The 72,089-nt window shown below is 33.8% G+C and overlaps 1 protein-coding gene across 1 annotated transcript; it reads left to right on the top strand.

Annotated features, from left to right (window-relative positions):
* The first annotated feature begins 22,158 nt into the window (after window positions 1-22,158).
* On the top strand, window positions 22,159-58,708 carry LOC121519945 (M1-specific T cell receptor alpha chain-like). The gene is made up of 5 exons (XM_041803066.1): window positions 22,159-22,214; window positions 55,738-55,965; window positions 56,170-56,211; window positions 56,311-56,418; window positions 58,380-58,708. Coding segments are annotated over exons 1-5 (420 nt in total). The 5' UTR covers window positions 22,159-22,174; the 3' UTR covers window positions 58,382-58,708.
* Window positions 58,709-72,089: the final 13,381 nt, after the last annotated feature.

The raw sequence follows: 72,089 nt of genomic DNA, 5'->3' as shown, positions 1-72,089 counted from the left end.
GATGGAGATAGTTAGAAATTGTTTGTTTTAGATGGAGATAGTTTGAATTTGTTTGTTTTAGATGGAGATAGTTTGAATTTGTTTTAGATGGAGATAGTTTGAATTTGTTTGTTTTAGATGGAGATAGTTTGAATTTGTTTTAGATGGAGATAGTTAGAAATTGTTTGTTTTAGATGGAGATAGTTTGAAATTGTTTTAGATGGAGATAGTTTGAATTTGTTTGTTTTAGAAGGAGATAGTTTGAAATTGTTTGTTTTAGATGGAGATAGTTTGAAATTGTTTGTTTTAGATGGAGATAGTTTGAATTTGTTTGTTTTAGATGGAGATAGTTTGAATTTGTTTTAGATGGAGATAGTTTGAAATTGTTTGTTTTAGATGGAGATAGTTTGAAATTGTTTGTTTTAGATGGAGATAGTTTGAATTTGTTTGTTTTAGATGGAGATAGTTTGAATTTGTTTGTTTTAGATGGAGATAGTTTGAAATTGTTTGTTTTAGATGGAGATAGTTTGAATTTGTTTGTTTTAGATGGAGATAGTTTGAATTTGTTTTAGATGGAGATAGTTAGAAATTGTTTGTTTTAGATGGAGATAGTTTGAATTTGTTTGTTTTAGATGGAGATAGTTTGAATTTGTTTGTTTTAGATGGAGATAGTTTGAATTTGTTTGTTTTAGATGGAGATAGTTTGAATTTGTTTTAGATGGAGATAGTTAGAATTTGTTTGTTTTAGATGGAGATAGTTTGAAATTGTTTTAGATGGAGATAGTTAGAATTTGTTTGTTTTAGATGGAGATAGTTTGAAATTGTTTTAGATGGAGATAGTTAGAAATTGTTTGTTTTAGATGGAGATGGTTTGAAATTGTTTTAGATGGAGATAGTTTGAATTTGTTTGTTTTAGATGGAGATAGTTTGAATTTGTTTGTTTTAGATGGAGATAGTTTGAAATTGTTTGTTTTAGATGGAGATGTTAGAATTTGTTTGTTTTAGATGGAGATAGTTTGAAATTGTTTGTTTTAGATGGAGATAGTTTGAAATTGTTTGTTTTAGATGGAGATAGTTTGAAATTGTTTGTTTTAGATGGAGATAGTTTGAAATTGTTTGTTTTAGATGGAGATAGTTTGAAATTGTTTGTTTTAGATGGAGATAGCTTGAAATTGTTTGTTTTAGATGGAGATAGTTTGAAATCCTTTATTTCAGACAGACAGGGGTTAAGTTCTCAGGACTCTGAGGTTTTTGTGTTGAGACTTGTCATGGTGTGAATACTGGAGGCTTTGACAAACTCCTGTTTGGATCTGGAACCAGACTGAGGGTCGAGTCCAGTAAGAGAAATCTAGTTTTATATTTTAATTTTAATCGTTTGTTTTCATGATAAAAGTTCATGACTAAAACATGAAAATCAAAGCACAGAAGAGAAAAATAGTCAGCAGATTTAGAGAATAATTTAGCTCATCAGAATTTAAAAAGTGAATAATGTAAGGCCAAAGTAGAACACTTTATGCCTTTAAACGTGTCTAATAAATGATAAAAATGGACAAAAGCGTCAGACACTATCTCAAAGCTACACCAGGAATGAAAAGTTACCATGCAGTAAAAATTAAACTGACGTTTATTCCTGAATGAGTTTTGGTGCAGCTGCTGTGTTTGCATGAAGCTGTTCCACGAATCAGAGTTTCTTGTTGGGGAAAAAAAAAAAAAAAACAGAAAGAAAGACAGTTGCATAAGGGTTGAAAAATTCTGAAATGATACTTTGTCTGTTTTTTGCACCAAAAAGTGCATGAGAAGTTGTCTAATATTAGATGTCTTGTACTTATATTTTTGTCACTGTGGTTTGGAAAACAAATAATATAGCTTGATTGTTATCAAAAACATGCCAAAGTTAAAGATATTCAGGTGTTGTGAAAACCCAAATCCATACAGTAATCCTGGTGCTTTATTAAGACTTAGACTTTATGCAGACGATGCGATTATTTTGGGTTTTATGTGCTGAGCTTTTTGTAAAGAGAACAAACGCTGTGTGACTGGGACGGGAAGTTGGAAAGTAATTTTTGGGCAGGGTGTCAAGCTGATGGTGGAGAGCAGTAAGTTTGATTTTTATATTATTATTGCTATATTCCATTTGTTTGAATCTAAATACATGGGATTTTAGGTAAATATTTATCAGTATATAAAATAATTCAGCAGAAACAACATTCCCTAAATGCCTTAATCAAGAAAACTGAACACTCTGGGAAATGAGTCACTTATTTTGGATGTGTTCAAGCAAAGTTTTAAGTTTCTGTACATAGTTGTTTTTCTGAAACAATGTGTGGGAGTTTGCCTGAAAGTTTTGTTGCTTTACAAATTTTTACCTCATATTTGGGAGTCTAGGACCTCTGTTTCTGTTACCGTGGCACATCAGTTGAATTTTTCTCTAACCCCAGCAGAATTAAGATTTCTGATATCCCAACAAATCTTACATTAATCAGAAAAAACAGACTAGTACACATACTAGCATTCTAGGAGTACTAGTAATAAAAATATCTCATAATTTTCACTTAAAACACCTTTAAAACCAATGTTCCTTTGGTAAATGCATAAAACTGTTCAGTAAATCCAACATATGTCAGTTAGTGTTAGTCCATAATTAAGAGGTGTGTGATGTGTGTAAGGTTATAACAAAGTCCAAGTTTAAAATGTTGAAATTAGGTTTAAAAATAAAATTCTACATGCAGTTTACTTCAGTTAGTCCATCTGCAGAGTTTTTGCTGTGGGCCTTCATGTTGTGTGAATACTGGTTTGGAAAAGATCATCTTTGGGCGTGGAGCCAGATTAACCATTGAACCCAGTAAGTAATGAAACTCATCATAAATGTTATTTTTTCAATCATGAATACAAAAATGTAATTAATATAAGGCCCACTTAAATGTTATTTTAACTTAACTGTTCTGTATCTTCACCATTTTGCACAATTACTTAAACAACATATTACTGTTGTCGCACCAAACCTCCTGTCTCCAGTTTTTCAGGAATTCAATTTTTTTTTTTCATAAACAAGTGCGATTGCTCACCCTTTACATTTGTCAGTGGGTTTTACAAATTTTTAACCAACAAAAAAGTGAGACAAAGATGCTGACCATGACCACTCAGAGGTCAGAGTGTCCTGGCCCAATGACAGGGGTACGTTAAATCAGTTATTTCTTTAATGAGTGTAATCAAACACTCACATGATAAATGATTTTTCTTCCTAAATGAAGTCTGCTCAGGGCTGAGAGCCTGCTGAGTTTATGTCATGTTGCTTCATGTTGTGTGAATACGAATACAGCAAAGATCATCTTTGGACGTGGAACTAGGTTGATCATTGAACCTCGTAAGTAAAAAAAAACAACCTAAAAGTGTTTAAATGATAGATGGGATAATTTACAGAGCCAGACAGTCAAGTTAAAAAATAGAAAAAGAAATCTTTAATCATTATGCATAACTAACATTTGTTCATCATTTCATGAGAACTGAAATCATCTAAGTAATAGTCTTGTACTTTAAAGTTAATTTCTCTAAATGAGGCTCAGTTTTAAACAAAATGTACTTTTAGGCAAAGAAGTCAGATTATCATCTGCATATCAAGTTAATTGTTGAGATTTATGCAGAGAAGCTACGTTCATTTTGAAGTTTGAATAATCATTAAATCCTGTTAGAATACTCACCATAAATATTATTTATTCAAATAATCATAAAACACATGTAGTCACTGACTTTCTGTTTTAAACCATATTTCAGTTTTTACTGGGAGAAATACTGGCAACGGTTTTAGAGTTAAAACAGAACAAGCAGAAAACTTGGATTCAGTTTCTGTTCCTATCACTCTTATGTGAATTTTATTGATCTGACTGAAAAGTTAATGAACTCATCCACTACTGCCAAAATTACACATTTCTGACAGGTGACAGATTGGAATTTAACTGTTAGATCGAAAATCATAAATACACTAAATAATTTAAAAACAGCATCTCAGAAATACATTACAAAATTTCCTGAATGTATATTTCTGCTCAGTAACCAGGAGTTAAAAAATACACAAGTAAGTCATTGTGTTAAGGAGTAAAGATGTAGTCTCAATTTATAGAATTACATAAAAAAAAGAATTTGGTTTATTTTACAAACAGTATTGAATAAAAAACCAACTATTCCTAAACAGAGTGAATGAGAGTATCATCTGCATACTGAGGCAGTCAGTCAGTTTTTGTAGTGAATCTTTAGACTGTGTGACATACGGCTCTGGTAATTACAAGATTATCTTTGGGAGTGGAACCAAACTTCATGTCAATAACAGTGAGTGGATTTATTTTTGTCTCATGGTAAAAATGCGTGTAACTGGAGTGAATCAGGGATGTTTTGTTCAGAGTTGTTATTTTGTTATTTATGAGTAAAAGATTTCTCCCAGGTTCTGGTTTTCTGTTGCTGGTTCAGTCCAGTTGGTCTTATCCTCTGTCTGATGTTTCGATAATATTCATTTATATCATATGAGAACAGCAGCTGAATGGTAGAGAATAATTGATGCTAAAATAAATGAGAGTATCATCTGCATACTGAGTAAGTCAGTGAGATTTTTAGCGAATCTCCAGACTGCGTGATATATATGGCTCTGGTAAGATTATCTTTGGGAGTTGAACTAAACTCCATGTAAATGACAGTATGTGGATTTATTTTGGTTTCATGGTATAAATCTGACTTTTGGAAGTTTTAAATATGTATTATGCATGTAGTCTGGTACCACTGTATTAAATCAAAGGGGTTTGTTTCAGAGTTGCCATGTTATGTATTAGCGAGTAGACATTAGAGATTCCTCTCTGGTTCTGGTCTTCTGTCTGATCTTATAAATATTCTTAATATTTGAGGAAAGAGAAAAGCTGCTGGAAGTGATGAAAATGATTCCTCTCAGCTCTTTAAGTAGAAAATAATTAATGCTAGAGTAAATGAGAGTATCGTCTGCATGTTGAGTTAGTCAGAGGTTTGTGGAGTGGATCTTTAGACTGTGTGACTTACAGCGGTGATAACAAGATTATCTTTGGGAGAGGAACTAAACTTCATATCAATAACAGTAAGTGGATTTATTTTAGCATTATGATATAAATCTGACTTTTGGAAGTTTCATATGTGCAATTAAACCATCACTGAATATTAACATTTATCTCCAAATAAATTTGATATTAATCTAAAAAGCAGCTCAGCCTTGTTTTATATTTTAAAAGCAGAAATCTGGTTATAATCCAGGGTGTAAAGGTCCTGTTTATCTGATGAGGTTTGGTTATTCTATCTCTGTTACATAGACTTAGTTTGTGTAACGGGCCTTCATGTTGTGTGAATACTGGTTTGAAAAAGATCCTCTTTGGGACTGGAACCAGATTAACCATTGAAGCCAGTAAGTACTGAATAAGATTTTTAAAACCAGTAATGCTCAGATATTTATTGATTTGTGTTTTTATAGGATAAAAGCTCGGTTATCTTAATGACTGATGAAAAGTACTGAAGCTCTAACAAGAAACAAATGTACTTTTTAAGGCCTGTGGGAGAAAAAAAAACAAGGCAGACTTCTTCATTGTCCTAATACACTAAAACACTGGAAAACAGTGGATATTAGAAGAGCTCATGACTTTAAAGGGCTAAATACATTTAATAAGACACCATAAAACAGGAACTAAGCTGACGGCTGTAAAGAAGAACTCTCAGTAAAAAGGTTTAGATTTTAAAACATTTAAGGGAAAATATAAAAATTTGACTGATTCAAAAATGTTACCTTTTAATTTTGAATTGAATCACTTCTAAACACCTTAAAGTCCCAATTTTTGCAATTTAAACAGAATAGAGTTTGTGTGAACTTTTACGTAAATACAAATATGAAATTTTCCAAAACAAGGTGTCAACTTCTGTTTTTGTTACAGCGGTATCATAGAGGTAGAAGAAACAGTAGATTTTTGCCCGACTATTGATGAAAAATATCAACTAATAGTGAGCTTTTAACAGAGTTTTGTAAATATTAAAGGCATCTTTTTTCTACACCGGGTTTGTTTTCGTGAATCCCACTGAGATCAGTGAATTATTGTCATGGGACTTCATGTTGTGTGAATTCTGGTGTGACTAGGCTTATCTTTGGGAGTGCAACCAGATTAACTATTGAACCCCGTGAGTACTGATTCAAAAATTTAAATGCATTTCTAATGTTTTTTTTGAGAGCATGTTGGAATATAGTTTCCATTTTTTATTTTTAAATGTCACTTTAAATGTTGAGTATTGGTACAGAAGAATTCACATGGGGAAAAAAATCTATGTAGTTGTTTTTATTCTTTACATTTAATACCTTAAATTCCAGCAAAACTCACATGCAGATTGCTGAAATGAGCAAACATGGCTCAGCTGTTTAGGTTGGAGTTTTGATATGGTTTGCTGGGCAAAAAAAATCTAACAAAAAATTGGGAAATTATTTTTTACATTGACATATAATGTGGTTCTGAGATAGTTACAGGTTATAGGTTCAAAAGATTTCTTTATATCTTAAAACTTCTACATATTGGCCCTTTAACAGAGTTAGGAGTAGAACTTTTATGTCTTGTCTGATATTTCAAAAGAATCGATCAGTGTAGGATATATTAGTCTCACCACTCTGTCACACTTAAATCCATATTTTTAATGGAGTTTAACTAAACTAGCAAAGAGTTTAGGATTATCTCATGACTTCTGATATTTTACTTTGAGTTTTGAGTGAATTTGAACATTTCTGAATTTTTTAAGCAGATTTGGTGTCACTGCAGTGGATAAGAGATGTTTTGTTCAGAATCGTTGTTTCGTGTTAAAGTTAGTAGATGTTTGGGATTCCTCCCTGGTTCTGGTTTTCCTTTAGTGATTCAGTCATTAGTTTTATTCTCTGTCTGATATTGGTAACAGTCTTGATATGTAAGAGAAGTGAACAGATGATAAAAAGAGTGAAAATGATTCCCCAGGCACATTAAGTAGAAAATAACTGATACCAAAGTAAATGAGAGTATCATCTGCATATTGAGTCAGTCAGTGATGTTTTTGTAGTGAAGCTTCAGACTGTGTGACTTATGGCACTGGTGTTAACAAGATAATCTTTGGAAGTGGAACCAAACTTCATGTTAATGGCAGTAAGTGGATTGATTTTAACTCTAACTGAAAAATGTGCTTTAAGAGACTTAAATGAATGAAACCACAGCTGATCTGATATTTAGTTAAAGTTTTATTTACTCTTAAAGACATACAACATGGACGATGATAATGCTTTATCCTTTATCTCATTTAAAAACTTACCAATTATTTCTAAAGTAGATATATTTCCCTGCCTTCTTTTCAATAATTCAATACTTTAACCCCATCCACCTTAAATATTCAGAACAGAATAGTGAATAGTGAATAATGTTAAATATTAAAGCAGAACTCTCTAACATATTTCAACAGAATCTCATTCAGTTGATGGTGATAGGTTTGTGTAATGAGGCTTCCAGTTGTGTGACTGGCAATAGGATCATCTTTGGAAAAGGAACCAGACTAACTGTTGAAGCACGTAAGTAATAATGCATACCATAAATCAATCAGTTTTTATTTGTATAAAGCCATTCTATTACTAATGTTATCTCAGTATGGTTGATGTGGCAATAATATCAGTAACAACAGTAAACATATCCATAGAAATAACAATAACGGCCATGTTTGATAGAAGTTATTCTAATATTAACACCAGCAACAATAAAGACAATAAAACTGAGAGAGAACTACAGCATTCATGGTGATCAGTGCTTGGGTTCATTTGAACATTTAAGATAATAATACATTACGCTAATACTAACACGAATAAATGAATGATTGAAATTAATACTTAACATTACTAAAATTCAATCTAAAAAGCTTCTTAAAAGAGTGTCTCAAAATCAAATAAAATCTTTTTCAGGTCTAAATATACAGCTGTAGAAGACATTATGTGTAAATAAAAGCCTTTAAATACCCTTTATGTCCTGAGTTTAGCACCAACACTTAACCAAGAGTTAAAAATCTAAATATTATATTTATCTAAATGAAGTTTTGGTTCAGGTAGTCTCACTCAGTTTATGTCAGGAGGTTTGATGGTGTCTGACTGATGGGATAAAGATGATCTTTGGACAAGGGACCAAATTAATCATAGAACCAAGTAAGTAATAATGGCCAGCATAAATAAAAGCTTGATTTACTACAGTACTGTAAAGTATATTTGTTGAAATGACTGCCCATTTGATGCAGGGACTTTAAAATATAATCTAATGTTTTTTTAATGTAAAATACCAGATAAGATTCACCTTTATCTATCCAACAACATTTACAGTGTTACAGCAGAAAAGAGCAAAGACAGAAAAGAAAAGCTCAAAGAACAGCAGGATGACAAATATTAACTTCACTTTCATTATATAAACAACATTTAATTGTGACAGCAGTCATGTAGGGAGCAGCACAATAAATACAGTCAGAAATGAGTAAAAACACAGACATACTCATGATAAATACATCTGTACGTTTATAACATTTAGTTATGCCTCTGGTTTGGTTTGATCATGGTATCACTGTTCAGACAGATAATTTAATAAAATCAACATTTAAAATGATCTGGACTTTAACATGCCTGGTCTGTACAGGTTTAATGGTGCTGTTTGCAGATGTGATTACATTTCTCCTGTTATTTAAGTTGTTAAAAAACTTAAAAATCTAAATAGGGTTTGAACTGGTGATTAAATATTTGTAATCAAGATTTTTGTAGAGTAAGTGAATGAGTTGAAAATGTATTATGAAAGAATAAATAGGTAGGTAATAACTGTAAACATGAAAGAATAAATATGAAGATGATGCATATTAGATAATTCAATCAATAAGGTGAAAATCCTAACTTTTCTGAGTCAGGTTTGGTTCAGTCTAGTTTATGTAATGAGGTTTGATGTTGTGTGACTGATGGACAGAGGATCATCTTTGGAAAAGGAACCAGATTAGTCATTGAATCAAGTAAGTGGAAAGTTAATCTATAAATACATTTTTATATCATTAATCAAACAATAACAGACAGAGTTACTGAACACAGATTTTTCATTTTACCAAAAAATACCAAAAATGTATTTAATTTAACTTACCTAATTTTACAAAGTTTTTAAAATGTCATCATTAAAAGCAAAAGTTTGAAGTGTTTAAACCACAGTTTAAAAACAAAGGTTGGTTCCTTTTCTCGGTCGGTGAGTTTTTGTCTCGGCGTTTCATGTTGTGTGAATGCTGGAGGTGGAACTAAAGTATTGTTTGGAAAAGGAGCCAGATTAGCCGTTGAACCAAGTAAGTGATAATGTCACTAATAGATTCTTATTACATTAGTAATATTACTAAGACATTTACAGAAGCACAGGACAGAAAATTTAAATTCTCAAGATATAAATGCTTTTGATTTAACTCGTGATTTTATTTGAATATCTTATTTTATTTGACAAAGAGTAGGAAATAAAGATACAGGAATCAAACACATGCAGAGCATGATAGTTATGATGTTAGATAATAACTAAAGAAATGTACAAGAAAAGCCAAAGAAACTCAGATTGGCTGGCTGAATAATTCTCCTTAGTGAATAATAAACACTTGATGAAAAATCAAAAACAGCAGAATTTATTATTCAGGATAAAAGTGTTAAAACAAGATACCAAGAGGTCAATTCTGTCGGAGGATAATTAGGATGCTGTGAGTGAATAGACAGGCAAATATATTTATTTTGTTTCTTCAGTGAATTTTAAGTCAGTTTAATATGAATCAGTGAGTTGTTCCAATAATAAGGTCCTTCAAAATCAGATGGAAAATTGTGAAAAATATTGGAACACTGTGGTGTGATTGTATAAAAAAGAGATTTTTTCAGTTCAAACTAAACATCCAGAATTCAGCATTTTTAATTGATTTGAAGAATTAGTAGGAAAAGGAACACATCTAATGGTTAAATCAAGGCAGCAATACCTTCAACAATTCTAAACCTCAATACTAAAGTAAATATAAATGAAGACCTTTTATAACAGAGGCCTTTAAAAATGATTTAGAATTAGCAGTGGAATTAACCGTGATTTTATTACAGTCCTACCTACCATTTGTGTTAGTGTGATGTAATCATCCTGAAAAAAATGTGATATTCATTAAAAACTTAATGTTAAATTCATGTTTTTGTAACTCAGTGGGTCAGCTGGTTTGTGTCTTGGTGTTTCATGTTGTGTGAATGTTGGAGCAGGAACTAAACTCTTGTTTGGAAGTGGAACCAGACTGAATATAGAAAACAGTAAGTACTGATAAACATAGAAATATCTAATACTGCCGTTATAGCAGACAATACTGGGTTATGAAAATGCATGAACAAAATCCAAACAAAGAAATACTAATCTGAACTACGGATGTACATTTTTGGATATCACAGTTTTTTTTAGCTTATTTTTCAATGATCAATAATTTGATGTGATTTATTTTTATTTTAAACATGGCAATAAAAAAAAAAGATCAGAAATTCTAAAAGATTTGCAAAAACAAACACAATCCTTGAAACAGCTGAGCTGTAGAGAACATCCTTGATAACTTATGTCAGGGAACAATGAAGCATGTAATAGATCATATCTCTACACAGACAACATAAAATCAACAAAAATCAGACATTCCTATTTTGTCATCAGATTTATGATTAAACGCTGATGTGACTTTTATGCTGATGATGTTTATAAACCAAAAGTTAAGTTGTTATGAACAAAGTGAATGAGAGTATCGTCTGCGTATCGAGTTAGTCGGTGAGTTAGTGTAGTGAAGCTTCAGACTGTGTGACTTACACGTCTGCTGGCAACAGGCTGATCTTTGGAAGAGGAACCAAACTTCACGTTAATGACAGTAAGTTGATTTATCTTAATTCTGCTGTGAAAATTTGACTATAGAAAACTTGAAAACTATCTGAGTGTCTGTTTGACCTGATAATTATTTTGGATTGAGTGTGGCTAAATTGTGACGTTTGGAATAGTAGAACTTTAATAGATTTCCAAAATACAAATTAAAGCAACCTCATGGTTTGATTGTATGTAGTTGGTTTATTCAACCAGGCTCAGCTCAGACTGGGTTTGTGTTATGAGGCATCATGCTGTGTGAATACTGGAAATCAGGTGAAGATCCTCTTTGGAACTGGCACCAGATTAACCATTGAAACCAGTAAGTACTGACTGATGGTGCTAAATGTTTGATTCTTGAATCACGTGTTAATACCTCATTAATACACTGTTTTTTTAATGGTCGATATTACTGAAAAGTACTAAAGTTTAAAAAAACTGCCTCTTTTTATGAGACATAAGAAGTGAATGTGCATTTATATCACAAAAACAAACTCCTGCACAAATTGTACAAAAACAAACTAAATTGGTGTGTGTAAGAGTTACAGAAGTTTTTGTTCAAATAAATGTGTGTGCAGGAGGCTTTTTGGTTAAATGTTATTTTAAATAGGGATTCATGTTGTTTTATTTTGAAAAAATTCTAAAATTTCTGCAGTCATGACAGCCCTAATCTATACAGTTCTCATGGAGTGGTGGTTAAAGTTCAACTGTCTGCAGATGATGGGATTACCTTTGATTCTATCAGAGTCATATCAGAAGTGATATCAGGAAAACCGATATCTGGTCAGACTGAGTAAAAAAGCCATGAACACTGACAGGAATAGATTTATCAATCAATAAATGAATAAATGAGAACAGTAAAACATGATGGAAAAACCCAAACCTGTTTCAAGACATGAAAACAGATTACAGTGTTTTCAGTGTGCCAAAATAAAAAATAATCTAAAATGAATATTTTAATGACAGCCAAACAAGTTATTGACTTAATATATCATTAAAAGCATGAAAACTTACAGACTTATTTAAAATGACACATTTATAAATATAAATGTCTTGTTACTGTTTCAGTAACATTTAATGTAGGATAACATCAACCATTGAAAATGTAGTTATATTTTCATTTCATTTTGCAGTACTTCCAAATGTAAAGTATTGTGTTTCTACTGTATATTACAGGAATCATACTAGAATATATTTTGGTTAAGTCGTCCTGCTGAGTTTTTGTCATGGCGTCTTGTGTTGTGTGACTTCTGGAGGTTACAATAAGATCATCTTTGGGAGTGGAACCAGATCAACCATTGAACCCAGTAAGTCTTTCTTTACAACCTTAGGTATAGAAAACATCTTTAAATATCAAAAATAGCAGAAACCAAAAAACTTGTGCCTGAAAAAACATTCTTCTCATTTTGTCTGGAGCACGCCACAGTTCCAGAAATACCAAACTGTGACATTAAGTCTAAATATTAATGAGATATCCTTGATTAGAGATGATTAACAATGCAATAGTAAGTCATTAAATCCATAGAATATTCACAGCTTTAGTTAAAATGGTTTTTAAAAGTCATCTTTTAAATGAAGTTGTCTTTCAACAAAACAATGATTATTTCATGATTATTTGACTTGTTAAGTTCATAAACATGGAATATTCATAGAAAACCAAACGTATCAGTGAGTTTCCTTCTTTCCTTTGGAGCTGGTACCAGACCAATGCTTGAACACAGTAAAGCTTATTTTAAATATTTACAGTGTATTTTAAAATCTACATAGATCGTAGTGATAAGACAGATGTCAGCAAAACAAACGAACAAAAAGAAATAAACAAATCAACCATTTTTAAATATCTGAGACATACAGCAGTTTTCTAAAGTACCAAAATACTCTGATATTATTGAGTCAATATATTTGAAGGATTGTATTGGAAAGTGATTTTTTTAGATAGCCCAGTATGTCAGTAAACCCATGAAATATTAATAACTTAATAATGATCAATAACTAAGTTGCTAATGTTAAAAAAGTCATGTAGATGATTAAATGATTATCTGAGTCTCTAGGCTCATAGAATAGTCAGGTTTAGGCAAAGTAAATCAGTGCATCGTCTGCGTTTCTTTGATAGCTGTTGTTACTGTTAAAGCTACTGAGAATGTATGATACCTGATTATTGGCCAGACTTGTTTAAATAGACTGTTCAGTGTATCTGCTGAATCAGAAACCATTATGTTAAATAGATTTATACATGTCAGTAATTAATAACAGGCTGAATTATGATCAACGTAACATTAAAATAAGGAAATAATTAAAAATGTTCCCAAGTGAATCACAGCCCTCTGAATGTCAAAAATCTTAAATAAGGTCAAATATACTGAAATATTCAGGAATGTTTAACGAAAAATATGTTACTTAATTTCTGTATAATAATATAGTCAATAAAAAATAAAGATTAGTGTACAATACTGAAATTAAACTGTAAACTTAATTGTATTTTAAATTGTTAATCAAGTGTTAAATGTTAAACTGGGATATATTTCTGAATTTAGTTTGGTTCAGTTTGTGGGTCTGGGTTTGTGTTAGGAGGTTTCTTGTTGTGTGAATATTGGCAATAAGATCATATTTGGGACTGGAGCCAGATTAACCATTGAAACTAGTAAGTTGTTTAAGTCTTATTACTGAGAACATCTTTGGAAATCAACACAAAACAAATATCAGATGTTTTAATCAGATTGAACTGCCTAAGGTCATAATGAGGTGGCTCTAATGAATCAGACTCTTGTTGTTGGCATGTAGACTCATTTATCCATGACCAGTTAATCTGAATATTATTGGTGCATCATGATTAACATAAATATTGAATATAAAATCAGACCCAAATAGAACAGCTGTCCTTGTATTGTCAAAAATATCAATGAACAAATACCATATGACCAGAGTGTAATATGTTACTGTTGAATAATTGTTGAAACTTGTTGGATCCATATTCAGCAGCTTCCTGTATATTTAATGAATTATTAAGACTTAAACGCTGCAATGATGTGTTTTTAATGGAGGCTGGTTCAGTATGTTGGTCTGGGTTTGTGCTATGAGGCTTCATGTTGTGTGAATGTGAACAAGATCATATTTGGGACTGGAACCAGATTAACCATTGAACCCAGTAAGTCGTTGTTTAAATCTTTTAAAACCATTATTGAAGTGTCACTGATAAATCAAATTCTATTTCATTGCCATGCACTTCCATTTATGGAGTAATTAATGTTAATTCTGGTGGTTCATTTTGATACACAGTTAAAGTGAATGTGAGATAAGAGTCAACAGCAGTCCTAGTAAAAAAACATTATTCTGTTGGATAACGTTTGATAAAGTGGAGGGTGTCTTTGGCCAATAGAAAGAGTATTTAGGCTTTGTACAGAATTTTCCACAATCATTTTCAGAACTTTTGACTTTATTGGTCAATAATAAGCAGCTTTTTGTTTTTTAGATGAGAATTCAAGTCTTTAAGTGTGTTTCATAATAGAACATGGTTCAGTTTGTGGGTCTGGGTTTGTGCTATGAGGCTTCATGTTGTGTGAATGTGGCCAATAAGATCATATTTGGGACTGGAACCAGATTAACCATTGAACCCAGTAAGTCGTTGTTTAAATCTTTTAAAACCATTATTGAAGTGTCACTGATAAATCAAAATCTATTTCATTGCCACACACTTCCATTTATCTAGTTATTAATGTTAAATCTATTGGTACATTATGATACACAGTTGAATGTGAGATAAGAGTCAACAACAGTCCTAGTACTGTAGGAAAAATGACATTATTCTGTTGGATAATGTTTGATAAAGTGTAGGGTGTCTTTGGCCAATGGAAGGAGCTTTTAGGCTTTTTACAGAATTTCCACAATACCCCACAATCATTTTCAAGGCTTTTAACTTGATTGATCAATAATTGGCAGCCTTTTGTGTTTTTTAGATGAGAATTCAAGTCTTTAAGTGTGTTTCATAATAGAACAGGGTTCAGTTTGTGGGTCTGGGTTTGTGTTAGGAGGCTTCATGTTGTGTGAATGGGGCCAATAAGATCATATTTGGGACTGGAGCCAGATTAACCATTGAACGCAGTAAGTTTAAATTTTCTTTACTCAGAACAACTTTAAAACTCCAAACAGAAGAAAGTAGAAACATGTTTGAATTAGATATCATTGTTAAAAGTCATAATCTTATCTCTAAAGAATCAGACTTGATATTGGCCATGTAGGCTTATTTATATGACCAGTTCATCTGGATTTTATAAGTGTCCTATCCAATGCACTTTATTTCTATAGCACATTTTATAAACTGAACTTCTGAAGTGCTGCACAAACATCATTTAAAAACATAACAATTGTTCTACCAGTGCTCCAACTAAAACCAGTAAAACCAAGAGAATATACTAAAACAACAGAAACTAGCCGAAAACAATAAATATAGACTATATATATATATAGAGTATATATACATACAAAAAAACAGAAAAAACCTCCAATAGAAATAAATAAAATAATAAAAAGATGCAGGGGACCACACAACTCACGCGATGTTAAAAACTAAAGAATAAAAATGGGTCTGAAGTAAATTATGATTAACATTTAATCTGAATAAGGAGTAAGAATCAACGGCAGCCCCAGTGCTGTAGGGGGAAAACTTATTCTGATGGATATATATAGAAAAAAAAAGAAAGAAAAACCAACATGTCATTGGTCAGTGAAAAGACCATTTAGGCTTTTAGACAAAAATGTGCACAGCACTGCCCAATCATTTAAAACATTTAAACTGAACTGATAAAAATAATCTCCTTTTTGTGTGTTAAATGATTAATCAAGTGTTAAATGTTGTATTTCATTATAGAGCGTGGTCCAGTCTGTGGGTCTGGGTTTGTGTTAGGAGGTCTATTGTTGTGTGAATCTTAATGATAGGATCTTATTTGGGACTGGAACCAGAGTAACCGTTGAACCAGGTAAGAAGTTAACATAACACATGTACAATAGTTACTCTGTCTTTGAGAACTAATATGATAACATTTGCTCTGAATATTTATTAAGTAGCTGACAATAGTTAGATGTGTAAATGTGTAAATTGTGATGTGTAAATGTGTAGATGTGTAAATTTATTGGACGTAACAGCCATCTGCATGGATGAATGCTGACTTTACTGATATGGTTTACACAGCAGATTGAATAAATTCAATTATATTTACAAATAAAAACACCTTCTCAAGACACATGCAAAAATAGGAGTAATAATAATAATAATATTACTAAAAGCAATAAATCAGCCTTTATAGGCTCCACCGCACATTTTTCTTTTTAAGGGTATTCTTAATCTATGCATTGGTTTTTAATTATAAAAATGTCAAATTCACTAGAATGAATCTGAACCTGAAAACATTCATTTACCCTTAAAGCAGTCAGCCTTGCTGCACCAATGAAAATAAGTAAATCTTGGTGACTTACTTGGAATCTCAAATGAATTTCTAATTATCTTGGATCAACTATGCTGTTTTTACATGGCTCTATTTCTGACACTTTCTTTAAATCTTTAGAAAGTAACTAATTATCCAGTATAATTCAGTGCTGTAATTCATATTTAACAACATGAAAAAGTAATCCTACTGACCAACCTAACCTAACCTAACCTAACATATCCTAACTGAATACTAGATGTATATATTTATATCAATATAAGATAAAAACTTATTTTTAATCCACTAAAGCAGGAGTACAGCTGTTTTCTTAGCCTCGTGATTTTATTCTTCTTTTTTCTGCACCAAAAATCAAAACAAATTTCTCCTATGAAGAATCAAGTCAGCCAATAAACCTGATTCTGATTCTGTTAACAAGTCTATAGATAGTGAGTTAGAGGCTGATGCTTAACAGTGTGTGATTATTAGAAAGTACACAAAATATACTAAAAGCACTTAGTATCAAAGATATTCAACAGTGGGTTGAATGAAAAAATGAATTTTAAGTGTAATTAATAATTAATTAAGTGTAAAAGGTAGAAAATGTTCATCAATAAAACATCAGACCATCAAAACAAAACAAATCAAATTCAAATTATATCACAATGATCGATGCATTTCAAAAAACCAACAGTAAACAGTTTTGAAATTGTCCAACTTTAAGATTTCTAATGATAAATATTTAAAGCAAAAATGAATTATTCTAAATGAAGTTAGATTCACTGAATCACTCATTGGGTTTAGTTTGTGTTATGGTGTTCCATGTTGTGTGACTGGAAGTGGAAACCAGTTTAAGATCTTCTTTGGAACTGGAACCAGATTAAACATGGAACCCAGTAGGTGTTTATTTTGATTATCTTAAAGATTCATACTTTCAGTGTTGCATGTTTGAAAAAAATACCATCTCTATGATTTTATTAATGGATGGTGTCAAAAAGCACTAAAGTAATAAATAGATAAATAGATAAATAATGAAAACACTGATAATAAAAATATTATACATATATTTTATTAAAAATGTATTAAAGAAGGATGTATTTATTTGAATTTGCAGACAAACACACCGTTACATCTTTGTTGTGTAGTTTGTGTTATGGTGTTCCATGATGTGTGACTGGAGGTGGAAACCAGAACAAACTCTTCTTTGGAACTGGAACCAGATTAAACATCGATCCCAGTAGGTGTTTATTTCAATTGTCAAATTATTTGATAGTTTATAAAACTGCATGTTTTAAAAAACTATAGTCTGTGATTTTAATGATGGATGGTATCAAAAAGCACCAGAGCTTTGAAATAACTACATTAATTTTATCAAATATGTTAAAAACTTTAAATCCTGATACCACAGGTAACAGCTTACCTTTATCATTTAATCAATAGTCCGCTGGAGGTGGAAATGATTTTAAGGAAAAGACTGATCATGGTTATCAGACAGAGGTCTCACAAAACTGCATATCAAAATGATACAATTGGCTTTAAAGGGTTAAAAGAGAATGGATTTATTTGAAATTGCAGACAAACACACCATTACATCTTTAGGTGTGTAGTTTGTGTTGTGGTGCTTCATGTTGTGTGACTGTTGGTGTAAACCAGAACAAACTCTTCTTTGGAACTGGAACCAGATTAAACATTGAACCCAGTGAGTACTCAAACTGATTATTAATGATTTTAGCAAGTATTTAAAAAATAGAGAATATGTAAACGTTTATCTGAATCAAATTAATGACAATCTTTGACTGAACATAATTCACCACCAGAGCTCTGGTTCTATAATATTCAACGTGTAATAGAAGCATTATAGGCTTTAGCTGTGAACTGTTTAGATCAGAATAAAGGCTCACATTAAACACAAACATTGAACTGGAGTAGTTGAAAAATAACGTGGATCATACAAATAAAAACTCTGAATTATTCTCCTCTCCCTTAGAATCAATATTTACTGAACTAAGAAAATTGTGTTTTAAATGGGTGGGGATGCAGTTTAAGAAATCTTGGTCAGAAATTTTGGTCACTATCATTTCTGAAACAGAAATATCTGTATCCACATTTAGTTTAGACTGGAATTTCCAATATCTTAAAGAAGTAGTGGAACCCAATAAATGAAAAACTGATGTTACTAAAGTAAAAGTTGTGTTTTATAAAGTAAGACTTGGTTCAGTACAGACCTCACTGAGTTTATGTTATGAGGCTTCATGATGTGTGAATACTGGAGGATACAAACTGATCTTTGGAAAGGGAACCAGATTAACCATTGAAACCAGTAAGTACTGAAATAAATTCAAATAGCAAAAACTCTCGGCTCATGAAACTGGAACAAAGACAAAAGTTGTACTATCGTACTAAGGCTATATATTCTATCAGTAAAGCATAAGTAACTCTTGCCCTAATCAAACTCCTAATAATACTTGGCTAATATGTTACTGAGGCATCAATAAAGCATTTTTAGAATTCAGTGCCTGAAGAAAAGTAAATAATATCTTATAAATTATAGTAATTTAAAATGATTTATAATGCTTGGCCAATGCTTTACTTTTTTAAGTTATAAAATGTTTCAAAATTTCTTGTTTAGAGAACTATCCAACTATTTCAACATTCTGATTTTCATTCAAAATAACTGACAGGTTGTTTGAAAAATCCTTTTAAATTTTAGTTATTAGAAAAAAGGTTGTTGATAGAGCTTACTGCAATGGCAGTGAAAGAACTGACAACTGGATTTTTTCAGGCTGATGAGACTGATTATTTTATTTTATTTATTTATTTATTTTGAAAAAATTTAAACTATGCTAAAATGAGTAAATGAGAGTATCATCTGCATATCAACTTAGTGATGTTTGTGTGGTGAATCTTCAGACTGTGGAAATGGAAGTAAACTAAACTAAACTTCATGTCAACAGCAGTGAGTTATTTTATTTAGTTACTGTTTTTAGAAAGCTAAAGGTCCAACATATATAAAAACATAAAAGCCAAGGTTTTCTAAGTGGAGTTTGGTTAAGTCAATTGTACTAATACTAAACTGGGTTTATGCTGTGAGACTTCATGTTGTGTGAATACCGGAGTAGGATACCAACTCATATTTGGAAAGGGAACCAGATTAACCATCGAAACCAGTAAGTACTGATATCAATTTGAATAGTATCATCTTTGGGCTCAAAATGGACAACATTTGTACTATCATGGTGTAAGCCTATATATTCTATTAGTAATGCTTTTTAAAACTAACCTTACCCCTGATGTAATCCATTCTAATATGTAACTAATACTTGACTTCTGTGTTACTGAGGCATCAATAAGACATTTATGGCTGCTGAAAAATAGCATTTAGCTGAGGTAATATGTTTCTAAATGATAAATGTTTAATGATGCTTAACTGATGCATCAACGAAGCATTTACAGCTCTGTCTGATAATGGCAGATAAATCATGTACCATAAATTATAATTCAGTTATTACTGATTCTTTATAATGCTTAACAGTGTGATGTTGTGATGAAGTGTTTTGAAATGTCTTGCTTTAAATTGCACTATAGATAAAAGAGTTATGCAACAATCTCAATATTTTGCAATGTGTTGAAATACTTGAATCATTGGTAGAACCTTTTCATTTAAAACGTATGTTTCTGAATTTAAAAGTTGGTTGACAGAACTTTAGGGAGAAGCATTGATAGAAATGATAAATGGATTCTTCAGGCTTGTGATTTTTTTTTTTTTTTAGATAAATGGTAAAATTTTATCAAAGAAAGTAAATGAGAATGTCATCTGCATATGGAGTTAGGCAGTGATGTTTGTGACATGAATGTTCAGACTGTGTGAATGTTGGCTACAAGACTATCTTTGGAAGTGGAACAAAACTTCATGTAAATGGCAGTAAGTTGATTAATCTTAATTCTGTGGTGAAAGTCTGACTGTAGTGAATTGAAAAATGGTGCAATAATTTAGTTTGTATCTACATGGTTTTATATACATATATATATATATATATATATACACCCCCCCCCCCCCCAAATATACAAATATACATTAATTTATTGGAAACTCAAACATCTACAAACATCTGGTTTAAGTCCAGAATATATAAACATATAAACCATTGGTTTCTAAATGGAATTTGGTTAAGTTAATCATACTAATACAGAATTGGGTTTATGCTATGAGGACTCATGTTGTGTGACAGCTAGAGATGGATATAAACTTATCTTTGGAAAGGGAACCAGATTAACCATTGAAACCAGTAAGTACTGATTTTTTTTTTTAAGTAGTTGAAACTTTGGGCTCATAAAACTAGAGGAAAGGTAAAGGTATTATTAAATATAATAAACTGTTTCAAAATGTCTTTTTTAGAGAGGTATCGAAAAGATCCAGCATTTTGTAATTTTTCAGTATATTAAATAGACTGCATGTATTTTAATAGTATCAGAAAAAATGTTGGAAATAATACTTTTGACAGAGCTCGTGGCAGAAGCATTGATAGATCTGATAACGGGATTTCTCAGGCTCATGAGATTGACATTTTTATCTCAATTCAAAATTGTATTTATATAATAAGAGTATTGTCTGCATATCGAGTAAGCCAGTGATGTTTGTGCCATGAATGTTCAGACTGTGTGACTTACACGTCTGCTGGCTACAAGATTATCTTTGGAAGTGGAACCAAACTTCATATCAACAGCAGTAAGTGGATTTATTTCAATTCAGTGGTGAAAGTCTGACAGTAGGAAACTGAAAAATAGTGCAATATTTCAGTTTGTATCCATTTGGTACAACCAATATTTCAGTCTGTCTACCATAAAAATACGTTAACTTTATTGGAACCCAAACAGTTGGGCTAAATAACTCGATTTTAAAAGGTAAGAGCTTGGTTAAAGTCACAAATATAATTTTAAAAAAACATAGTTTTCCAAATGGAGTTTGGTTCAGACAGTCATAATACCAAATTGGATTTATGTTACAAGGCTTCATGTTGTGTGAACACTGGAGGAGGATTTAAACTGATCTTTGGAAAGGGAACCAGATTAACCATAGAAACCAGTAAGTACTGATATAAATTCAAATAACAAAGTTGGGCTTAAAACTGGAACGGAGACAAAAGTTGTACTACCATTGTATAAATCTACATATTCTGTTAGTAAAGTTTTAATATCGCTAATCTAAACCCTTACCACAACCTTTCTGTCAGCTGTTGTATAATTCCTGTCTTTTAGTTTTTTCCTTTTACATGTTTGAACTAAATTACACTATCTGACTATCTTTAAAATTAAACTCCTACAAATCCTTGACAAGTGCTTATAAGGCATCAACAAAGCATGTAGCTAAGAAAATGATGCCTTTATATGATGAGTTTATGTTTACTAATGCATTACTGATGCAGCAAAAAACGTTTATATTTTAGAATAAAAAAATAGTAAACAACATGTAATAAATCAGTTAACTATTTACTAATGTTCTATTGTGTTCTACTGATGCTTTACTTTTATATTTGTTATTACAAAAAGTTTCAAAAATTTTGTTGAGGTAGCCATCAAACAATTTCTACATTTTAAAAATGCTCCCAATATTTGATGGATTATTGGTATACCGCTTTTATTTTCATAAAATCAGAAAAAAAAAAAGGTTCTGGATAAAAAGTTGGCAGAGCTAAATGCAACTGATTGTATAGAAATGATAAATTTATTCTTTAGGCTTGTGAGATTGACATTTACTAGAAACAAAATGTTAACTTTTTTCAAAGAAAGTAAAAGAGAGTATCGTCTGCATATGGAGTTAGGCAGTGATGTTTGTGCCATGAATGTTCAGACTGTGTGAATAACAACTACAAGATGATCTTTGGAAGTGGAACCAAACTTCATGTAAATGGCAGTAAGTTGATTTATTTTAATTCTGTGGTGAAGGTCTGACTGTAGTGAACTGAAAAATGGTGCATGAATTTAGTTTGTATCCATTCGGTTCAACCAATATTTTTATCTTTTTTTTTCAATTATATAGTAATTTATTGGAAACTCAAACATCATCTAGGCTAAATGACTACATTAATAAAGGTAAGACTTAGTTAAAATCCAAAACATTAAAACCACAGTTTTCTAAATAGAGTTAGGTTCAGACAATCAAACTAATACCAAACTGGGTTTATGTTACAAGGCCTCATGATGTGTGAATACTGCTTCTGCAGGAGGATATAGACTGATCTTTGGAAAGGGAACCAGAGTAGCCATTGAAACCAGTAAGTGCTGATATAAATTAAATTGCATCATCTTTGGGCTCGTAAAACTGGACACAAGTTGTACTTTCATCGCATAAGGCTATATATTCTGTTAGTAAAGCATCAGTTACACTAACCCTAGCCCTAATCTGACCCATTCTAATACTTCATAAGTGCTTTATAAATCGGTAAAACATTTTTAGTTTTGTCTCAAAAAGGCCAGTGATTTAATAAATGTATCATAGATTATAAATGAAGAATTTTCTGATGTTCTGTAATGTTTGATGCTTTTTTAATGCTGACCCGTGTGAAGATATTGATGAGTGTTTTGATCATACTATAGATCAAAGAGTTATCCAGCTATTTCAACATTTAGTAATGTGTTGAAATACTTGATGAATTCTTAGCAGATCCTCATGAAATTTACTTTTTAATAACCAAAATTTAAATGGAGCTATCCGAAAAGTTCAACATTTTGTCATTTTTCAAAAAAATTGGATGGCTTCCTTGGAGATCTCTTTTTTATCAGGCTCATGAAATTGACATTTAAAAAAAATGTAATTTTTCCTTTTAAAAGTAAATGAGAGTATCATCTGCATATTGAGTTAGTCACTGACGTTTGTGTTATGGAGCTTCAGTCTGTGTGGATGCTGGAGGAGGATTTAAACTGATCTTTGGAAAGGGAACCAGATTAACCATTGAAACCAGTAAGTACTGATATAAATTCAAATAACAAAGTTGGGCTTAAAACTGGAACAAAGACAAAAGTTGTGCTACCATTGTATAATCCTACATATTCTATTAGTAAGGTTTTTATATTCCTAATCTAAACCCTAACCCAAGCCTTTCTGTCAGCTGTTGTATGATTCCTGTCGGTCAGTTTTTCTTCTTACATGTTTGAACTAAATCATCACTAATTGCCTACCTTTAAAATTCAACCCCAACAAATCCTTGACAAGTGCTAATAAGGCATCAATAAAGCACATAGCTAAGAAAATGATGCCTTTATATGATGACTTTATGTTTACTAATGCATAACTGATGCATCAATAAAATTTTTTAATTTTTTAATGAAAAATTAGTAAACAATGTGTTTTAAATCAGTTAACTATTTACTAATGTTTTATAATGTTCTACTGATGCTTTGCTTTTTAAAAAATTTATCACAAAAAGTTTCAAAAATTTTGTTGAGGTAGCTATCAAAGAATTTCTACATTTTAAAAATGTTCCCAATATTTGATGGATTATTGGTATACCGCTTTTATTTTCATAAAATCAGAAAAAAAAAAAAGTTCTGGATAAAAAGTTGACAGAGCTAAATGCAACTGATTGTATAGAAATGATAAATTTATTCTTTAGGCTTGTGAGATTGACATTTACTAGAAACAAAATGTTAACTTTTTTCAAAGAAAGTAAAAGAGAGTATCGTCTGCATATGGAGTTAGGCAGTGATGTTTGTGCCATGAATGTTCAGACTGTGTGAATAACAACTACAAGACGATCTTTGGAAGTGGAACCAAACTTCATGTAAATGGCAGTAAGTTGATTTATTTTAATTCTGTGGTGAAGGTCTGACTGTAGTGAACTGAAAAATGGTGCATGAATTTAGTTTGTATCCATTCGGTTCAACCAATATTTTTATCTTTTTTTTTCAATTATATAGTAATTTATTGGAAACTCAAACATCATCTAGGCTAAATGACTACATTAATAAAGGTAAGACTTAGTTAAAATCCAAAACATTAAAACCACAGTTTTCTAAATAGAGTTAGGTTCAGACAATCAAACTAATACCAAACTGGGTTTATGTTACAAGGCCTCATGATGTGTGAATACTGCTTCTGTAGGAGGATCTAGACTGATCTTTGGAAAGGGAACCAGAGTAGCCATTGAAACCAGTAAGTGCTGATATAAATTAAATTGCATCATCTTTGGGCTCGTAAAACTGGACACAAGTTGTACTTTCATCGCATAAGGCTATATATTCTGTTAGTAAAGCATCAGTTACACTAACCCTAGCCCTAATCTGACCCATTCTAATACTTCATTAGTGCTTTATAAATCGGTAAAACATTTTTAGTTTTGTCTCAAAAAGGCCAGTGATTTAATAAATGTATCATAGATTATAAATGAAGAATTTTCTGATGTTCTGTAATGTTTGATGCTTTTTTTAATGCTGACCCGTGTGAAGATATTGATGAGTGTTTTGATCATACTATAGATCAAAGAGTTATCCAGCTATTTCAACATTTAGTAATGTGTTGAAATACTTGATGAATTCTTAGCAGATCCTCATGAAATTTACTTTTTAATAACCAAAATTTAAATGGAGCTATCCGAAAAGTTCAACATTTTGTCATTTTTCAAAAAAATTGGATGGCTTCCTTGGAGATCTCTTTTTTATCAGGCTCATGAAATTGACATTTAAAAAAAATGTAATTTTTCCTTTTAAAAGTAAATGAGAGTATCATCTGCATATTGAGTTAGTCACTGAGATTTGTGTTATGGAGCTTCAGTCTGTGTGAATGCTGGCTACAAGCTTATCTTTGGAAGTGGAATCAAACTTCATATAAACAGCAGTAAGTGGATTTATTTCAATTCTTTGGTGAAAATTTAGAATGTAGAAAACTGAAAAATAGTGCATGAATTCAGTTACCATCCATATAGTACAATCAATATTTTCATCTGTTGCCTACAAATGTACCTTAATTTATTGGGAAACCCAAACATCAGGTGGGCTTGGATATTGTGTTTGAAAAGGTAAAAGTCTGGTTTAATATAAAAAACCCCCATGGTTTTCCAAATGGAGTTTGGTTCAGTCAATCAAAGTAATACCGAACTGTGTTTATGTTATGAGTCCTCATGTTGTGTGACTACTGGAGGAGTGAATAGGCTGATCTTTGGAAAGGGAACCAGATTAACCATTGAAACCAGTAAGTACTGATTTTTTTAATAGTTTAAAACATTAGACTCATAAAACTAGAGGAAAGACAAAAACAATACCATCATCACAATGATTTATATTGTGTAGTATTTGTACCATAACCCTTGCAGTAGCCCTAATCATTCCCTAAATAGTACTTGACTTATGCTTTATTAAGGCATCAATTCAGCAGTTATAGTTTTGTCTAAAAAAGCTGACAAATTAAAAAGTAACCTGTAATAAATTAAGGGTTACATATTCATTCATGCTTTATTATGCTTGACTGAAATTGAAATAAACTATTTCAAAATGTCTTGTTTAGAGAGCTATCCAACAATTTCAACATTTTGTAATTTCTCAAAATATTTAACGGAAAGTAAGTAGACCCCATTAATTTCAATAGTATCAGAAAAAATGGTCATAAATAATACTTTTGACAGAGCTTATGGCAGTAACATCAATAGAACTGATAAGAGAATTCTTCAGGCTCATGAGGTAGATCTTTTTAACCTGTTAACTTTTATTTAGAAAAGTAGATGAGAGTATCGTCTGCATGTCGAGTTAGTCAGTGATGTTTGTGCAGTGGAGCTTCAGACTGTGTGACTTCAAGCCAGAAGATTATCTTTGGCAGTGGAACCAAACTTCATATAAACAGCAGTAAGTGGATTTATTTGAATTGTACCGCGAAAATCAGAATGTAGAGAAACAAAAAATAGTGCAATTGATGATTGAATCTTTTTCCTACAACTTACAGTAATTCACTGGAAACCCAAACATCAGCTGGTCTTAATTATTGTATTTGTAAAGAAAAATCTTCTCAATGTCCAAGACAAAAAAAAAAAAGTCATTTTCTGAATAAGGGTTGATCACGCTCAGATCAACCTGAGTTTGTGTGAAGAGGCTTTATGCAGTGTGAATACTGGAAATCAGTTTAAGATCTTCTTTGGAAGTGGAACCAGATTAAATGTTGAAATTCGTAAGTACAAAATAAGGCTGTCAAAAAAACCATGCTTTGATGCTTTTCGATGCTATGTGTTATGAATTGTTAGATTTTTGGTTGTTTTAATGATTGATGGAATCAAATTTCACCCAAGTTAAAAAACAATTTAAGTCAACTCATTGGGCAAGTATGAGGGAGTGCTTGTAATCCTGATATAAGTAATTATTTACTTTATATTAAAAAAAAAAAACACATTGTTTTTATATTTTCAAAAGTGGTCATGATATTCCTCAGTAATGACGCTGTGAACGTACACTTATAAAATAGTGTTTAGAAGAGAATTCAAAGAGGACAGGGCAGTTTATGTGGACTTTGTTGTTACAAGCAAGAGCACAGAGAATTACAGTTATCTAATCAGGATGAAATATAGGCTAGGATTATTGTTGGAAGTTGATTTCTGGGAAACGTGGCTAATTTTTGAAAGTTTCCTGAGCTGATGAAAACATGACCGTACTGAACTGACATGATTATCTAGACTGAGAGTGTTGCTGAGTATCACTCCAAGACTTTTGCAACTGTGGGAAATGTTTGATGATATGGAACCAAGGTGCTGGGTAGATGGGCATTTGCAGCATCTGAACTGGAAATTATAACTTCTGTTCTAATTAATATGGAGCTGTAAAAAGTTCATTTTTTTTAATATCTGTGATACTGTTTAGAATGAAGAAATGTCATCTGGGTTGAAATGGTGAAAAGAAAGATGAAGGTTGTCATGAGCATAAAAATGAAAATTAATATTGTGTCTACGGATCAGTGTCACAAGGGCAGCATGTAAAAAAAAGCAGTGGTCCCAGAACTGACCCTCAAGGTACCTCACATGATAAATCTATAACTGAAGATTATTTTCAAAATGAAAGGAGAAAATTATCCTGAAACATTTTGTTATGTGTATCCCTGTCAGCATGTTGCCGTTTCACAATTTCCCCCCAAATGTGTTAAAAGAAAGAACTTTCTATCTTAAGATAGAATTCAATACAATAGATAAACCAAAATGTAAACAATAATGTATAATATACAGTGTTTGCCCATACATTTAATTTGTACCAAATCATCAAAAATGTCTGACTTCTTAACATCTTTCAGAACTTAAAATAACATAGCTGGTCAGTAATTGATATCTCTTCAATATTATAATTTTACTATAGGGTTAACGGCTGTGAGGGATTTTACTCCATTCAAATTAATTTGAACTATCTAGGATAATCCATGAACACTGTTATATAAAAGGTGAAATGATAATGTTGAATACAGAAAAGTTGATTTCTGAATGATCTCTGAGCTGCTGATATTTGAACATGTAGTATTAGCTGGATAGTTTTCGCTGTGGTGATCTGAGCTGTGTGACTAGTGGAAACTATAAAATGTTCTTTGGATCGGGGATCAGACTGAACGTTGAAGCCAGTAAGTTCAGGAAATTTTTGGTCACTTTCGAAAAATATCAGATAATCAATTTCTTTTGCTTTTATAGAAGGAAAAAAAAATTTCCTTCTTTAAAAAAAACAAAACGTTGACTTGAAATCATGAGGAGAAAATCAAATAAATTTCTCTACAGATTGTAAACTTGCTAAGAAAAGGAACAGTCTTTGTTATTTCAGATGAACTTTACTGGTTATTCAAATACAGCGAACAAGAGTGTTTTTATTTTCTCTAGTGACTATTAAAGAAGCTTTAAAGATTTAAAGATTTAAAGAAGATTTATATTTAGAGTTTAAAGTTTATTTGATAAATTAAAACATGAAAAAGCTTCTTTCTTGAGTAACAACTGAATGCATTTTTTACTCCAGTTATGACCCAAAAATTAACAAAATAAATGAATAAATAGCCAGAGTCTGACTACTATCAGCCTAAAACAAATGATCTCTTAGTATGATGTTCAGTAGTTCTTATATTTGCTCTAAATAATGTATTTAATGAAGAAAGTGACTGTGACATTATTGTTTGGGCCACATTCACTGTGTGACTCTTTCTGCAAATGACAAAATGATTTTTGGAAAAGGAACCAGACTAACAGTACAGAACAGTGAGTAGTGAGAGTATTTATACATATTTTGCATGAATCTTCTTATTACCTTTTAACATTTTTTATTCACACTTATACACGAAACTCACAAAAGATTAACAAACCACACAAATGGTAAAAGAGATTTTAAATATATCACAGTAACTTCATAACAGTGAAATGGAAAATTGAACAAAAAAGTTTGCTGCACTGTGCGTTCACTCTTCTTATTGACATTTTTTAATGTTATTGCTGAGAACTTTATAAAACTTTCAAAGAAGCTCGGCTGCTGCTCTGCCAGTTTTAATAACAGCCAACTTTGAGTTTATTTAAGTAGAAAACAGAAACAAACCTTGTTATAAGATTTAAAGTGACCTAACATTTTTTATGATTTTGATTCTTCCGCGTTTCTGCAGATTTGTTACTGCCATGTTGTAAAGTTACTCAGATGTCTTTAAGTGTAAATTAATGAAGCACCTTATGCTAAAATCTAAAGTCACCAACATGTTAGACACTGAATTTAAGAAGACTATGAAAGTTGTTCTGATACTGAGCTTAAAATTCTATCAGCTGTCATCGACCAACTCTCAGGACATACGCTTTAACAAAAATACTAAATGTTTTGGTGTTGTTGAAACTATCTGTTGTGACTTCTGCCAAGTATTGACTGATTTTATTCAACTAATTCTAAACTGAAGTTAATATAGTCACAGTTGTAGCAATTCCAGCTCTGTGTGTTGAGATAATACAAAGAAAATTACAAATATTAGTTTAAAAACTAAAAATATGGATAGTTTGTGTATTTAAGAACATGGTTATTTCAGATATTTATATCAATTAAAAATTAGACTGAAAACTATTTTGAAAGTATGCTGTAGCTCACGCCGTAAGTTTGCAGATGATGTGGTTGTATGTTTTAGTTATTGTTTAGCTCAGAGACACTGTGTGACTGGGACAGGAAACAGAAAATTACTGTTTGGTAGAGGAGTACAGTTAACTGTTGAGTCCAGTAAGTATGACTTTATCTCTTCACTAACGCCTGCTTTATTTACACTTTCAACTGTGAGGTTAGGTATTTTTAAACTGTCTCATAGTTTATTATAAATAATCAAAGATCAACAGAGTCAACAGCTGAATCTAAATGTGCTCTTTACCAGTACCAAGAAAAATAGTGTTTTAGCTTGGAAGCGCCCCGTTGTTTTTGATAATCTAAAAACTGAGGAGACATTGATATTAATTTATTTTACTAGAAGAAAAAAAAAACACTGAATTGGATGAGCTGGTGGCATTTCTACATCAGGAACTAAATCACAGTGGACAGGAGCAAAGATGTCGACAGTAAAATCGGACAATTCCAATGTGGCGTTGATACATAATAAAATCAATCGATCATTAGGGTTTGAGGATTGGTATATCTCTTCATATAAATGCAGATTTCCAGGGTGATGTAGCTCCTGATGATGCAGTTTGATTCATTTTGACTGAATGTCTCAGGCCTGCAGCTAAACATGAAACTTCATGAGCTGTTCAAGTTAAAAAAGACAAACTTTTCATACAATAGAATGAAAATGAAAGAAAAGATGTGAGGATTTGATGGCGAGTAAATCCATCTGCCATGTCAGGTGTTATTGCTGAGCTCAGATCTACTGTGGGACTTCTGGAGCAGGATACCTAAAAGTGATCTTTGGAGAGGGAATCAGACTTACAGTGGAAACCAGTGAGTAATACAAAATTAGATGTGTGAACTAAGGCTGTCAACATTTCTGATAGTGTATTTGGCATGTTTATTAAAGTGGGTCAGTCTTTGCTATTTGAATGATCAACAATATGGAAAAACAGCCAAGGATTAAACCAGATAAACTACATGAACTTCATGTGACAGACCCATCAAAATCCATCAAAAACTGCCGTTCATAAATGATCGCCAATGTTCAGGTGGAACGTCCACAGTGGACAGGAGATGACCTGTAATTCTGGTAATCAACAACAAGAATTGACTCAGTATTGTGTGTTTAGGGCTTCTATTTCTATTGGTATCAAGCAGGCATCAGTGTTTGATTTTAAGGAGAATCTTAGCTTTTTTAGGAATTTTGTCAGAATGAAGACCTGACTTGACTGCACAAACTATCAATATTCATGTACTTGTAAAGAAAATCCAGTTAATGCAATTATAAATCATGAATCAGAATATCATCTAAAGTCAAATCAGTTCAGACATTAACATTAGGCCTAAAATGAACTCATTTAGTCGTTTATATCCAGAGTAATACATGTATTCAGAGTAAAAGCTGCTGTAGTTAATGTTCAGATCAGAGTCACTGTGTGACTGCTGGAGGAGGAAACCTGAAACTTTATTTTGGAAAAGGAACCAAACTCAGTGTCGAGTCCAGTGAGTACGAAACATAACACACCCTAATTAGATATAATATGTTAAAGTCTATATAGGTAGATTTTTGAGGGTATTATTTGGTATTTATGGAAGAAAACAGCAGTTACTGAAACTAATCTTTGATTTGATGAAAACTGCTAAGACTGATTTTAGTTTGAGAATATAAATAACAGTAATATTTTCTGATGAACTGATGATCCTGTTCAATTCAGTCATAACCAAACTAATCCTTTTTAAACTCAGTACAAACCTTTTTCAAAAAACCCTTTGTATTGAACAGGTATTTAAAAATGGACTTGGCCAAAAAATGAATTGAAATATCATCTGAACTGGACCAGGGTCACATCAAAGTCTTCAATATTTTCCCTATGGATTTGTTGTTGTTTTTGTGCAATTTTACCATTATATAGTCACTTAAAAGTAAGTATTTTAAAAAATAATCCTTGTTTTGTTCTCTTGGAGGTCTAAAATAAACTAATTTAGTAGTTTGTATCCAGTGGAATATGTCTGTATTTTGAGTCCGAGTCAGCTCTAGTTAATGTTCAGGTCAGAGTCACTGTGTGACTGCTGGAGGAGACTGGAAACTTTATTTTGGACAAGGAACCAAACTCAACGTAGAGTCCAGTGAGTACCAAATAAACTTACTCTCATTAGATATAATACCTCAAAGTCATGTTAGATTATTATTTTAGAGTATCACTTAGCAGTGATGAAACTCTTTCTTTTGACAAGACAACGCTAAAAAGCTAAATCAATGAAGTCTGCTTATTTCATTCTAAGAACGTAAACCAGGGTTTATTTATTCTTTATGGAATTGTCGCCAATATTTTTGTGCAATTTAGACACTATAAAGCTGACTGCTATTGTAATTTCTTGCTCAAAATGTTATCAAGAACCACCGCAGGGTTAGAATTAATGCCACATGCAGGTCTAAGTGTTGATTTTACAAACCAAAGTTAGATACCACTTTTGGTTGATTCATTGGCCAATGAACAGTAAGTAAATTCTGAATAATCATCATTGCTTTATCATCTATTTAGCTCTGACATGTACTGAGTTAGTAGTTTGTATCCAGTGTAATGAATCTGTATCTTAAAGCAGAGTCAGCTGCTGGAGTTAATGTTCAGATCAGAGTCACTGTGTGACTACTGGAGGAGGAACCTGGAAAGTTTATTTTGGAAAAGGAACCAAACTCAGCATAGAGTCCAGTGAGTACAAAACAGAACACACCCTCATTAGATATAACACGTTAAAGTCTATATGGGTGGATTTTTGAGGGTATTAATTGGTATTTATGGAAGAAAACGGCAGTTACTGTGTCCAGTGAGTACCAGGATGAACACACTCTCATTAGATATGTCAGACTTTACATGGGAGTTGATTTTTTGAGCTGTGTGGTATTAGTTAACAGGCAGTTATTATAACTATCCAGTCAAAACCAGTTCAATCCAGTTTAAACACAAAACAAAGCTTTAAAAAAACCTTCAGATTCAACAAGTTTTACCTTCTGATTTTTACTAAGCAACTAAAACTAAAGTTTCAACCTATTTGCTTCAGAGGATTGTTGCCAACTTTGTGTTCAAATTCAGACAGTGTTTAGGAGTTTTTTTTCTGAATTCTTAAGTTTATAAAATAAGGAATTGTTCTTAATACCATTGTTAGAAAAAATGGCTTAAATATAACTGGATTTGGACCAGGGTCATATCAAAGACTTACATATTTTCCGTGTAGATTTGTTGCCAATGTTTTTGTGAAAAGTAGCTAGTAAACAGATGATTGCAATCAGTAATAACAATTTCTTACAAATGACATAATGAATGACCTGATATTGTTTCACCAGGACGTGTTTTTGTTGTTGTGCTGTCTGATAGACATCAACATTATTTGATTTTACATTTTAAGCTTCAGAGGTTATATAGAGAAAAACTTAATTTGAATATGTAGACATCTACGTGTTAATGTGAGGGTTAGAATAAATGTCACATGCAGGTTAAAGTCCAAGCTAAAGTAAATTAAACCTTTGTTCACTGAAAAATAGCTAATGTTTTATAATCATCATTTTCTATCTTCCTTTTAAGTCTGAAATGTATTAGTTTAATGATTTATAACCCTTGTAGATAGTCTGTATTTAGAGGCATAGCTGCTGTAGTTAATGTTCAGATCAGAGTCACTGTGTGACTGCTGGAGGAAACTATCAACTTTATTTTGGAAAAGGAACCAAACTCAACGTAGAGTCCAGTGAGTACAAAAACAATTCAGTTCTAATTGTAAGATAAATATGCAAGAAATATGTTCATGAAAATATGTACATGTGATATTTGAATATAGATGGAGTTAGAGCCAGTTACTGCTGTTGCTTTGTCTATTATGCTGAATGCATCTAAAACTAAAATGGCCGTCTGAGGCGGCAGACCCACGCCTCAGCAGCACCACCGAGGAACTTACGCTCCCATTGATTACTATGGTGGTCAAAATTTCGAAGTCCGAGAAAAACCGAACGGGTGCGCGGATCATCACCAAAATCTAATCGATTCTTCCCGGTCACTATCCCAATATTCCCTGAAAGTTTGGTGAAGATCCAACTTTCCATTCTTGAGTTATCTTGTACACAAACAAACAAACAAACGAACAAAGATATGGAACCCTTGACATAACCCCCTGCTGATTTCATCAGCGTGGGTAAGAAAGAGATTTTCATAGTCTGAAAATCCACATCATGTTCATCTTTATGGTGACTGTGATTCAGTCAAATCTGTTTATACATGTGACAGAAACGATGACAGATGATGTAATTGAAAAAGGTAGAACAGAAGATCACTCTTCCTCTTTCTACTGAAATGTTTTATATGTATCAAGCTGCATACTTTGATAAAAAAATCATAAGAGGAGTTATAGTTGTTATGGTTGGTATTTAGTGATGTGGTTTTATTTAATGCGACCTTTCTTGAGTATTTGTCCAGTTAGCTCCTAAAATCAGAGTCTGATAATCAAACGGTGAGTGTAGTTTATGTTCAGATCAGAATCACTGTGGATGTATGGAACAAACTACAGGCTGATCTTTGGACAAGGAACCAAACTGAGAGTAGGAAACAGTGAGTACAAGAAATACAGTGGTTCTAAATGGGTTTTAGTTTTTACTGGTAAGTTTGAAGAACTTAGTTCATAATTTATGTGACAGAAATAAAACTGAAGGTTTCCAGAGAGAAGCAGGTAGTTTTTAGACATAAAACAAGAACACGTCTACAAAACATTGCAAGATGACATCACCAAACCAGTGATGAATGAACAGGGTATTTCCAATATCTGGAATGTTCCTAATAACAGTTTAGCCGAGGAAAAAATAAGATTGAGAGATAAAAATCTAATGAAAAAATGGATGAGTCCATTGAAAAAGAGGGAAGAATTTTAAGTGTGCAGTTTTAAAGCAGACTGAATGATGTTGTCTTTATATAAAAGAGGATTTTAAAAGTTTAGTTTCATAAGCAGGTAAAATGTCAAGAGGACAATTTAGTTTCTATGTTTCAGAATGATTGGATAGAAAAATAACTCTTTAAAACACATTAGTCAGTTTGAGTGTGGATTATGTGATTATGAATGTTTCTGTTGGGTTCTATGTACGGTTTATTTGTAAAGAGAACAGACTCTGTGTGACTGCTGATAGGAAACTGATTTTTGGGGCGGGCATCAGATTGATCATACAGAACAGTAAGTTCAATGATTATTACTCTTTGCTGGTTTTACTTCTTTATGTGTGCAGCATAACATGTTTTACTTTCTGTTCATAACAATCCTCTCTAGATAAAAGTCAAGTTTTAAAGTTCAGTATTAACGTCCGTATGATTCCAGCAAAGATCCAACCAGGGACATGTTTAGGACAACAGCAGCAAAACCAGAAGACCTGGAAACACAACACTGTAATATTAGTTGTAGTTTAATCTTATATTCAATCCAAACACATGACTGTCACACATCAAGAAGGTAAAACTTTAGACAATTTCACTTTAGGTAGAAATTTCCCTCTACATGAAAACAAAAAAATCCAAACTTTGCTATCAGGATCGAACTGTAATTGGGAAAACAACCTGATCTTTTATCTTTCTATGGTTTATAAAATGTATTAAACTTAAAAACTTAATTAAAAGGTTGAGAAAACTAAGTGTTAATGTAAGGGTAAAAGTGATGTCAAATGAATGTCAAATCATAATAATCAAAATCAAAATTAAACTTTTTTTTATCATTGAATAAGAAGTACATCTTTTATAATCTCCATTGTTTGATCATCCATTTAGATCTGCAATCAATCAATCAATCAAATCAATTGAAACATCAGTATTAGAGCATAAAATGAACTCCTTTAGTAGTTTCTATTCTGTGTTTATGTTGAGGCAGAAGCTGCTGTAGTTAATGTTCAGATCAGAGTCACTGTGTGACTGCTGGAGGAGGAAACTGGAAAATTTATTTTGGAAAAGGAACCAAACTCAGCGTAGAGTCCAGTGAGTACCAAACAATTAGAGTCAATTAGATGGTAAAACTTTAGATCATTCCACTTTAGGCACAAATTTTCCTCTACATAAACAAATATCTTAACATTTATATCAGGATAGTGCTGTAATTTGCAATAACAACCTAATCTTTAATCTTTAGATGGTAAATAAAATGTATTAAACATTTATTTGACTATTTATTTTTTGCTCTTTAAAATATGTTGGTAAAAGTCCAACTGTTTGCAGATGATGCAATTATCTTGGTAGCAAGAGAAGGTTAATTAAAATAATAAACTGTTAATGTAAAGGGTGAAAGTGATGTCAAATGATGGTCAAATTATAATAATCAAAATCAAAACTAAATGTTTTTTTTTAATCATTGAATGATAAGTACATCTTTTATAATCTCCATTGTTTGATCATCCACTTAGATCTGCTATCAATCAATCAAATCAATTCAAACATTAACATTAGGACCTAAAATGAACTCCTTTAGTAGTTTCTATCCAGTCTTCTAAGTTTATGTTGAGGCAGAAGCTGCTGTAGTTAATGTTCAGATCAGAGTCACTGTGTGACTGCTGGAGGAATTACTAAACTTTATTTTGGAAAAGGAACCAAACTCAGCGTAGAGTCCAGTGAGTACCAAGATGAACACACTCTCATTAGATAAACCATGTCAGACTATACATGTCAGTTGATTTTTTAAAGGAAATTGTTTGGTATTAGCAAACAGGCAGTTATTATAACTATCCATTCTAAACTAGTTAAACCCAGTTTAGGAGTTTTTTCAGCACTTTTCAGTTTATAAAATAAGGAATTGATCTTAATACCATTGTTAGAAAAAATGGCACAAATATAACTGGATTTGGACCAGGGTCATATCAAAGACTTACATATTTTCCGTGTAGATTTGTTGCAAATGTTGTTGTGCAAAGTAGCTAGTAAACAGATGATTGCAATCAGTAATAACAATTTCTTACAAATGACATAATGAATGACCTGATATTGTTTCACCAGGACGTGCTTTTGTTGTTGTGCTGTCTGATAGACATCAACATTATTTGATTTTACATTTTAAGCTTCAAAGAGGTTGTATAGAGAAAAACTTAATTTGAATATGTAGACATCCACGTGTTAATGTGAGGGTTAGAATAAATGTCACATGCAGGTTAAAGTCCAAGCTAAAAACAGATTTAAAAATAGCTATTTTTTTATAATCATCATTCTTTTATCATCCTTTAAGGCCTGAAATTTGTTAGTTTAATAATTTATAACCCATTTAAATAGCCTGTATTTTTGGCATAGCTGCTGTAGTTAATGTTCAGATCAGAGTCACTGTGTGACTGCTGGAGGAGGAAACACTAAACTTTATTTTGGAAAAGGAACCAAACTCAGCGTAGAGTCCAGTGAGTACAAAAACAATTAGATTTGATTGAATGGTAAAACTTCAGATCATTCCACTTTTGGCACAAATTTTCCTCTACATAAACAAATATCTTAACATAAAAACATAAATTTCAAAACATTGATTTCAGGACAGTGCTGTGATTTGGAAAAACAACCTAATCTTTTCTCTTTAGATTCTGATAAAATGTGTCAAACCATTTAGTTGACCATTTATTGTCTTCTCTTTAAAATATGTTGGTAAAAGTCCAACTGTTTGCAGATGATATGATTACATCTGTTTCTATTGGGTTCTATGTGTTAGACTTTCTGTAAAGAGAACAGACACTGTGTGACTCAGACGGGAAACTTCAAGCTAATTTTTGGGGCAGGCGTCCGATTGATGGTACAGAACAGTAAGTTCAGTACATTTTTATTGTTATCTTACTTTTTTTTATATTTCTACAAACATGGACCTAAAATACAGAACATTTGTCGGTGGCAGGAGAATTTGGCTGCACATTTCTAATTACTTCTCTTCTTAGTATTTGTAGTTTCCTGCAAACAATTTTCAGTAACTAATTGTGTAAAACATTTTTTTCTTTCTGTTTATAACAATCACAACTAAATTGATAACTTTTTTTGCTCGATATTAACCTCAATATGATTCTAGGAAAAAAATACTAGACAGAGGGACATGTTTGATTCACAGCAACAAAACTGTAAGTCCTGGACACCCAATATTGGTAACCAATAGTTTTAAATTATTCAGCATACAGGCAACTTCCTGAATTTTGTCTAGATGCCAAAAAAATGCAATCAACATTGTAGTATTTAATTTTTTAAATACTTTGGCTCACATTCAATCCAAATACTTGACTAATACACTTTCTGATGGTAACGATTGAGATAATTTCAGTAAAAGTACAATTTTACTCGTACATAAAAAGCAAATACTTAAACATTAAACTGGGATAGAGTTGCTGTTTAAAACAACAACAACAGCATAGTCTTTGGTTTTGGACAAATTAAAAAAATAATAATTGAAACGTATTAAACCATTTAAATCACCATTTAAGTCTTTTCCCTTTAAGATGTGTTGGTAAAAGTTCATCTGTTTGCTGATGATGTGATTACATCAGTTTCTACTCAGATCTATGTGCTGCTCTTTGTGTAAAGAGAACAAACACTGTGTGACTGGGAATTGGAAAGTAATTTTTGGGAAGGGCGTCAGATTGATTGTGGAGAACGGTAAGTTCTATACTTATTGTAATTCTTGTTTCCATGTACAAACAGCCCGATATTTAATTATGGTGCTTTCCAAATAATTTTGTCTGGAAAACTGAACACCCCAGCTAAACAACTACTGTTCTAATTTTGCTAAATATAAAATGTTTACATGTCTGTAAAAAAGACTAATGCAAAATTAAAAAAACAGATATTTGAGGCCCTGATTATCTGATGTAAAGACAAGAAAGTCAGAATTTTATACTTTGAAACAATTCCAGCAAGATCCAAACTGCAGACAGGCACTTGTACACTGGCTTTGCAAAATTTACACAAAAGAATGGCAGTGTTTAAGGAATTTAAAGGTAGAGTTTGGTAGTGTTAATCCTTAGTTTGAATCCAAATACTGTGATAGCAATGTTATTTTTTAAATTGTTAGTTCACTCTCATTATCAGAGCTCACTAAAGAAATGGTCCATGTAGTTTTTGTTCAGATCAGAAACAATGTGTGACATCCGGATCGAACTGGAGGCTAATTTTTGGAAAAGGCACCAAACTAACCATAGAAAACAGTGAGTATAAAGAATTATGCTGGTTTGCAGTGTTTTTAATTTTTTTTTTTTCAAAAGTGAATATCATAGTTTTAGAAATCTGACCAAAAAGTAAATATTTTGAACGCTTGAAGAAATAGATAGGATTCAAATATGTTTCCATTTTTCCCTCAAAAGGATGTTTTGTTTGAAAGAGATTTTATTAAAAAACAAAACAAAAAAAACAAAACATCACAATGAAGAAACTGTGGCTAAAAACAATAACAACACCAACTGGACAAAGAACTTATTTTGGAATGATGCCGTAGTTGGAATGATAATCTGGAAAGATCTATATCTGATATTAAACTAATCATTAAAATGACAAACAGAGCAATTAAAGTGATAAATGGAAATGTGTCAAAACCGAGTAAAGTCATTTCAGCATGCAATTTAACTGTAGAAAAAATGACACATTTGATTCTAGTACATTTTGAATAATTATGTAGTTATTTAGTTATTTAAGCAGACATCATTCAACATCCTAATGGAAATAAAGATAATCCATCAGCACAGACAAGAAGACAAAGTATCTGCTTTTGGAAGGATTTGTTTCCTGCAAAAATAAACATCTGCTCTATAACAAAATAAAAACCTGAAAAATCTTCAAAAACATTGTTTTCTATTTAAAAAGATTTTTTTTATTTTTCTGATAATCAATAGTATTAAAGGCTCAAAGCTGTTTGAAAAAACTGTCTATATGATGGGACAAGTAGGTGAGAGAGGAGTGAATGTATTTGAATGTGCTAGAATAATCCTGCATAGTAGTTTTGATAACACAAAGATAATGGGAATGTTTCACTACCAAATTCTCCTGCAGTTTTTACAAATCCAAAGATAATGTGGATAAGGCTTCTGTGTTCATTGCCATCGTATCCAAACAGGGTTAATTTCTACTGGAATCTTATTAATGTTAAAATTCTCAGGTTTTGACAGTTACTGTGTTAAGACAGTTCAAGTTTGGCTGTTTGCAGATGATGTGATTTTATGTGTTTCTACTGAGTTCTATGTGCTTCGCTTTTTGTAAAGAGGACAAACACTGTGTGACTGGGGGGTTTGAGAAAGTCTATTTTGGGGAGGGCGTCAGATTGACTGTGGAGAACAGTAAGTTCAATTGTTTTTATCTTTTTTATTTCATTTTTTTGTTTCAACTAACAGGAACCTAAAATAGAGAGTTTTCATCTGTACATTTTAGATCACATTTTAGATTTTTCCCCAAAATTGAACTTTATTGCAAACAAACTTCGCTCACTGTGTCTGATATGAACTTTCTGTTTATGACAATTATAATTAAATGAAAAACACACCAGAAGGTCCATTTTAACTTCAACATGAATCTAGAAAAAAGAGTTTAATCACAGCAACAACAGAAGCCCTAGACACTCAACATTGATTACAGATATTTTTCAGCTATTAGAATTCAGGGAACTTTCTGAACACTGAATAAATAACAGTAAAACTCTGGTAACATTCCAGTACCTGAAATTTTAAGGTTGGCCTATTATGTGGTAGCACATCTAATTTTCCAAGTCCTATCATTTCCTTAAATAGAAACTCAAATGTCTCAACATTTGGGCTGAAATTGAGTAGTTACATGAAAAACGGCATAGTGGGTAATTTTAGATTTAATATGAAATTTATCAAACCAGCCAAAAACACAGAAAGTTCTTAAAGGCATTCCATAGTGGGTGACGTGACATTACAGAGGAACTCTGGTACGCTGTTTAAATTTAACAAAAAAAAAAAGAAAAAGAAAAAAACTTGGTTATGTTTCCATGATAGAATCTACTCAATATTATCTGAATTACTGGAATATTTGTAAAATCCACATATATATTTTTTAAGTAGAGGCACATTGATAGATCAGACGTGGTGTGTTAAAGCCAGTGGTTTATGTGTTCGGGTCGTTCATGGTGTGTCTGGCTTTTCAAACGACAAACTCATTTTTGGTTCTGGCTCCAGACTCGTAGTTGAACATGGTAAGAGATTTTCTAACTTTCAGTTTGAAGAAAATGATAATCTTAACTACTACTAAGTTTTTAACTTGTTTTAAATTTTATAGATTGCCTTTTTACAGTTTAGGGACGTAATAGTGAAGGTGATATCAGCATTTTACAACATAGTATACCCTATAATACCTAATACACACTGTTCCAGTAAAAGTCAAACAATATTCATCAGTGTTTGGTGATTTATTAGTTTGGATTACCAGAAATCTGCAGCTCTCCTGTATTGTTTTTTTATTGTTTTATCCCAACAAAACGTTGACTTTGTATGTTTTTGAGCAGTCTAAAAAATGTTTTTGGTAATATTTGATGAATTCATTTCTCTGTAGTATTTTTAAAGTTGTGGTACTTTCTGACAATCATTCACTAAAATAGAAGAATGTGTTATTTTAAAACATTTCACATCAGAAACAGTTGAAATTTTGGGTCTAAAGTTTTACGGTTGGCACCTTGTCATCAGATCATCAAACCTAACCGTGGCCAGAGCAGCAGTGAGGAGCATGTCTGTAAGATATGATCAGAAATGTTCAGACATTTTTGGTTACATTCACAGTAAACACCAGCATATGGTTCATCATTCAGTTTCTTTATATCAGTGCTTTTAGAGCTTTAATGAATATAGATGCACTTCAGTTTGTCAGAATTGATAAAAGCCTTTTAACCATTTTTAACATTTTTCATGTCATTTCATTATTTATCTATTATTTAAGGGTGTTTTCCCTTCATTTGATCAGACAGCTGGAGAAACACTGGGGGGACTAAACAATGCAGAGAAATAATCCTGTGATTAGTGCGTTTAGATTGTAGCCTCTGTGCAGCAGTGGAAAAGCTAAACCAGAGCTGAAATTCAGCCAATTTTAAGTTTTTATAAGCATTTATTGTTTCTAAATAGTGTTCTGAATATAAATGAAGCAGCTTCAGGAGAAAACGGTCTTCATCCCTGAGTTCTGGGTTTGTGTAGCTGTGTTTGTCATTGTGGGACTGGCTATGGAGACTCTAAACTCCTCTTTGGTTCTGGAACACGTCTAAGAGTGGAAACACGTAAGGTTTTTCGATTTTTAAAATTTAAATCTGCAATTCAAACATAAAACTTTTACTACTTAAACTACATTTCCACCTGTATCTCTAAAAAAGTCCACTACTAAATGAAAATGTAATATCTAGGAGCCATATTATCAGATATTCTCAAACTTTAAAAGTACAGTCATCATAGACAGGAAAACTAACATCAGTGAATCTAACAAAAATCAACTGTATCAATGTCTGCTCCAAACCATCGTTAACAAAGAAGTCTTAGCCTCCCACACTGGGTAGTTTTATGCTTCTCATTTATGACATTTTACTATTGTTCAAATGGATTCATTTATCGATAAATTGAACTAAGGCTTCAGTTGTTTTTAAAACTGTCAGTGAATGGTCTCAGAGAGATAGTGTCATTTTTCAAAGTATCAAATTATTCTGTCAAACTGGCAGGAAACAGATTTATCTAACCTTCAGAGGAAAAAAATGTTCCTTTTCTATTTTCCCATGTTAAACTTCCTTAAATAATACTTATATTTTTAATTCACCTCAGTTTAAGCACAACACTCTAGCAGTTGATCAAGTAAATCCCTTTAAACATTTAAATTTAAATAATAAATTCCATTTTCTGTCTAATCCTAATACTTGTTTTAGAATAAAACCTTAAAATGTCCTGAAACACTTTTAAAAAAGAGCATGAGAGTCTCTGTTAAAGGAGAAGCATCCACAGTGTTTTAGTTATGTCTGCTTTCACTGTGTGACTGATTCATCAGGAAGGAGGCTGATTTTTGGAAAAGGGACCAAATTAACAATAAACAGCAGTGAGTATCAACACTAAACTATAAAAAAAGAGAATTTACAACGTTATTTTCTGTCACAAGCCTGATGGCAGGTTATGATGGTTCCACAGCTTTTCTTTAGAAATGAATATGTGCAGAAAAATAATCTGATTTTTGAAAAACAGCAAGCTAGTACAAAATAAAGACTTTATTAATGTGAAATAGATGATGAAATTTTGTGATTTGTTGAAATAGACACCAAATAATTCAGCACCCGGTTGGTTAATATTAACAGAAACAAACTCTTTAAAAATGTAAAAATACCATCCTAATGATAGCAGCTATGAATATTTGAAAACAGACGTGTACATTTAAAGGATTAAATTTTATGTATAAATGTTCACACCAACCCTAAACGCTTCAGCAGTAGAGAGTTTAAATTCAGGGATTTAAAGATTGTTTTAGGTTATGAGGAGATAATAAACCATTTTAACACATTTTTACTCGTGAAAATATCATTTTTGTATTCTTAATCTCAGCAGTCAAATGTTGACGTTAGTATTTTATATGCAGATGATATGATTTTCTACATCTCAAAGAAAAATAATACAAGAGACATTTCATGAGCTTTCTTTATTCTGCTTTAAAAACTACAGTCACTTTCAGTTAGGTCTCATTTCTGTCCATACATTATCATTTGTTTTCACACAGACAGAGTTAAAGTATTTGTCACAAACCAGATATTGTTAATAAGGTTAATTTTCTGTAATAAACCAATCAGAAGTGTAAATGACACATGTATGAACGTTAATAGTGTGAAATAGTCCATCAGTGAGTTCTGAGCAGAGTCAGAGTTTCTGCCATTGTTTCTCTCACCGTGTGACTGGCTCTGGAGTTTATAAGATCTTCTTTGGTTCAGGAATCAAACTGAACGTAGAAACTCGTAAGTTCATTTATTCATTTCTCTACAGACTGGTGTTTAATCCCTGAACTCTGATTAAACTCTGACAGTTTCACAGTTTCTCAACCGTCTCAAAAGAATTTTCCATTTGATAAAAAAGAAAATACATTTGAAACTGAAGATCAGTTAAAAACAAAACCACTTCAGCATGAAACACTGTAACCATCAAATCTTAATTATCGTGTTTAATGATGGCAGGAAGCTGAAATCTGAATCAGAATAGACATTGAGTTAGAGTCCTGGTACTACTGAGTCATTAAAGGTTTGTAGAGTTTGAACGGGTCAGTTTGGTACCTCGCTGTTCTGAAACACCCAGCTATAATCAGAATACATATATATATATAAAATACACATATTATTTTAATGGGATTATTAATGTAATCTTAAAAACAACATGGCAGTTTTTTATCCTGTTTGTTTTAGAGTCCTTGTTCAGAAACACAAACTACACCACAGACAATGTTAATCATTCATGATGAATTTGTCGGGGGTTTTTAGTTGTTAGTTTTGCTGAAACTGGTGCCGAGGTTTCTGATTGGTAGTTTGTTACTGTGTGACTGGAAATGGTGTTGGAAAACTCGTCTTTGGAAGAGGAGCCAGATTAACGATTGAAACCAGTGAGTCAGAAACCTTACATTTCTAAGAAATAGATGTATTTATTTATTTATCTTAGAGGAAAAAGGGAAGCTGATTCATAGACTCATATCTGCATCACTTTTATGTTTTTTCATTTGGAAAACTGAGATTAATGAAGGGACTTTAGGGTCATCCTAACTGGTTAAAAAGAGTAAATTACAGCCAGTTTCTGTAAAACAAAGTAATAATTATCACCAGCAGTCTGTTCCTCAGTCACAGCTACGTAACTAAGCTGATTTTAGAGTAGCTTTATAAAGTCAGCATGAAGGCATAACAGGCTAAAATCCTCTAAATACACCTCTGACCAGAGTAGAGCGAAGTTCTGTTAAGGGTGACTAAAAGATTACTGCAGCATTAGTAAAACTTCACTCATTTTCTAGCCCATCATTTATTGAATAATGTGTTAATAAAACATTAGTGAGTATTTAGTAAAGGGGTAGAAATGTGCGAGTGAGTGGCTCTATGAGACTCTGAGAATTAAATAATAAAAACTTTTCCTGAGACAAAATGAGAATAGTTCAGAAGATCTCCATTCAAATCAAAATCTGGTTAAAAACAGGGATTCTTCAGCTGCTAAGCTGGTCAGGCAGTTTTACTAAACTTGACTAAAATGTGGCAGCAGTATTTCAGAACAACACTGAGAGAACGTCTGACGCTCCAGCTGGAGTTTTTTAACGGTAGTTTGTTGCTGTGTGACGGACTCTGGACTCAGAAAAGTCATCTTTGGAAAAGGAACCAAACTAACGATTGAAACCAGTGAGTCGAACGTTTTAAATCTTATTTACTGCATCTGCTTCTTTCTTTGCTTTTTAAACTCCTCCATCTGACTGACCCCTAATAGAGGTTGTCAGAAGAGTCATTGGCACCAACTGGTTAGTTATTTTCATCCAGCTACCTGACCTATCACAGATGTATGAAACCTTTATTTATTGATTGATTGATTAGTCCTTGCACACTCTCTACATTGTACAGAAAAGAGATGTAATGTTTGCCAGGTTTTTTCAGTTCTGACCATTTCTAACCGCTGAGATCCATCAGTGCCGAGTTTCTATGACTTCTGTGATTTCCACCTTAAAATGATTGTTGAACAGAATCGTTGTATTGGTACATGGTGTCCAGGCTGTGTGCACGTGCCTGTGCATGAACGACTGTACCTCACCATTGCCTCCAAAGAACCCAGACCTCACAAGGGTCAAACAAACCGGACTCTGAGGCTCAGGGGTGTTCGGTCACAGAACAGACCCAAGAGTTTGCTCTGAATCGTTGCACATTTTGATGAAATTTAAGCACTCTGCAAATTATCTGCAATTTTTAAAATTTAAAACAAGAAATACCTGCAGTTGGTGAAGCCTAAGCTGTAATAATTCTTTCCTGTTCTGAGTCTGTGTAATGAAGATGAATAAAACACTGAAGAACACAGAGACATGTTTAACAAAGTTAATCCTAGTGCCAACATTGGGGTAGTATTGTCAAAGAGAGCTCTGGTTGTAGTTTTTCGTACGTAGTTTTCTGCTGTGTGACTGCCACTAGTTACGGAAAACTGGTCTTTGGAAGAGGAACCAAACTAACGATTGAAACCAGTGAGTTCAATGTCTAAGTTCTCATTTTATGGACATTTGGGCGTTACTTCATGCTTTTTAATTTGTTCACTGTCAAACCACAAGGATAATCAATCATTTTATTAAGGCATTAGTAAAATGGATAATCAATGGAAATATGTGAATCTGGAAATTCAACGCAGTGATTTTCACCAGTTTCTTACTCTCAGGGTTATTTTTTTTATTGATCATCATTTTTGTTGTCCAGTTGCTCCCAGACTAAGTTTGATTCCTCTATATACTTCTGCTTTCAAACATTCTGTTATTTCATCTTAAAAAGAACCAAAGATTAAAAAGCTGCAGCTCAATCATTAGAAGAACATGAAGAAAATCCATTTAAAATGACAGAGAAACTCCTGCACAACCAAAACCAGTGGCAACAACCATTTTTGTCATTGCTGCCAATTTTGCTAATTTAGGTCTAGAGATGAGCTGTTAATGACTCCTGATGTTTTCTTTTTTTCAAACCTCTAATAAGTGGAAAACCCTGAGCTGTAACTGGACCATCTGACCAGATAAGAGTTGAGAGCGTTGCTGGTGTTTTAGTGGATTTTCGACAGTGTGCAGCGGTCTGCCTGTAATTATTGAATCTGGAACAGTGGGTTAGCGACTGTTTGGTGTCTGAGGCTTGCACTGTTGTTGTCGTGGTATAAATGAGGTTCTGATTTTGTTTGGATGTCCTGGAATAATGAAAGTTTGAATTTCTGATATCATGATAAACCACTGAGGAGTCATTAGTTATCAATCATGTTTGATTGATTAAGAGTCAATGATGGGCTAAATGTTCTGATTTAACTAAAATCATCTCTCCAGATAATTTAATACTCATCCAAAAAGATCACATTTGAGCCGCTAATTTAAAAAAAAGCTACATCAGAGATAAATATGTGTAAAAATATGGTAAAACTGTCATTTATTTCTTGTTGATGTGAGAAATGGAGGAATGTTGTGGCTCACTGACGTAAAAGTGTCAGTATGTGAAAAGAGATTCTAACACATCATCCACATATAATCAGAACAAAATAACAATTCTAACTTTTATCAGGTATCACTCTAAACTAAAACTGAACAAAAGTAAATCATTCAATCCAGGTTGTTGTAAAGAAGTTTGAGGAAGCAGTGAGTTTTTGTTGAGCTACTCTGGACTGTGTGACATACCAGAAACTTCTGTTTGGATCTGGAATAAAAGTCATCGTCCAGAAAAGTGAGTTAAAGTTCTTTAGAATAAATCTCTGTTAAAATAAAGAGGCATGTCACTTTTTTACCCATAACACCTCACAGATAGAAATTCTTATTTTTGGATGAAAACCAACCAAAATACAAATACAGCTCTTTTTGAAGCTACATAAGGTAAGAATTTTTATATTAAAGACCTACGATTATGGATAAATGAAAAAATAAATCTTCTCTGACTTGAAACAAAACCAACAGCACTCAAACTGCTCACACAGCGCTGAATCAAACTAAAATGTTTCTCATAAAATAAACGGAAACACTTCACATGGAAAATGAACCACTTCTTCATTTCTTTTTGAACTGAGCTGTATTAGCATGAAAATAAGTCTTGGCATTGTCAAAGCAGTGTGAAAATAAATTAGAAATAATATGTCTGGGAAATATTAAAAACAGATAAAATGATTAGTTGTACGTATAAAACTGATTTAACTTTAAAAATGACAGGTTGAAACCTTGGTAGGGAAACTCATGGCAAAAAAAACATAAAATATTTATGACTATGCAGAAATTCTACAAAAATATGTAAAGGCTTTTTCACTTATTCATCAGTTATTCGTTCATTGATTTTGGACATTACCTATTTTGCTATTTATCTCTTTTTCTATTATTCATATAATATTCATAAACCAACATTTTACACCAAATTTTCACATTTATAACTGAGAATGATTCGTTGCAGAATCATCTAATGTGATGAATGTTTACAGTCCAGTTTAACTTTTTGGATTTAATAAACTTTAGCTTGAATTTTCATATTTCAGATCAGAATTTTCAATTTTGATACACAATAATTTTTATCTCTGGTACTTATTTTTCTCTCCCACCCCATTTCTCATTTTGGGTTGAATAAATTGATTAAAAAAACTAAATAATTTAAAATTTTGAATATGAAAAATCTAATCTAAATTCATTATTGACATGCTGTTAGTTTGTGTTGTGAGGTCTGACAGTGTGTGAATGATGGCAGAGGACGGCTGATGTTTGGACACGGAGTTCAACTAAGAGTACAAAACAGTAAGACTTTATATTTATTCACTTTATCCATAAAATACAATAAAACACACATTACTCTGTAGGTGAGGATTTATTTCATCACTTTGTTATGAAGTCAGCATCATGGTTAAGTTCACTGCTTTTTTGTGTTTTCATATTTTCCAACAGTTTTTATTGGTAATGATCTGCATGAACCTCTTAGAATAAACACTAAACATGGTTGGTGAAAGATGTGAAGATTTTCTTATGTGTTGTTCTAACTGGAGGCTAAATATTCATTTTTCTTTGAGTATCATAAACAGATTAAAATCTCATCAAAATGTCAACGGATCAGTGAAGTATACTGTTAGAGTTTGTAGAGTTTGATGAGACTTTAAATGGTGTGACTGGAGCTGCTTTTCAAAAAGTCCTGTTTGGATTGGAAGTTAAACTCATCTCATATAAACCTGAGTAAAAACTGTTGATATTAACATTAAACGTAACATAAAAATTAACCCTTAAATTGGATTCAGTTATTTAAATCTCTGAGAAAACAAAAGTGAAATGGTGAGTAGAGCTCATTAATTAGCTTCTTATTTCAGTACAGTGAGAACATTTTTACAAATATTTAATAATATTCAACTAAACATTTCCTGATTTTTCATCAGTTTTGATGTTTTATAATTGATGTTATTTGACTAAATAAGTGTTAACAGAGTTATTGATCAGCTAATTTAGACTGTGTGTCTACGAGTGGTTACCAGAAGCTTCTCTTTGGATCTGGAACTAAACTCATCGTTGAACACAGTGAGTCAGAATGTTCAGAAAAATTTTATTATTTATTATTTCAAAAATAATTTAAATATCAGCTGACCCTTAAATTCTTAATCAGCTTTTAAAAAGAGTTGAAACTTAGACTCCTGTTACATGAAAAGAACGTCACTTTCTAAAGAGCTGGTATCTGTCAGTACTGTTGAACTTTACAATAATGGAGATCAGTTATTTCAGTATGTGATATTATAGAGATAACACGCAGTGTCACAATACCAGACATCTGATATGATTTTAATTTTGATCAAACGATGTTTGTACCTGTTTAATACCAGCTACTAACCATAGTACTGTCAGGCTCATGGTTGAGTTTATGTCAAACTAATCAGAATCAGAATCAGCCGTGCTGGCTGTGTGTTGATGAAATAAGGGATTTGACCCAGGTTAGCTTTGCTCTCACTGTACAGAAATTAAACAGCAAATATCATCATAAAAACTGTAAAAATATTACCTTTGAAATAAAGATATGTTCAAGCTCTTGTTAGGTATTTTAATTTTTAAGTTTGTGTGCTTTAATGGCATGACTGAATTCATGAAGGAAATTCAATTAAACTCTTTCTTGTACATAGACACTTCTACTTTAATAACTAAAATAGTGATAAATAACATAGTGTCATCTGCATACAGTGTAACTTTAAAGCTGATATTTCCTCTCTACAATGTTTCGATGTCATTTATTTATTTTTGAAAATTGTTTTTTCAAAATGGTTAAACTAACATATAAATCCTATAAGGATAAACCTTTCCTTAGCCTTAGTTAAGTTGAATAAAAAAAGAATATTTATTTTAAATAAATTGACATTGCATTTGTTTCATGTTTATTTCACCTAAAACATAGAAAGGGATTTAAAGTGAGTGCTGTATATTTGCACTGAGGTATGACACTGTGTGAATTATGCAGCAAACAAAGTCATTTTTGGATCTGGCACAAAGCTGACCGTTCAACCCAGTAAGTCACTTTAAATGAGTTGAAACCTTATAGAATTAAAGTGTAAAAGTTAACGCTGCTGTTTAGACAGAGCTGTTATAATTAAATATCTTTTTAATCTTAATTTCTTCTCTTTTTTCAGCATAAAAGAGATTATATGTTTTAATAATTGTTCATTAAAGTTAAATATCATGTCAGCATGTTTTAGTTTTCTCAAAGAAAATTCAGAAAATGTGAAATTCCTGCTGCAGTTTTTTAGTTTGGTGTTTGTTGTTGTGTGACTGACTCTGGTTATGGAAAAGTCATCTTCGGAAGAGGAACCAAATTAATGATTGAAATCAGTGAGTTCAATGATTTTATCTCTCTTTTTAAATTTACATTTGTTTAGTATTTCTGACTTTGGGATTTTCTGAAATCCTTTGCTTTCTAACAATACAATACAATACAATACAATACAATATAATATAATACAATAGATACAATACACAACACAACACATTACAATATAATACAATAGATACAATACACAACACAACACAATATAATACAATAGTACATACATACAATTAGAAAATGAGTTAATCTGATGGTTCAGTGATTTTCATCAGGTTCTTTTCTGACATTTATTTTTGTAATATCGATATTTATTTCTGTCCAAATCATTCTGGGCTAAGGCTGTCAAAACTTTTTTTTTGTGTTGTTTTTTAAAAATTTCTTTTAAATGTATGGTGTATATTTGGAGTTGAGCTCAGAGGTTTCCGTTGTAAGATCACTCACTGTGTGAATGATGCTGGACGTAAACTCATCTTTGGGAAAGGAACCAAACTCTCCATAACACCCAGTAAGATTTTTAAAGTATCATTTGTTTATGGAGGGGAATATCTGCATTGTAGAGGTGACTTTCTCCTAGAATCTAAACTATTTATCATCACAGCACCAAAGAACAGACAGCTACAGTAACGGGGGAAAAACTCTGATATAAAAGAAAATACTAATGTTGATATGGAACTTAAACTAATGAGCTCTAATTTTAACCAACAACTGAACCAACGAGTTTATCAGCAGACTTCCACACAAATTTGACCCAAAGTATTTGTGTGAGGGAAATTTCTAGATGAAAATGAATGAATTATAAAAGTATGATGCTCTCTCATCAGTTGTGTCCAGTTCATATTTGAGTAATGCAGTATTCATGCCATAAACCTTGTCAACTTAAACAGGCTTTTTCTTCATAAGGGAAATACCAGGGCTCCAACGGGCCTCCAGATACGCTCTTTTCAGTTAAGTTTCACTGATTCAGACACTTAGAGTATTTACAATGAAACTAAGGTGTGAACAGGGCAGCTTAAAAATAAATAATGATTATCCAGAAATGTCACTAGCCAACATCAGGGTCCAAGCCCCTCAAAATGCCCCAAAATCTCCCAATATCAAGCTATTTCTGCTTCCTGTGGTTGTTTTGGCTCAAAGGGTCAGAGTGTGGTTGGTACTGGTCTTAGACTCCCAGATTCTAAAACTGGCCCTGCACTCATAATGGGTTTGATCTCTTATTCTTTATGTTTATGTTCTTCTGTAAAATCATCTAATACAGTCAACCCTGTTAAAATCTCATGTGAAAAAAAGGAATAATGCTCATTGTAAAAAGTTGTATGAAGATTTTGGTCCCACAGGTTGAAGGTTTAAAAACATAGATAATAACCATCAACTATTCAGAATGTATGTACAAATACAAATCTAAATGTTAAATGTCACTTTGAATATTATAATATTTTAGATATATGAAACAGAAACCTAGATAAACAACAGATCTGTTCATGGTTCTTGTTAAAGCTGTGTTCAGTGTGTGACTCAATCTGGACTCCAAAAGATCATTTTTGGATCAGGAACTCGACTTTCTGTCCAAACAAGTGAGTTTATTTTTATTGATTATGAAGCGGTATACCGGTTTGGGCTGATCTAAAATCAAAGAAATATTTTTCCAATTTCTCAAATCTTTTAATCTTCAGAGCTGTGTATAAAACTCATTTGTTAATCATTTCAATTTATTTACCCTTTAAATGCCAGTTTACTCATCAGGTAAAGGAGATTTTATTTCTGTAAAACCACAGAAAACGGCTGAATTTCCACATTCTTCCTTTGTGGTGAGATTGTTCTTTAATTGATGGACACAGTCTTTGATACGTCAGTGATGAACAGCAGAACTGATTTTAAATCGTGTTTAATTTTTTCATAGTGTCACTTTAAAACCTCATTTGCTTTAAGTCACAATGTCCACTCTATAAAACCTGCCATGAAATTATAATTAGTCACCTTCCATCCTCATTAAAAGTCTTAATCTTTACACTAGCTTTGGTCCTGGCCATAAAAACAGAAAATACTTTATATAAAACTCTGACCCTCTAAATACCAGCCTGGAGGCTGAAATCCACTGTTGTTACTATAAAACTCAGAGACAGCCCAGGGTCCACATACTTCATTCTGGATGAGAGTTCATTTTTTCATTGATAGACACAGTCTTCAATAAGTCATTGATGAACAGCAGAACTGGTTAATGTTGAATTTATTTACATTATCTGATTAAAAAACACCTGTTATGTTAAACAACATTAAAAACAGCCACTAAATGAATGTAAATATTTTTTTCCATTTCAAATGACATAAATCTTTTAACTAGCTTCATCCCTGTTCTATATAATAAACAAATAAATATTTAATAACAAAATGTTCAAGAGATATTGAACTTTTAACCCTTTAACTCTCAAACAAGAAAAGAACCAATGCCTCTATCAGGTCAGTGCCTCAGAATAATCTTAATAACCACCACTGTTACAATAATCATGAGGTCTTTATATGATTATTGTTCTTATATGATCACATTTGCTCCTATAATACTGAGAAATATTTAAGAAACTAAAACAAAATCATATTCAGAGCAGGCATAGATGCATTCACAGTTCTAGTCAAAGCTGTGTTCAGTGTGTGACTCAATCTGGAGGAACAAAGATGATTTTTGGATCAGGAACTCAACTTTCTGTCCAAACGAGTGAGTTTGTTTTTATTCATTATGAAGGATTTTACCAGAAATAAAAGTCATTTTAACTCTTAAATGTGAAAATAACAGCAGCCTCTTTCAGGGAAATGATTTAGAATAATCTGAACAACTCTGCAAGTACAGTAATAATAATAATACTAATAATAATAATAATAATAATAATGATAATAATGATAATAATAAAGATAATAATAATAATAATAATAATGATAATAATAATAATGATAATAATAATAATGATAATAATAATAACTTCATCTCTATTGAAATATAAATGGAAGAGAAATAAATAAAAAAACAAGTAAAGGGGATAAAACCAAAGATCTGTTCATGGTTCTTGTTAAAGTCCTGGTCAGTGTGTGACTCAGTCTGGATTAAAGATCATCTTTGGACCAGGAACTCAACTTTCTGTCCAAACAAGTGAGTTTATTTTTATTCATTAAAAATGCAATTATAGACTTATCTTAAAGAAATAAACGTCACTTTAACTCTTAAATAAGACAATTCACTGCACCTTCTTTTAGGTTAGAGCTTTAGAATAATTTTTATATTTACACACATTTTGTACCTCAGTCACTCAGAAACTTCATTACTGTCAAAATATCCCCAACATATCAGGCTCTTTTAGCATCATTTGTTGTCATGTACATCTATTTACAACAACTTTTAAAGTTCAGGATGTTCTTCTGCCTTCAAATCACTTTACATTCATTTCAAAGGTGCAGAAGTTTTAAAGGAAAGGACGGTCTCAAACATACGGACATTTGAGGACAAAATAAATCATCATAACATGAAACAGCTCAACCATGGCTTCAGAAATATTTGAAATTTGTGCAAAATTTGTCCCATTAAAATAAATGAACAAAAAGGAGAAAAAAAAGTTGTCAATTATTTATCCAACATTATCTCATGAAAAAAAAACGGGTAAAATTAAATAAATCTACATAGGAGCATACATAAATATGTTGTTTACTGCTGCTTATGTTTTTGTCAGTGCTTTACTTCCTGTGTGAATCAAAATAACCTCAAACTCATCTTTGGATTTGGGACCAGATTATTCATTGACTCCAGTAAGTTCATCGTCTGCATATAAACAAACACACCATGAAAAAACTTTGTTTACTAAATAATCTAATGCTGAAAATCACAGCTTATAGTCTTCTATCTACATTTTGAAGTGAGTTTTCTTGTCTTCATTAGTCCACCATGTTTTTTGTTGCATCTCCTTCAGTGTCATTCAGCATAGAAACTTCAGAAATGAGAGAAAAATACATCTCAGTCAGGAATTGATGGCTTTGTCCTTTCTGGTCCATACCAGTCACAGTTTCAGAAATATTCAACGTTTGTGTGAAATTTGGCTCATTAAAATGAATGAAAAGAAACTAATGAATGTCTGATTTTCACGTTTCAACCAAATTCAAACCCTGAAAACTTATTCATTCTCTTAGAAACGTCCTTCTGCTTTTAAAATATTCCCAACATCTCTGACTATTTCAGTACGATTCTACATTTATTATCACTTACACATACTCACAACCTTTCCCAGTTTATGCAGTTTCTAAGCCCTTCAGAGAACTCTACATTCATTTAAATTGCACAGAACAGGACGGGTCAATCTGTGGAGCTTTATTCATACATACAGCATTTAACAACACATTTAAACCATGGCTTAAATGAACAATAATAATTATAATGTGCACTGTAACAATGTGGTAGAAGGATATGTAGATGTTGATGAACATTTCTAACAACTGTTCATTTATGTAAAACATACAAATCTAAACATTAAATAACAGTATTTACTGTTGGAATATTTTAGATAATAAATCACAGAAACTGAAATAGATAATGAGATGTAGTGCATAGATCTGTTCATGGTTTTTGTTAAAGCCGTGTTCTAAGTGTGACTCAGTCTGGAGTAGGAAAGACCGTCTTTGGATCAGGAACTCAACTTTCTGTTCAAACGAGTGAGTTTATTTTATTGAGGAAAATGAATTATTATTATTATTCTTTAAAAAGGCAAATAATGCAGCCTCTTTCCTGTTAGTGCTTTAGAATAATTAGAATAGTTACTCACATCTTAGAATATTCCCAACATATCAACAACATTCAGCACTGTCACATCATCCAGTCTTTCACCAACAACCTTTTTAAAGTTAATTCTAATCTCCAGCCCTTTAAGACCCTCTACATTCATCACAGTGACAGAGAATTTCACCTTAGGTTGATCTATGGATCCCCGTTCATACGCTCTGCAATTTAAGGAGGAAAAATACGACGTTAAAATAGGAAACAATTACAAAAAAATGTTAGTACATTTAATTTGCTGAAATTTGTTAAATGATTATTAATATGTGTCAGTTTAGCTTTTAGCATCTTTCCTGATGACGTACATTATTCCGCTTTTTTCTCGTGCAGCATTAGCAGTGACGTTAAATAAATCAGTGAAGAAATAAGAAAGGAAAATCCATTTTCTAGTTACAGTCTTCTCTTTTTGTCTTTTTAGTTAATAAAACTACAGTTTTAGCATCAGAGTCAAACATGATTATTACATTATAGAAAATAGAAAATTAAAATAGTAGAATTATCTAAGATAAAAAAAGCTGAATTATCCTCTAATTTGTTTTTAAAATAAACTCCAAGCAGTCATGAGTATGTGATGAAAACATTGCATTGTTGTTGCTGCACGCCTCTATTTTATTAGCAGTACTGTTAAAAAGCAGAGTTTACCAGATGGTGGAGCGTGATGTCATAAATAAATAAAAACTTTTATTTTTCAGCATTTCTCGTGTGTTTGCTCCTGTGTTGCTGCTTTATGAGCTCAGATTTCTGTTTTTGGAGTCTGGAGAAAGTTTTCATAATAAAACAAAATAAATCAGAGATAAAATGAAAACCTTTATTATTGATCAGAGCCGTGTGATTGGTTGGTTCGGCTGAAGTGTATTTGTTGAGTTCAGAGCTCTTGGAGGTCTGAGTGAGTTTTCTGATGGGTTTTAGTCACAGTGGGTCTGTGAGTCGCTGCTGGATGTCTGTCTGATGTACTCTATTTCACTGGTCACTGAGGAACACTCGAACTACGAGTCCAGACCTGGATGTAGAGTTAAACCGCCACACTGGAACGGGATTCCTGTGTATTTATGAGGGTTTTTCTCTGTTTTGTTTGTTTCAGAGGAGGACAAGGAGCCGTCCGTCTACAAACTGAACGATGAACAAGACACCACAAAGGCATGTCTCGCCACCGGTTTCACCAGAATCAACAAGCTGAACACCACCACCTTCCCGCTTTTCAACGGGACGGAGGCTGTCATGGCGTTAGAAGAAGGAGAAGAACAGAGTGAATCAGTGTACACCCAAGTGGTTACCTTAACGACTCAGACTGAAACACAATGTGATCAATGTAAGTGTGAGACATTTCCGATTTAACTTTAACAAAATCATGAACCAGAATTAGACTAATGCAGTTTACTAACATGAGGAAATGGCGTAGTTCACATTCCACCTCCAGAGGAGAAAATCAATCTGATCTAATCTAAATAAGGTTCTCTGCTGAGGTCAGACGTCCACGATTGTAGAACTAATGATGGGTTGTTTTTTGTTCCAGTGGCGGCTGTGTCTGGTGGTTGTGGAGATTCTTTGGAGGGAGGTGAGTATCAGACTCCATTAAACGGAGGCCTCCTGGCTCCATGATTCCTATTTTAATATGAAATGACTGGTCTAATGTCTGTGATGCTGCTGTTTGCAGATCTGCTGGTGAACCTGATGTCTCTGACGGTGATCGGTCTGCGCCTGATCTTCATAAAGACGGTCATCTTTAACGTCCTGATGACCTTCAGACTGTGGATCAGCCAATGTGAGTACAGACCACAGTGAACTCTAGAAATACCTCATTTATTTAAAAAAAACTGTTTTATTATGGACTAATGTGGAGTAGATGTCCTGATGGAGATATGAAACCATCTATCTGCCATGTCAGGTTAATGAAAATACATTTATGTTCAAAAGTAGCCCATGCATTCCACTGGGATCGCAGCAATTTCAGCCAAGTTTCATTGTTTAGTACATTTTAGAAAGAAGGCAATTCAAAGTGCTCCAACCAGAGTGCAGATGATCGAGCTGCATCCAGACTTAAAATAAATGTTAAATGTGCCCGAGCTGAATCATCCTCACACTTAAAGACATCATGGTTTTATTACTTAAGTAGAACAGGTTAAATAAGTCAAGTTTAAGTCAAACATTTAAGATTGTGCTCTTTGGTGATACATGTTCTTCCTGTAAAACAAAGAAACCTGCCCCATCAATGTTTTTTATGAGGTGGTGCAGATAGTACGGACATGATTCCTAGATAGTACGGACATGATTCCCAGATAGTACGGACATGATTCCCAGATAGTACGGACATGACTCCCAGATAGTACGGACATGATTCCCAGATAGTACGGACATGATTCCCAGATATTATGGACATGATTCCCAGATATTACGGAGATGATTCCCAGATATTATGGACATGATTCCCAGATATTACAGACATGATTCCCAGATATTATGGACATGATTCCCAGATAGTACGGACATGATTCCCAGATATTACGGACATGATTCCCAGATATTATGGACATGATTCCCAGATATTACGGACATGATTCCCAGATATTACGGACATGATTCCCAGATATTATGGACATGATTCCCAGATATTACGGACATGATTCCCAGATATTATGGACATGATTCCCAGATATTACGGAGATGATTCCCAGATATTATGGACATGATTCCCAGATATTACAGACATGATTCCCAGATATTATGGACATGATTCCCAGATATTATGGACATGATTCCCAGATAGTACGGACATGACTCCCAGATAGTACGGACATGACTCCCAGATAGTACGGACATGATTCCCAGATATTACGGACATGATTCCCAGATATTACGGACATGATTCCCAGATATTATGGACATGATTCCCAGATAGTACGGACATGATTCCCAGATATTATGGACATGATTCCCAGTACAAATGATGGAAATGTGAAGACTGAATTTTCTGATCGCCTGACTGCTGATGTGAAGCAGAAAACTAAGGTGAATTTTAAATTTATCACCTAAAATATTTGTTATGTGGTCCGATAGACAATACTGACCTTTGTCCTGTTTGAAATTTGACCTTCTGTGTTTCCCGTAGCTGTATTTATCTTGCTAATTAGTGCTAAAGTTGAGTTCTTAATGCATTAAGATGAGTTCCCTGTCTGTCTGGTAAATAAATTGGTAATTCTGGTATATATTGTGTGGTTATATAGGTTTTTTTTTTTTTTTTTTGCGTGTAAAACTGGTATTATACATGAAAGTCTGTCAGATTCTGAAATTAAGCTCACAGTTGTGTTGTTGATCAGAGAATTCTGAGGTCAAAGTCAGAATTCCGTCTTTTTGTAAAACAATTTGCCTCCTCCTATTTTTTAATCCAGAGTTTTTACTTTGTTCTGAGAATCTGAAAACAAAGAGAGATGATTATCAAAAAAGAAAAAAAAGAAATCCTCAGCCTTAACCTTTTTTCTTAAGATTATTATATTCCCAGGTTTTTGTGTCATGTCTTGTTAAAATGTGCTTGAATAAATATTTCTGGACTTTACATCTCCTTGAATAAAGACAAACAGTCTCATATTTTCTCATGTTTAGTTTATAAAACTTTCAGGCTGCTTTCACAGTTTGATTTTTGGTCTCAATAGTTTGTTTTTACTGATGTCTAAAAATGCTGTTAAAATGTCTGATGGATTAAATATTTTTTTATTTTGTGTTTTTCAGAATCCCTACAGACCAGAGGCAGAGAAAGCAGAGGTGACGGACGTACAGAAGCTCAGAAGTGTCGCCTTCATGTCGTCTCTTTTGTTTAAAATGTAAAATTAAATGTAGAAATATCAAAGTGACGGTTCATGTGTTCATATAGTCACACTTTAAACTGAAACAGAAGCTTCTCTTTAAATATCATATCACTCTGATGTTTAAAATCTTTATTTTTCTTATTTTGATGAATGAATTTTGTTGACTTATGAAGTTTTATCTTTAACTGGTTGTCCTGATGTTCGTTGAAAACGACTGAAAGTTTGTTAAAAGTTCTGAGATTTCAATAAAAGATGAACTAAAGATGGATGAGTGTCGAGTTTTTATGTACAAGGATGACATGAACAATGAAAAAATCAATTACAGCTGACATCTTCACTTTATGAATAAACTTACTGACCACTTTATTAGGTACACCTGTTAAACGAGTTATTAATGCAGATATCTAAGGAGCCGATCACTGATGCATGCAGTCGTGTAGACATGGTGAAGGGACGCTGCTCGCTGGTTACAGATACAGACGCTTCTAAGCTGTGAGGCAGAAGAAGGATTTATTCCTAGCTTCAGCCTGAGCTTGGCGACCACACTGGCTCTGAATGAAAGCTGGCCATCACTCAGAAAACAGACATTTTTAATAAGAGATATTTATATCAGGAGACTGGCTCAGTAGGCCATTTACCTCTGAACGAGGAACAGAGAGTTAAAATCAACACTGAAATTTTTAACACTGAGAATTCAACTCCAGTTTTTGCTGTGCACCAGTCAGGGTGAGGGGATTTAGGACACAGCTGTGGGTAAAGCAGAGGATCTTAAAGTCATCCTAGAGGGATAACCGCTAAAATCATGAGTGATCAGTAGGGAGAGGGGGAAGAAAACAAAAGCTATACGTTGGTGAGTAATCACCTAAAAGCTCCCGTTCTCAATCTGATGCAGAAACTAAACCACTGCTGACTCTCAGACTGAGGAGACTCAAATGACAAGAAAAGACCAGCAGACCAGTTTGAAAAAGGAAACCAAAAAATGGCGGAGTAAAAACCCTCAGCACTGATACTCAATGATCCTTCAGTGACTGGAAAACTAAGATGTTTAATGGAAAGTTTCAGGAATGAAAACTCTTTTATGAAAACACACAAGAAACCCAGAGAGATGCTCTCAGAGTTTCTGTCAGCTTCACCTGGTCATCATCTTTCTAATCAGCCACAGCTGAGTCTGCAGGTGAGCGGGATGATCGCCTCACCTGAGCAGCAGGAGCGTGCTCTCAGTAACAGTGCTGCTCAGTTTATAAAACCAGACCGACATGAGTCTGAAATTTCCTTCATCAGCAGTGAGCTTCAGCTCTTTAGAACTTTAACAGGATTCACGGTCTACAAACTGGTCTGGAACTGTTGGTTCACTTCCTTTAACGGGGAGGACGAGGGCGGCCTTTTGTGACTGTAGAACGGTCTAAACCATCAGAAGCTCTGTGATAAAGTCAGCCGCCAGCTGACCTTTTCCTTTCCAAAATACATGAAACACACATTTCCTAGAATCTCCATCAACTTCTCAAACATATTTCCTATAAAAATTAAACCAGAATTTATTTGAACTGTCTCCATGTGTTTCAGTGAAACGTTATCATAAGCCAACACACTCCAGTAAGAAATTCCCCCCAAAAATCCAAACTTTAAAGCACCCCTCCCCCACCCACCCCTCCCTTCTTAAATTCATTTGTAAATTTCCCAAAAATATTCTCAAAAATTTCCTTGAAAAACAACAGAAACACCCAAATTAAGTCCCTGAAATTTCCATGAAAAATGAATATTCAAAGCAAATTCACAAGACGTCCAGTGAAACTCTCTTATATTTATTCAACCAGGAAAGCTTCAGATCAAGAATCTCATTTAAAGAGTTTCCTGGCAGGGACAGGCAGCAACACATTCAACATAGACGCAGAGCGTGTCAGGAATGAAACAACAGACTGATTTAATCAAACAGAAGAAACTTACTTCAAACTAAATCCTAGAATCAAAACCAAAAGTCCATTAAACTAAGGAAAACCACGGGAGGCACGAGGAGTAACAACAGGGAGTAACAAGAGGGAAGACATCAGACGAACCGACACAGAGCCTAAATACACAGGAAGGGATCAACAATGGAGGACGGGTGAGGACAACGAGACTCAGGTGAAACTAGTGAGGGTAATCACAGAGGAGGGAAACTGAAGCAGGAAGCAAGACTGGAATCACACACAAGGGAAGGAAACTATAAAGTAAAACAGGAAACATGGAACACTACACAAGACAGAACCAAGAACTTCACAAGGACAGAGAGACAAATCCAAACACTAGAACTAGAACTAAGGAAGCCCAGAAAACACAGGAGGATACAAAGAACCAAACACAAGGAGGGAAACTCAAACACAGGGAGGAAATCTTCAGCAAGAAACATGAGGGGTAAAACTAGACATGAAATACAGAGAATAACTGAACATGAAACACAGGAGTAAACTAAATAACAAGATCTCACCTGAAACACAAAATACACAGAAACAGAAGGACGACAAGAAACACCTGAGAACTAAACACCAGAAATATACAAACTAGGAAACCTACACAGCAAAACCTGGAGTGTTGAATTCTCCGTTAAACATTTCAGTGTTATTTTAACTCCAGTCAGAGTGAATGGTCCTCAGTGTTGGAGTTATCTGACAGTGTTAAATCAACCAGTGTTATTCCAACACTGTAGAGTCAGCTGATCCAAGCCCTGCCTACTGCAATTTCAAATCTGGGGGCAGAGTTTTCCCATCATGCCTTAGTGCAGAGTGTTAAGCTGGGTTCAGATGTTTTAGATGTATTTAGATGATTAGCTGTGTTCAGATGTGGCCTGTTGTACAGGGGTCACTGCTGGGATTCACTTGCACATGTTTCTTGAATTTTCTTGAGTTCCTAAGTTTTTGATGCATAAACACTTTTGCACCATGAGTGTAGTTGTCTTCTAGGTTGGTCAAGTCTTGGCTGTGGTGGCAGTCAACATAGGACTAAGAGTTGATAGTCATCTCAGAGCTAGTGTTGTTTCTGAGTCTATCCCATAACTCCCTGGCTGATGTTGAAAATGTAACAATGTGAGATGGCAGTCAGTGTAGCTAAGAGTCTCTTTATCAACACTCATCTGAGAAGTTTACATGTCTTGTTTCTTGTTAGTGTTAAGTAGGTGGAAGAGGGGCAGTTGCTATCTACAGTATTTTACACCTGCTGAAATTAACTGTAATACACTCCTTAGTGTTAATTTTTCAACACTGACGCCAGTGTGGAGTACTCTCAGCACTACTCAGTGTTCACCAGGGTAAATTTTTGACACCAGACAGTGTTGCAGTAACACTGGTTCAGTGTAAAAAAAGTAACACTTTGAAAAGTGTTAAATTAACACTCAAAAGAGTGGACACATATACACACTTTTCTAGTGTTAGATTTAACACTCTCAGTGTTAATCTAACACTGGCGATTTTGCTGTGTAAATACACTGTAAAACTAGAAACATGGAAATCACAGAATAAACAAAGGATAACACTGGAAAAACTCAGGAACATAATGAATCAAAACCTGGATCATGACAGAGCAAGATTATTATAGATAACTGAAACTAACTAAATACACTAAAATTTCAATATCATTTTAGTTCACTGAAACTAAATAAATAACTCAAACTAAAATTTCAATATCATTTTAGTTCACTGAAACTAAATAAAAACTGAGCTTTACCAAAAAAATCTTAAACTAACTAAAACTGTATATTGCGCTTACAAAACCAACTAAAATAAAATTAAAATGGAGATAAAATCTCCTTAGTTTTAGTCTTTGACACAACCAGACTGACTGGTACCTACAACAGAGCCTGGGGAGAGTAGAATGGCCTGATCTGATTGGTTAAGACTTCACACAGTGGTAGATTTATGTCTGGATTTTTATTCAAACATAATATTTAATAAATGAAATAATAAGTGAAGAGTCGCCTGTTTGAATATGTTTTTAGAAATGTACGACACTCACTCAGCCCCGACATCTATCAGAAAAACTAAAACTAATAAAAACTAAACTAAAACAAACAGAGTCTGGTTTAATCAGGATTCAAACCAGTTTAAACAGAGTTTCCAGGACTGAATCAAAAACTTAAGAGACAAACGACAGTGTCATCTGCATATATATGAAATTTTGCATTTGTGTTGATATTGACAGACACTGTGGACTCTATCCACTGAACTGGTTTATAAACTTAAACTGTGGTTCGTAGTTTTATGTCTCAGATTTCTGAGCTACACATCTGGTGCTACTAGCTTACCTGTCGGCTCATCACCTGGGGTTTTACAGAGAACTCAAGTTTAGCACATTCAGCCGCGTCAGCTTCTTTCTCGTTTCTAATCAGCACCACCTTTGCTCTTTTATTCTCCATCCTTCTCTTTGGTTTTCCTCCTGACTTTCTCAGAGACACTGAGAGAGGATGAACTGGAGTTATGAGGGGAATCTGAACAATGAGTGCTTGTGATTGTTCCTTCTGGCTGTCTACTGTCTCTGTACTCCATCTGTAGCCTTCCTAGAAGCATCCAGGAATCCTCCTGCTTCTCCAGATTAGCCTCTCAGGCCTGTCTCATGTCTGGTCTTTTGTAAAAAGGACATTTAGCCATTTCAGCCTCTCTCCCTGGCTCCCTGTGTGATTCAGAGCTAATTTTAGGTCTTTGCTATAGCTGACGTATACATCTGTAAACCGGATGTCTCTTTCTTCTCTCCCTGACCTTTAAAACCATCACCTCACCCTCTCAGATCCACTGATCAGTCATTCTCACCGTCCCAGAGTCAAAGTTGAAGCTCAGAGGTGACAGAACAGTTTCAGTAATGCTGAAAGTCTGACTGTTCAGCCTCCACATGTTCAGCTCCTCCACACCACCTTTTTAAAATCGACCCTAAAATCACTGACGTATTCTCAGGCCTTTGGCTCTGAGAGAGGCGGAGCTTCTTATCCTCTTCTTCTCCTCAGCTCATCATTTTTAACCTTCTGTTTCTAGCTGGCTGAAATTGGCCTCATGTCTCATGTGTTTTCATCACTTTTAAATCTTTTAGTCAACATTTGATTGATCTGAATGTGCTTCGTAGATAAAACAGGATCGGACGCAGACGTGAGGCTCATATAGTTTTAAATGGAGCCTCTGTGGATAAACAGGGGGCGCTGTCACACCTGGAAACATGATAACTACCCCTGAATGTGATAAAACACAAATGTCATCCAAATCAGCGGTTTTTAACATGATAATCTTACAAATGCAATGACCGCCATCGACTGGAAACCTTAGAACAAAATTCCCACAAACATAATAAATATCAGGTTTGTAGGGATTTATGACGTTTGTGAAAGTTAAAAATCTCTGACTCTAAAAAGATGTAATAATTTTCCAAAAATGTAAAAATGAACATGAAAACTAAATGTTCTCAGCAGGTTCAGGTCAGCTTAAGCTCAAGTCACATCAAAAAACTAAGTCATGGCAGGTTTTAATTCGCCATGAAACAGGAAGTAGTCTTTTTAGAGTCTTAAAACACTAGCAGGGCTGCAAATCTTAGCAGAACATGTCAAAACAGCGCCCTGAGGAAAATGTAAATAACGTACAGAAACACAGTTCTCCCAGACAGCTTTAGTTCACAGGACACGGCGTCTGTGCTTTCCTCTGACCACAGAACAGTTTTCCATGTTTCCTCTGACCACAGAACAGTTTTCCATGTTTCCTCAGTCCATGTTAAATGAGCTTTGGTCCAGAGAAGACGGACCTCGGTGTTTCTGGATCCTGGTCACATATGGCTTCTTCTCTCCATGATCAGCTTTAACTGTCATTGGTGGATGGCACGGCCAACTGTGTTGACAGACGATGATTTCTGGAACGTTCCTGAGCCCATGCAGTGATTTCACTACAGAATCATGCCTGTTTCTAATGCGGTGGCCCCTGAGGGATTGTCTGAATCTGTTGATGATATTATGGACTGGAGATGGAGGAGATTAAAAGTCAGAGGAACATTTTTCTGAAATTCTTCCACATTTTTAGACTCAGTTTTTCTCAGATTGGTGAACCTCTGCCCATCTTTACTTCTGAGAGACTCTGCCTCTCTAAAACGCTCCTTTTATACCCACTCATGTTTCTGACCTGTTTACAATTAACCTAATTAGATTAGAAAATGCTCCTCCAGCTGCTTTTCATTAGTACCACTTACTTTTCCAGCCTTTTGTTGCCCTGTCCCTACTTTTTTGAGATGTGTTGCTGCCATCAAATTCAAAATGAGCTCATATTTTTCCTGCAATGTTAAAATGTCTCAGTTTAACATCTGATCACTTGTTTCTGTTCTGTTTTAAATCAAATGTGTGTTTATGAGATTTGACAATCATTGTTTTTATTCACATTTTACTCTGTGTCCCAACTTTTTTGGAATTGGGGTTGTTGATGTTTAATTTTGTCATTTTATTTTTTCTAAATAAACATGTAAGTGAATAAGTCTTGTTTTTATAATCTGATTATATTTATTGATCTGAGTCTGAAACTTGATTCTGTTTTCAAAAACGTGTTAATCTTGATCTGTGGTGGTGTTTGTGTCTGCGCTCTGATTGGCTGCTGCTGCTGATGGAAATTCTTCGCCCTCATTGTTTCCACAGGATGTGGTCGCTCGAGGAAGACGAGCTGCACAAAGACACGTCACAGACGGAGGCGGCGGCGGTTTGTGCCTCAAGGCCTGCTGGGACAGGAAGTGTGGGTGGGAGTGTGGGCGGAGCTGAGCTGAGGATGTATGAACAGGTGTGGCCTCAGATGAGTGTGAGAAAAGAGGCGGACGCCTAAATATAAAATCTAAACGGGTCTGCAGGTCACACAGCTGCGGAGCGCCAAAGTCAGCAGGATGACCCCGGACACACCTGGACACACCTGAACGCACCTGAGCACAGAGATAGGAGCTGATGCTGCAGGAGGATCTGAGCTTAATAAGGATTATTATTATAACAGGATTATCTTACTTTCATTATCAGGATCCTTCTGCTGAGAATGAACTCATTCTAAAACAAGATTTAAAAATGTAAAGAAAAATGATCATTGGAGCTTCTCTGGATCTGTTTTTAGTTTTTCAGGCAGCAGCAACAACAAAAACAAACATCAGATAAAAATGACTGTGACACAAAACCTGAGACTCCAAGGATTAGAATAGAATAGAACTTTATTTGTCTGATCCAAGATGAAAACAGAAATTCCTCTTTAACACAGCTTATTCAGGCAAACATCATCCAATAACCTCTCCAGACACATACCACAAAAAAAGACAATATTATCAAATCAAATCAAATGTTCAAATAAAACAGTGCTACTTGGTGGCATTTAGAAAAGTTATTGTAGTAGGGATGAATGACTTCTTGTAAATTCCTTCTGGCCAGTGGGGTTCTGTACGGTTTGCCTGATGGCAGCAGAGTGAAAGAGTGATTTAAAAATGAGAGAATAAAGAACAAGGTGCAGTTTGAGTGAAACGTCAACATCAGAGAGTATGTGGTTTATTTATTTATCGGTCCTGATGATTTACTGTGACCTCTGCCAGGGTCCTGGATCAGTGCTGAACCCGAGCCTCAGTAATGAGGACAACAAAGATCAGTTGATGAAATGAAAGAGCTGTCAGTATTAATCTGCACTCAGAAAAATGAATCATGGCATAGTTTATTTTTAAGTATTTACATTTATTTGATTTTATTTAAATGGTTAGATTTTTAGAATTTATTTATTCAAATTCCTTAAAATCAGCATAAATCTGTTAATTATGAAAACAGTTAAATTTACTCAGCTCAAACGTATGAATATAGTTTAACTGTTTTTACTTTACTTCAGTGCTCAGGCCTCTGACAGACACTATGGCAGGTGTCACAGTAGGAGACCTTTCACTGGAGGCCATCGATGATTTTTGGAGACAGAAAGATCACATATCATCTAGGATTAACAAAAGGGTCTAAACTACACATTGGAGGGATATATTAATCATTTTATTGTCGAGAAGGTTGATAAAAAGCTTCAGTTACAAGCCCAAATTTACAGGTCCCAGTGCAAACGGGATAAACCGCATCTCATTGCCATCACAATCTCAGACCACAAGATAGAGGATCAGCATCAAAGAGCCACTGAAGTTCAGGTTTTTGGCTCAGAATATGAGAAAAATATAACAGCCTTTTTAAGATCTTTACCACGAGTGTCTCTCCATTAGTTTGGTGCTATAGTATCTACATTGACTCATTCAGCATAACGTTAGCCAACCTTTGCTATCTCGGCTATTACAGATAAGTTCACGAAGCTAAGCTCCAGAGGATGATGTTAGTTTAACTAGAGCCCTTTGGACAACAGCTAACAATAAAGTACGATCACCAAAGAACAAAAACTAGAACTAAAAAATGCCAACGAACTCCCAACAAACAACGAGACACTACGAACAACACAGCTAGGAGCTAACGTTAGGCTAACTTTAGCTAACGTTAGAGATGTTAAAGATAACTTTATATTTCTTTCCAGCAAAGTGACAACATGCTGCCTCAAATACGATGTTGGCTTACCTTAGAACAGATGTTGTTAATTTTATCCATGTTGAGTTGATGTTGTGGTCTACCGCAAAACTTTTATCCAAAGAAGACACTTTTCTGGGTTTAGATGTGGCTTAGGAAAGGGTAAAAAATACACTCTGTTGCCCAGCCTCTCAGGATACCTTGTGCTGGAGTCGCATGTACCCCATGAACACCGTTTGACCGTTTTAAACTTAAAATCTCAAAGAAAACCTCATAAAACCGGACGAAAACGGACTTTCTCCCATTCATTTCAATGGACATCCAGGCAGCCGATGTCCGAGTGTATTGGAGTGGTATACGCACTGTGATTGGCTCATCGCGTTTGAGGGCGGGGCTTAGCCATAGGTCAATCAGAGATGTTCACATGTGAGTCTGGAATAAATGGAGTTAACTGGATGTAGAGCAGTGTATCAAGGGTGTAGCATGGGGGGGGGGGGGTACTGATGACCCGGGCCCACAGTATGGAGGGGTACTTGAGATGCCTGCAGTGAAAAGTGTGTTTTTACGTCATTTTTCTCTGTAATTATTGAATCAAAATCAACTAAATGAATCAATCAACAGACTGAATTCTATCAAATACAGAAAAATACAATACTGGGGGGGATCCTCGCTTAAAAATGTCCAAATGTTGTAGTCTAGCGCTGCAAGTAAATTTAATTCAACCACAGTAAAAACATTACTCATAAACTGGGAATTTTAAAAATACATCAAAGTGCTAGATAGATATAAAAAATATAGATATTTGTGAAAATGATGCAACATTTGTTGCTTGGCTAGCCGGCTAAGGGGAGCCTGTGTAATATGTTCTCTGGGGGTCCTAAATCCCTAGCTACGCCCCTGTTCTGTGTGTTTTATATGAGCCCCTCTCAGGAACATTGGGAATTAGCATCAGCTACAGATGCTGTGGTGCAGAACATGGAAAACTCTTCAGTTCTCTGCAGATGGAGGCGCCATCTGTCCCTGCCAAATAAAACAATAAAATAATGAATAAATACATTAAAAAGCATGATAAAGCACCACTGTAAAAACCATGAACCACATAAATGACATTTTGGAGAGAGCATAGAAATATTACTTCATTTAACCATCGGTGATTTCAGACCCTATTGAAGGATTCTGAATCAGCCCTACATTTAATCTCAGCATCTCTGCAGCACTTCTGACCCAGACTTCAGAATCTTTCAGGTATTTTTTAATAACTTGTTGTTAAAATCAGCACAACGTCACACTTTTGTGACGAGTATCACGTCTGAAAACAGATCTGTGTTAGACAGAGTTAAGCAGTGAGAAAACAGAAAACAAGGACCAGAGTCCTGAAATCAATCATCTCTGTACTAAAATGATCTGCAGTGATGTCGACAGAGGCCTGTTTATTCACCATCACCGCTCTGAAACAGAGAAATGGTCACGTGATCAGGAAGGTAGAGGAGAAGAACACGACAAACAAACGATGATGGTAACTAGATACGATCATGATAAACCACTGATGATAATAAACCAGACACTAGAGTAGTGAGGGGAAACCCATGACGATGCTCATCAGCATCAGGTTTGATCTTCATCTACAGTTTCACATGCAACCAGTCTGACAGGTGCAGAACAGATCATTTAAAATAACAACAACAACAAGAGGCTAATAAAAAGAGCAAAAATCAGATTTCAAGATTTAAAGAGTCTGGTTAAAAACACATAAAGAGGTCAGAATCCTAAAAAGATTGATGTAGAATAAGTATAGCAGAAAAATAAAAGTATAAAACAGAAACTAAAGACCAGAGAAGTCTGATAAAAGATGCCTTAGAGGAGCTGTAGATGTGAGGAGTATAATGGTGATTAGGTTCTAGTTTATTAAACTAAAGGAAACAGATGTAAACATGTGTTACTCTGATGGTCCTGGGTTCACCAAGACTCTGTGGGGGGAGGGCCAGAGTACTGCTCATTAGTCTGAAAGCAGAGGGGAAGGACTGTTTATGTGGTCCTGATGGACTTCAGCCTCCTGCCAGAGTGGAGGGTCTTCCTAAGTCTGTACGGGGTGAGAGGGGTCACCCCGTACAGAGGGGTCAGGACTCTGAGTGGACCAGGGTGGCTCCAGGGCTCTGAGAGGACCAGTGTGGCTCTGGGGCTCTGAGAGGACCAGGGTGGCTCCGGGACTCTGACAGGACCAGTGTGGTTCCAGGACTCTGACAGGACCAGTGTGGCTCCAGGACTCTGAGAGGACCAGTGTGGTTCCGGGACTCTGACAGGACCAGTGTGGTTCCAGGACTCTGAGAGGACCAGTGTGGTTCCGGGACTCTGAGAGGACCAGGGTGGCTCCGGGACTCTGACAGGACCAGTGTGGCTCCAGGACTCTGAGAGGACCAGTGTGGTTCCAGGACTCTGACAGGACCAGTGTGGTCACAGAGACTACAGCTGATGCAGAGTAGAGGACATGCTGCGGCCTGTTCCTGTCTCCTGCTGTGTCTGCTTGACTGTGATGAAGTGAGGATGGGCGCCATGATGGCGTGTAGAGGTTCACCATCATCGTCTTTGTTAAGTTAAATTCCTTCAGCTGCTGCAGGACGTCCATCCTCTGCTGGACTTTCTTCATGAGGGATCTGATGTTGATTTCCAGCTTGAGGTCCAGGGTGATGAGGGTCCCCAAGAGGTGGAAAACGTCCACATTAATGTGACAAATGATGCATGTAGGAAACAATCCCTGGTTCAGTGATATCTGTGTTTATGCATGGAACTGAGCATGTGCAGAAATGTCTGAATGTCCCAGAGTCTTTAGGACTGTGATACTCAACAGGTGGCTCTTTTGTGATGATCTGTGGCTCTTTTGTGATGATCTGTGGCTCTTTTGTGATGATCTGTGGCTCTTTAGTGGTGATTTGTGGCTCTTTAGTGGTGATTTGTGGCTCTTTTATGTCTTCATTTGAAATATTATTCCTTCAGAAAACCTTAAAAAGGGAAAATTTTACATCAGAAATTATCTATTGCAAGTCACATTAGTCTCTCCCACTCTTTCACAGTAGACTTTAACTGTCAACCTCTATCTTTGTCTGCATATTTCCATTACTCTTATTTGCCATTTTTTGCTACTTTAATTCAATTTTTACTGCTTTTAGCCCATATTTCAACTTTTTTCACCTTTTTGGCCACCTCTGCCCATTTAAGCTGCCTTTTGCAATTAAATGACACTAATTTCCCATTTGGCCACTCTTTCATGCTTTTTGCCCATTGATGTCATCTTTTTTTTCTGATTTTTGCCCATTTTAGTCACTTCCAACTCATTTTTCCTCTTTTCTCCCAGTGTTTGCAGCTTTTTAACCATTTTTCTACCTTTTTTCTGATTTTTGACCATTTTAGTAACTTTTCACTCACTTTTCTCCTTTTTTTGACACTTCTTTTTACGTTTCTCCACATTTTTGACACTTCTATCTTGCTTTTTGTTACTTTTTGCTCCTTTTTGCCTCTTCCGGCCCATTTAAGCTACCTTTTTGCTATTCAGTACCACTTTTTGGCTACTTTCCCACCTTTTTTCTGATTTTTGCCCATTTTAGTCACTTTTCACTCATTTTTCTACACGTTTGCCACTTTGGGACAATTTCTGCCGCCTGTACCTAATTTTTTTTTTGCCACTTTTCACACATTGTTGCCACTTTCTGCTCTTTTTTTTTTTTTACCACTTTTCTGCCAGTGTTCGCCACTTGAAACCCATTTTTGCCACTTCTTTTCACTTTTCTCCCATGTTTGACACTTTTATCTTGCTTTTTGCAATTATTTGCCCCTTTTTGCCTCTTCCGGCCCATTTAAGCTGTCTTTTGCAATTAAATCCCACTTTTTGCCAACTTTCCCCATCTTTTTTCTGATTTTGCCCATTGTAGTCACTTTTCACTCATTTCACATTCTGGTTTTGCCACTTTGGGACAATTTCTGCCACCTGTAACTATTTTTTTTGCCACTTTTCACCCATTGTTGCCACCTTCTGCACTTCACTTTTCACTCATTTTTTACAATGTTTTTGTCCACTTTGAACTCATTATTTGGTCACTTCCCACCCATTTTTGCCACTTTGAGCTCATTATTTGGTCACTTTCGACCCATTTTTGCCACTTTTCTCCCAGTGCTTGCATTTTTTTTTAACCATTTTTGCCACCTTTAACTTATTGCCACTTTTCACCACTAAGATTGTGGCTCTTGCATTTTTATTTTTAACAGTTCGGCTCTTTGGTTGAGCAGGTTGAGTATCAGTGCTTTAGGAGCTGAGCACTGCAGACGTTTTTATTCTAAAATCTGCTCTTCATTCAACTTTACAATCATTATTATTTAAAACCACCACACAGACTTTTAGTGTAAGATCAGGATAAAACAAACATGCATGGTGTGGGAGGTTTGTTAGATTTGTGAGCACAGATCTGAGGGATCATTTAGTCAGTAAACTCCATGTCTGTATGACTCTGGAGGTCCAGAACTTTCCTCAGCACCAACATTAAAGATTCTCCAGTCTAACATGACTGTGATTGGTCAGTGGACTTAGATAATGCTCTCTCCTGATGACATGAGGCCTCTTTTCTGTTGTGCCTCCTTTCAGTGTTTAGGGTCAGGGTGTTTGTTCTGGTCTTTAGTGGTTTCATTTTTTAAATCTTCACAGTTTAAACATTTGGCTGACTTCATCATCCGAGGACCATGTGACCATCTGAAAGTCTTTTCTCCTGAAGTCCCTTTAAAAGTATTTAAATGTAAAATCAGAACATGTCCTCGTCTTCGTGATGCAGGCAGAATTTAACCTCATGTCACATTAACCTCTTAACTCTGACAGCTGCAGCCGTAATGGAAACTTTGGTTTCAATTGTTGGTGTGTTTTTTTTTTTTTTCTCTGCAGCCTCAGCGGTGACAGGAAGTGAGCAGCCGAATGTGCAGGAAGTGAAACAGAAAAAAACGAGGCTGCAGCAGCGTGCAGCTTTGAGGTGAGAATCTGACAAACATCCGGCAGAAAGAAAAACCTCAGAATATTTCCAACACGTGGTGGAAAATAAAAAAACTCTGCAGCTGAGTGTGTTTCAGAAACAACAGGAAGTTTACAGACACATAAACCAGAGATAA

Source organism: Cheilinus undulatus, linkage group 13 (genome assembly GCF_018320785.1).
Source record: "Cheilinus undulatus linkage group 13, ASM1832078v1, whole genome shotgun sequence".
Lineage (NCBI taxonomy): Eukaryota > Metazoa > Chordata > Actinopteri > Labriformes > Labridae > Cheilinus > Cheilinus undulatus.
This window is presented reverse-complemented; position numbering and strand designations above follow the sequence as displayed.

Bases quoted from the DNA above. Each gene is read 5' to 3' on its own strand.
- LOC121519945 (XM_041803066.1), top strand. From the start codon at position 22,175: ATGATCTTTGGAAGTGGAACCAAACTTCATGTAAATGGCA. The intron at 22,215-55,737 runs GTAAGTTGATTT...TGTTTGTTTCAG, and splicing joins CAAACTTCATGTAAATGGCA to AGGAGGACAAGGAGCCGTCC. The intron at 56,212-56,310 runs GTGAGTATCAGA...TGCTGTTTGCAG, and splicing joins TGGAGATTCTTTGGAGGGAG to ATCTGCTGGTGAACCTGATG.